The sequence below is a fragment of the Urocitellus parryii genome, chromosome 7 (assembly GCF_045843805.1).
Source record: "Urocitellus parryii isolate mUroPar1 chromosome 7, mUroPar1.hap1, whole genome shotgun sequence".
Lineage (NCBI taxonomy): Eukaryota > Metazoa > Chordata > Mammalia > Rodentia > Sciuridae > Urocitellus > Urocitellus parryii.
Genome location: NC_135537.1, coordinates 52,122,845 through 52,194,933, shown reverse-complemented (window position 1 = coordinate 52,194,933; position 72,089 = coordinate 52,122,845). Strand labels below are relative to the sequence as shown.

The following is a 72,089-nucleotide window of genomic DNA, read 5'->3' as shown; positions in this document are numbered from 1 at the left end:
GGAAGAGAATTTCCATTGTTTATGTTTTTCAAATCTCAGAAAGAAAATTTGTTTTTGTTTTTAAACTAAGGATCTTTGAAAAACGAATGAAAATTCTGGGAGTAATGGCACAGATCTGTAATCCCAACTACTCATAAGACTGAGGCAGGAGGATCACAAGTTTGAGGCCAGCTTCAGCAATTTGGCAAGACCCTGTTTGAAAATAAAATAAAAAGAGCTGGGGATGTAGCTCAGTGGCAGAGTGTCCCTGGGTTAAATCCCCAGTAACACAAAAGAATGAAAAAGAAAAGACAATTTCTATGTCATATATATGACATTTAGTAGAGTAATCTTCTAAAGCTCATACATGGCCCCCCAGTAGCACTTTACCACTGAGCTTTCTATTTATTTATTTATTTATTTCAACAAGGCCTGTCTAAATTGCTTAGGGCCTCACTAAATTGCTAAAGCTGTCCTCAAACTTGCAATCCTCTTGCCCTAACTTCCCAAGTTGAGGACAGCCTCACAACTTAGTGAGGTTGTAAGCAACTTAGCGAGACCCTGTCTTAAAATAAAAAATTTAAAAAGGTTGGAGAGGTAACTGCCATCAAGTTTTAGTAGGTGAGACAATGAAAAAGTAATAATAAAATAGGTGAATCCTATGCAAGAAAAAAAATATGGAAGCTATTTTAGAGAAAAAAATAGGAGATAGGGAAATAGGTACTCAACAGACTTTTTAAGAAAGTGACTTTTAGACTGAGATCTAATGCTAAGAAGAAGGCAGCACAGAAAGGGATGGAGGGATAACATTCTACACAGAGGGACTGGCATGTGCTAAGGCCCAGTCAAGAAACAATCCCAAGTATATGAGAATTGGCATAAAGCCAAGGTAGATACAGGACACTAGGAAAAATGGAGGTGGCATTGGAGAATAAAGACTAGAGCATGCCAGGCATGTGGGCCAGTAAAGGGATTGCCTTCTAAGCACAGTATGAAAACAGTGGAGACAAGCAGGCTGGCCACTGTCTATCACATTACTTCATACAGTGCTAAATTGTGTTGCATGTCAATAAACACATTTCCCAGATCTCACGTCATATTTATGAAAATATTTATTTTTCAGAATACATAACAGGATATCATCATCCTGAATATTTTTCCAGAATATGAACAATTTATTCTAGCAGAGCAGTCAATTGTATATTGATAGAAGCTTAGGCCTACATAGCACCCATTTCATCAAAGCTCAAATGGATATCCACAGAGCAAAAAGGGCTATTGAAATTAGGACCCAGAGGGCAAAATTTTTTTCTCTTTAATTCTGGGCAACTGGTTCCAAATAGCAACAACATTCCCTCCAGTTGGTTATTGTCCTGGTCACAAAATTCCAAAAGAATATGACCTGACATAGAGCTGGGGGAGGTGACAGAGGCTTTGGCTAGAGATGAATGACGCTGTCTTCATACTTGAATTTCAGAAGGTCACTACTGTTTGCTTTGACTTTCTTTTCATTACTTATTCTTGCATAAACTAAATTTTTATGCCTCCAAGGTATTCTCCTAAATGACAGGGGTTATGTTTCTATATCCTTTTGGGTTTGAAGAATAGCTTCAAATTTGAAATAAGAATGAAGCAATCCTAAACCTACTCATGAATATTAATCTAATATTTTATAATTTTTAAAAGCACCTTCACAGATTTGTGACTGTGCAGTTCCTATAACTTGAGGCATTTTCTCTCTCTCCTGTGCTCTGAGGAGAGATTGAGAAATCAGCTGTCAGCAATTTCCCTGGGGTCTTGGAAGCCTTGGTGATGTAAGCGCTTTTCTTCATTGGGTTAAAGTTAGGAGGAAAGGAAAAATCTGCTGAGTTGGTGTTTTTTGTGGCAATAAGCCAATTTTCCTTTCCATATGTTGTTTGCCCTGGGGCACTCTTATAAAGGTACTCAGGATTCATTTCCACTGAAGGAGAAGCCTTACAGCACAGGAGGAAAAAAAAAATGAATGACACAGGATGGTATGATTAGCCATTTACTATGATCTGTAAAATACTATAAAATTGAGAATGGATGCTGGGGATTACAAATGTGCACAAATTCAGGCCAGCATTCCCAGAAAGTAAGCAGATTGTCTTGATTTGTTGTACAAAACAGGTTGCTGGAAGATCAAGGCCAGGAAAGTTTGGTTTGAAGTGTAGGCACTCACTGAGATCACAGTCCAGCGGGATTTCAAACAAAGAGACTTGCAGTCTGATGAAGTGTTCTGAGGAGGGAAGCAGACATTACCTCAATGGTAGCACTGGGAAGGATTGGGGGCTGTGGGGAGAAAGGCTTTCCTGGAGGAAACCCTTTCAGATCCTAGATCTAAATATAATGAAGACGGATTTCAGGCACAGAATGGGATGGGGAATGGGGTGGGGTGCACTGGTAAGAGGATCATGGAAGAGGAAGCATTCATGCAAAATAAGGGTTCAATGGCAATGGGAGGTGCCTTCCAGGAACTGAAAGTAACTCAATATGCTGAGACACCACACACAGGTGGGGAGAGAAGGGGGATTAAGAGAGGAGGCCCTAAATGTGCATCCAATTGTGAGAAGGCAAGATTTACCTGAGGACAATGGGGTCCCAGTGAGGGCTTTAAGAAAAGAATGATCAATTGAGAAAGATCAGTTTAGCATCTGTGTGAAGAGTGAATCAGAGGGATCAAGAGGTACAGTAAAGCAGGGGCCCAGTAGGAGGCAGTTGCAATATGCAGGTGATAGGTAATGAGGACCTGAACTAAGGTGGCGATAGTGGAATGGGTGGAAGTAACTGGAACTAACAAGTGTAGTAAGATTTGATAAGTGTTTGAAAGAAGGAGTTCAGTCTTCCTGTAGGTTTCTGGCTTAATGAGCTGGTAAATGGTGTGACTATTCTCTAGGATGCCATCCAGGTAAGTTAGATCAGTGTCCTTCACACAAGGCCATGATGTCTCCCCTCTATTGCAGGTCTTGCTGCATTGAGTCAAATTTAGGTAACCAAAAGGGAGCCATGAATTTGGTACCATAGTCATGATTTCCCAAGATAGTACTGCTGTATGCCAACCCATGTATCTTCTGGTTTATCATCTTTTTAGAGATGAATGTATTGCTTTGGACTATAAATAATAGCCTCCTACTAAGGGAGACTGCCCTTAAAAGGAAAATATTCTTGTTTGTTTTGGTGCTGGGGATTGAACCCAGGGCCTCACAAGTGTTAAGCAATGCTGTAGCACTGAGCTACATCCCTTATTCTTTTCTTAAACCCCTTATTTTTTTACAGGGGTAGTAGCCACAAATTAGTTTTTAGAAGGGTTAAATGGGGTAGAAAAATATTAGTAACAAATAATCTATTATTCTTATCTTTTGATATTATAATATTACCATAGTAGAAATTCTAAATTATATGTATTCTGACAATTTAAAAAGTTATTGGAAAAAAAATAAAATCATTAAAATAAAGATATTGGAATTTGGAAATTATTTCATACCAACCTACCATTTTAACTTTCAAATTGTGAATATATATGAGTCTAAATACTACAAAGAGGTGAAATAAACCATGAATATGACTACAGTGTTATTTTTTTTTGCAGAGCTTTTTATTCACATGAGTGTGATTTAGTGTAGATGAGGTTGTTCTTAGGATATGATTGGACCTCCCACCAAACTGGGCAAAGCCCAATTATATTCTAATGTGGATATGGTAGTCTTCCCTTTATTCCTGGAGGAAATGTTCCCAGACACCAATGGACACATGAAACCAAGGATTGTACCTAAACCTATATATACTATGTTTCCTCCTACATGCCTTACAGTGTTGCCACATAGTTCTGGAGTTAATCTGTCCCCCCCCCCCCCGCCATGTTTTGTGCCCCATGCCTCCTCTACACTACTACTATTGTGGTCTGGAGTCATTATTAAGTAAAATAAAGTTACTTGAACACAAGCACTGCGATACTATTGATTTGATAACCCAGAGCTGGGCTATTAAGGGACGAACGGGTGGATAGTATATACAATGTGGAGACATTGAACAAAGGAATGATTCACTCCAAGGTGGGACAAAGCAGGACAGCATAAGATTTCATCACACTATTCAGAATAGCATGCATTTTAAAACTCATGAATTGTTTATTTCTAGAATTGTTCATTTAATATTTTCAAATGATGGTTGACTATGAATAAGTGAAACCTCAAAAACCACAGATAAGGGGGGGACTATTATAGTTAATTTCAGGGCTATGAAAAGCTGAAACTATTCTGTAGCTCATCTTAAAGTCTTAAAATCATGTAAGTGTTTTTAATCTATAAGGTTCACTTATATATTCATAGACCATCTCCTTCCAAAAAGTGTCCAAGATAACTCAAAAAGATTTAGCCCATTAGAAAAGTTTTTCTTAGTAGTTTTTAACTCCAAACTTTCTTTTGAAAACTAACTTATACAGGCTTCCCTGTTATTTCATTTTCAAACAGACTGCATTCCAAAACTGGGGTTGATTCTTTGGAAGATAGAATTCATTTTTCTTTCAGAAACACTGAAGGGTGAGTTCCCAGCATGGACAAACCCCACCCCCCAATCAACCTCATCTGTACATTAATCACTTGAATTCTGAGTCCTAGAAGTATCACTGGGCAGAGTAGATGAAAGAAAAAAAACTATATACAGAAGATAATTCTAGAAAATGTGAAGTCTGTCTTATCTCCACCCTTTTCTGTATGCTTCTCTCTCTCCTGCTGGTGCTTCTCCAGTCCCAGTGCTATCTCAAGTCATCACTACTTTCCTCCATTTGGGCCTGTTCCAACCCCTAATAATGTAATTTCCCCTAATCATTGCTTCTTTCTTAGCTAATAAAACTCCAATGCCTGCAGAATAACCTTATCTTACCTTCCCATTAAAACACTGATTGAACGTCCATCTGTGAATGACTAATGGATTCCACATATTTAGAGACAAGGAATATATATTATTTCAAACATTTATGATTTAGGAGAAAAGAATGTAGTGCACATTAATAATAGAAAGGGAGAAGATTTGGGTTAGGATAAGGTATTCCGGGTCCAGGGCCTCCAGAGTTAGATTCTTTAAATTCTTTATTTTATTTGTGTGTTCACAGTGTCTGCCTTTATATTTAAATGAGAACAACAACTGATTTAAGCACATCACTTTATAAAATGCTTCCATATGTTGCCAAAAGCTCAGGTTCTTGTCCCCCATGCCAATCCAATAAGGAGGACATGGTTTTGAGAAAAAGGGAAAAAAAAATGTGTATTGCTATTCTAGCAACGGAGAAACAGAGGGATTCCTGTCCCAAAGGCTGCAATTCTGCCCATCAGCAGGAACAGGGGGGCTTTAAAAAAGGAGATTCAGAGAATATGAGATTAAGGAAGAGAAATCAGGAAGGAGATTAAGGAGGAGAAATCAGGGAGGAGAAGGTTAGGGAAAAGCAGATCAGGGAGGAGAAGATCAGGGAGAAGAAGGTTGGGAAAAAGAAAAAAATAAACATGTAAGTTTCAAAGCCACAAGGGATATGGTCAAAGCATCAACTGAACCCCTGTTACACATATATGTTTGATCCAGTAGGGATTATTCCTGTTTAACAGAAGAGGAAACCAGACTCAGAGAAGCTAAGAGCATGCCTTTCCTGGGATTTCTAGCTATTGGCATAAAAGCTTGGGATAGAAAGAACCTAGTTCCTAATATTCCACTTCTCTGTCAGGTCGGGGCCTTCGATCACCCCTCCAAGCTTCCAAAGTTGCCAACATCTCCATGTTTGTAGGTAAGGTTTAGGCAGCACTGGTGAAAGAAAAGGCATGTAAAATCAAGGATTTGGCTCAGGATTGCCATCCCAAGCGAAAGCTGTTTTTGTCAAAATTCAAATGTGCCTACTTCTCTTGGAGGAAAAAAAAATGGTTGCTATGCTAATGGTTGATGCAAACTTGAGATTCAGTCAGAAAGGAGTGGGGAAGGGAGTGGAGAATAAAAGGAAACAGCCAGGACCCGTGGCACCTACCTATAGTCCCAGTTACACAGGAGGTTGAGGCAGGTTGGCTTGAGGCTAACCTGGGCAACATGACCAGACTCTGTCTCAGAAAATAAAAAGACATAACTCTTGGGGACATAATACTATGGTTGTAATCAAAATGAAAATGAAGTCCAACATGCATCAGTATCACTGGAGGGAAAGAGTATTTACCACTATCTCTGAGCTTGGCAGAGACCTTCCTGTTCCTGAATGTCATGCATGGATGTTCAATTTGGTTTTCTTACCTTTTTTTGTATGGTGGTGGTGGGGGTATCAAACCTAGGGCTCCACACATATAGGCACATGCTGTACCTCTGAGCTATATTCTCCAATCCTGTACTTATGTTGCCTTTCATTTATCATTTATATATATATATATATATATATATATATATATATATTCAATGAATCTTTATTTTTTTATATGTGGTTCTTTTTTAGTTGTTGGTGGACACAATAACCTTTATTTTATTTTTATGTGGTGCTGAGGATTGAACCCAGTGCCTCACACATGCTAGGTAAGTGCTCTACCACTGAGCCACAACCCTAGCCCTTGCCTTTTTCTTTTGAGGTCAACTCAGCTCTTCAGCAGTGCAATAAGTTAACACAGGAAAATATTGGTGCTCATAAGTCCTTGGCATAGCTTTTGAGAATGAAGTACTGGGAGTCCACTGGGGTACTCCTTGGGGCGCTTAAACCCACAAATTCCTGAAAGTCTTGATCTGTTTCCCATTAGAAGTGCTCTGAAGAAGTGATGGGGAAAGAACAGAGCCAAACAGTTTACTCTTTTCATTTAAAAATAGTACTAGGCAAACATTTAGTAAAAGCCATACAACGAGGAAAAATCCTGACTGTGTTGAAATGGAGGTGCTACCCCATTGCCTGCGTTCAAAAAAGCAAGTCAGAGCAGGGTAAGTAGCGCACTGCTGTAATCCCAGTGAGTGGGGAGACTGAGGGAGGAGGATCACGAGTACAAGACCAGCCTGGGCAATTTAGGGAGACCCTGTCTAAAACAAAAATAATCAATCAAACAAACAAAAAGTCATAGGACCCTGCTAAGAGGATCAGGGAGGAGGGTGGAGCAGGGAGAAAGCTTAAAGGAGGGCTGGAGGGCTGTGGGGGATTTCTTTAAATTTCTGATAATCTGTCAAACCTAGACTAGAGAAAATCCCAACAATGAAAATGTAAATCCATTTACTTTAAAAGAAGGCTAAGTGGGCAGATAGGATCTTGTTTGTTTCTAGTTGAAAGTGATTGGATCCATTTGAAATTCAGACCTCCTTAAAGAAATGTTTTGAACAACCAATAAAAAAAAAAAGAAATGTTAAACTGAAATAAAAGAAGCATTTTTCACTTTATTTGAGTTTTATTTTGATGCTTAGGGTGATTCTGGTTTGTGTGGAAGAATCATGTTTGGGTTTACTAAGGTATAGTAATGTTTGTTTACTGTACAATATTTTATTTTATTTTTTTGTAGTTGTAGATGGATAGAATGCCTTTATTTTATTTATTTTTATGTAATGCTAAGGATCGAACCCAGTGCCTCACACATGCTAGGCAAGCGCTCTACCACTGAGCTATAGCCCCAGCCCTGTACAATATTTTATTAATAAAATATTTTAAAAGCTGGATCTCACATATTTCTTTACATTGGTTATTCTTAATTTTCTTCCTGACACTCTCCCCACCACATTACTGGGGATTTAACCCAGGGGTACTCTACAACTGAGCTCCCTCCAGCTTTTTTTTTTTTAATTTTAATATTTTTGGAGTTCTGAGAATTGAACTCAGAGCTAATAAGCACTCTACCACTGAACCACATCCCCAGCCCCCTTTTTATTTTTATCGAGACAGAGTCTCACTAAAGTGCTAAAGCAGGCCTTGAACTTGGTTGACCTGGAATTTGTGATCCTCCTGTCTTGGCTTTCTGAGCAGCTGGGATTACAGATGCCTAGCAGATACTCTTAATATTCTTTACTGTGGTGATATATTATTTATTATTATTTATTTATAATCTGTGGACTGGGGACGTAGCTCAGTGATTGAGTGCTTGTATGCACAAGGCCCTGGGTTTTAGTCCTAGCATGAAAAGAAAAAAAAAAAATCTGAGCCTCTCTCACCTTAAATTTCAGTGCAAAATATTTTCCAGTATTTTCCACCAAAACACTTTGCATTATGTCAGCACATGAGTCTCATAGTTTAATAAAGCAGCTTCTTTAGTATTTATAGAGTCATTTACAGAACAAGTATAACTTTGAATGTAAATAATATATAAATGATGAGTTTTAAATATTTTTTTTAGTTCTCAATAGATCTTTATTTTATTTATTTATTTGCGGTGCTAAGACTCAAACCCAGGGTCTCACACATGCTAGGCAAGCGCTCTTCCACTGAGCGGCAACCCCATCCCTAAATGATGTTTTAGATCAATTTTACCTTAAGATCTGCTACCTTCATAACTCTATACTGAGACCATTGTTTTTTGTTTAATGAATATTTGTTGAGTAAATGAATTCCCATGTTAAATGCTTAAGGACAAAGTAAAAAAAAAAATTAAAGCAGTTTGAATTGGATGATATGGAACAGATAGAAAGAGCAGATAAGATGAAGTTTCATTGGTAGCAGAGGAACTTAATGCAGTCCTCCTGCTTCCCACAAAAACCCCAAAGTATTCATAGCATTTTTAAATCCATCATTTCATAAGATCTTCATAATTACTATTCCCCAAATGTGTTAAGTATGTCTTTTCTCTCTACCTATACTGCTATTCCTTCATACAGACTTTTGTTTCCAAATTTGCTATTTAAGATTACAATAGATGGTTTTTACTCTATTTCATTCTCCAAATAAATGGTAAAATATTTTCTCAAGGTGAAAATCAGAATACATCACTCACTGGCTTAAAACCCTCTTGAATCCCACAGTCCTTAGAATAAAATACATATATCTTATTGGGGTCTATAAGGCCCTGTGGATCTGGACTGTGCCTACCCTCTGACATCATCTCCTGTCATTCTCCTTCCTCTTTTACTTCACTCCTGGAAAGAATCTTCTTTCAATATTATTATTATTATTATTATTATTACTGGAGATTGAACCCAGGATGCTAATCATGTACTCTATCACTGAGCTACATCCTAGTTCCTCTCCAATATTATAAAGTCTGTCTCATCTCAGTGTCTCTGATGTCCTACTTCAAAAACTCATTCCCCACCATGAGCTAAGCTATAAGCTAGTTTCTTCTCATGGCTAAAATAGTATCATCTTCATCCTCATCTAAAGTTTGTCTTGTTTTTTTATAATATTTGTCACAATTTGTACATTTATTTATTCATTTTTAGTTTATCCCCCTCCAAAAAATAGTTATAAAGAAAAGGAGTTTATTTTGGCTCAGGGTTCTGGAGGTGCAATCTTGAGGGGCCACATCTGAGAATGGCCTTCTTGATTGGAGAGTTCAGAGGCAGACAGCATCATGTGGCAAGAGACAATATACATGTGTAGTATCTACTTAGTTTTTAAAAATTCACTTCCCATCTTGACCTATGAGCATACTCTATCCATCTTTTTTACTGATGAACAGCTAGTATCTAGCACAGAGCCTTCTGAGCAATGAAAATACAATAAAATCTTATCTTGGAGAAATAATTTAAAAATGAACAATAACTCAGTGACATGCATAGGCTTTTCATGGTGGCCAACATTATTTACTAATGACCACACAACTTTTAAGTGGTGAGCCAAATAAAAGTGAAGTCTTTCCAGGGTTTAGTCCATTAATTGCATGGCTATCTGGCTGTCTCCCCTTCCTGCTACACACTTCTATTGAGAAAATTGCTTAATAGAAGCAAAGCTGAGAACGCAGCATATTGTTTTACAGTAAGTCATTTTTTTTAATAAGTAGAGAGAGTATTCTAAAAGGATGCTTTTTTTTTTTTCCCCTAGAGTTGGGGATCACAGGATAGACAACTGCTTTTCTACTGAGCTACATCTCTGGCTATAGAGTACCCTAAAATAACTTTTAAAAATATAATGTAGTAAATACATAAATCTGTAACAAGAGTTGTTTATTATTTTCAAATGTTATGTACTGTACATAATTGTATATGCTGTACCTTATAAACTGGGAGCATGGTTATGATATTACCATGATTGCCATTGCCATGATGTCACTGCGGGTTATACATTTTTCAATACCATTATAACCTTTTTTTTTCCTTCCTTTTTTGAGGTATAGGCGATTGAAACCAGGGCCTCATACATGTTAGGCAAGTACTCTACCACTGAGTTACATCTTCAGTTCTCTTTATTTTAGACAGTATCTCACTAAGTTGCCCAGGCTAGCTTTGAACTTGCCATCCCCCTGCCATTATTTTAGGCAGACAATTCCTGAAATATTAAAGCCTCTTTAAAGCTTTTATTTATTTATTTGGTACTGAGGATTGAATCCAGGGGTACTTTATCACTGAGCTACATTCCCAGACCTTTTTCTTTTTTTGAGACAGGGTCTTGTTAAGTTGCTCAAGGTCTAGTTATATTGCTGAGGCTGGCCCTCAAACTTGTGATCTTCCTGCCTCAGCTTCCCAAGTTGCTGGGATTACAGGTGTGAACCACCACACCCAGCCTCTTTAGCTTTTTTAAAGAAAGTCAGCATTCAATTAATTTTTTTTTTTTTTTTTGATGCTGGGGATTGAACTCAGGGCCTTATTCATGTGAGGCAAACACTCTACCAACTGAGCTATATCCCCAGCCCTCAAGTTAATATTCTTAACAGTAACAATAAAAAAAATTATAAATACATCCTCTTGTTCATATGGAAAAAAAATAACTATAAGTCAATAAATGAATGAAGGTTTCTGAATTTTTTATTTTATTCTATTCTATTTTATTGGTTTGAGAGATTGAACTCAGGGGCATTTTACCACTGAGATACATTCCTAGTCCCTTATTTATTTATTTATTTTTTTAAGACTTTAAGACAGGGCCTCACTAAGTTGCTGAAGCTGGCCTCAAACTTGCCATTCCAAAAAACAAAACAAAACAAAACTTGCCATCCTCCTGTCTCAGCCTCCCAAGTCACTGGTATTGCAGGTATGTGACACAATGTCTGGCTTCTTTCTAAATTGTAATAACTATCAAATAACTTACCCAAACCAAGACACAACATACAGGAAAGCAAGCAGCAGCTCCAGAGAAGAAACTCAAAGACTGGTAGGTCCTACCACATACAATAGAATCTCATAGAATACTAGGCTGCAAGTAGAAGTTATTGGAACTAGCTTGTGCAAATACAGAAATTCATTAGGAGAATTCTGGAGTGTTTGGTGGCACATAAGGAGAGTAATAAGAGTTCTGGGAGTTGAATAGTTGAATTCAGGAACCCAAGACTTGAATCACACCAGTCCACATAATTTTGATCTCTGTTCCTATCCACATCTTTTCTAAGATTTAATTTTCCTAACCCATAGACACAATTAACATTTCCATTTTATGGATAAGGAAATTGAGGCATAGTAACTTGTTTAGAATCATTAGGTTAAAAATTAGTAGAAACCAGTTGGGGAGGCTAAGGCAAGAGGATTGCAAGTTTGAGGCTAGCCTAGGCATCTTAGCCTAAGCATTTTAGCCTACTTACTGTAGCTGAGTGGTAGACCACTCCTGGGTTTGACCTCCAATATTAAAAAAAAAAAAGAGAGAAGAAAGAGGAACTTTCTAACTCTGTTTATTTCTTTACCACAAAAAGTAAATTTTAACATTACACTATCTCATTTTAACTTCATCTACAATTAAAAAAAATTAAATGGAACCATAAAAGAGTTCTGTGGTCTCTCTGACTTTCTGGTGTTATCCCACTAAAATCTCTGAAGGCACTGATGTTGATACAAAATCCCCAGGTATCAGCTAAAATCTGGAAAGTGATGTATTTTAGTCATGGTCATGTGCTTGCATTAAAGAACATATCACTCCAACTTTCATTGAACAAAATATGAAGAACCTGTTTCCTTGTTTTAAAAAAAAGAATAGAATGCACACTAATCAAAATACTCAAAGAATGAATTGTTAAAAATCATGGTGCTGAGGACCTTGTGCATGCTAGACAAATGCTCTAGCACTGAGCTACATCTCCAATCCTTATTATTTCCTTTTTGGAAACAAGAATATCTGAAAATGTTTAAACCAGATGGTTAAAATTGTAGTTGCCTTGTAATGTACAAGGTTTTTCAATAAAGTTCTTGCACAATTGCATTTAAACATACAACATGATAAATATGAAAATAGGTGATTAAATTGGGAGAAATAAACAGTTAAGTTCCTAAGCAAAGGAAGAAACCTAGATTCCAAGATATACAGATAAGAAATTTTTATCCTGTTAATTCATTTTATTAGAGTCTAAGTTATCAATTTTTTTTCTTTTGGCTTAGGATATAATTTAGAAAAAATAAAAATGTACTTGTAAAACTAAGGTAATCTATCTTATTGAATACTGTCAATGAAGGAAAGAATGAGGCTTGACTACCCATTCTTCCTAGTTTCAATATACTGATTTTAATAGTCACTTGCTTGGAATAATAGTAATATATTTTTGTGGATTTTCTGAGGAGGGCTTGTGCTTCTCCAGGAAAATATTTTTTTTGTTTATAATACTCTCATTTAGAAATGTGTTACATATAACAGCCCTAGTTGGTTAGCAACCTTTAAATGTATCACTTAGTCACTAGAGATAAATAATTATTCATAACTGTTACATTCATTTGATTTTTAACTGTTCAGTGATAATCCAGAGGATTTAAAGTACAAATCAGAGTTATTGTCCTTGTCCAGTCACTACATTTTATATTATTAATTTCATAATAATCAGTTGTAAATTTGCTCTTAACAGTGTTCTACTGCATCCACTGATGATGCAGTCTGCTGTTCATTTAGTCAATATCTTTGGCGAAATCAGTGTAAGGAATTATGCCGATGTGTTATGGATACAAAGGTAATCATGACATGATGTCCCTTTAGAAAGCTGACAGCATGGTATTGCAGAAAAATCCATGCACAACATGTTAAAATAACGTGGTAATGACACTGATGGACATGAGTTCTGGGTATTTTAGAAGCACAAAGGTGTTTGTAGGTAGGTAGGAAAGACTTTCTAGGAAGACTATAAAACAAAGACTGATGAGCCAACTGATAAAGAAGACAACAGAAACAGCAGGATGTTCCAGACAAGCACAGGAGAAATACCACCATTGCTAGGGAGCAAGTGAAAGTACAGGAGGAGGACAACAGACCAAAATAGAAGATTAGATGGGGGCCAAATCATAAAATTATTCAATTTCATGTCAAACAGCTAGAACTTTATTTTATATGCAATGAAAAAAATCATCAGGCTATTAATTAATTGATTAATTATTTTTTCATAGTGCTAGGAATCAAGCTCTTATATGTGTTAGATAAGTGTTCCACCACTGAACCATACCCAGCTCTGAACTTTTAAGATAGAGAAAGAAATGGAAAGATTATGGACAGGGTAAGACCAGACATTAGAAACCTAGTTAAGACATCAGCTGCAGAATTCAGGATAAGAGGCTGAACTGGGACAGTATAGCAGAGACGGAGAGCAGGAAAAGGATGTTAAGAAATAATTAAGAGAGAGATGGGTAAAGGGAGGAAATGTAGAATGAATTCTTTAAAAATCATATTATGCACATATATAAAAATACCACAGGGAACTTCACCTTTATGCATAAGTAAAAAGAACCAGTTAAATATAAACAAATAGATGAGCAAAAGGAAGTTTGGTAGAGGAAGGAGAATGGGAGAGGGAAGGGAGAAAGGACAGGAGAGAAAGGGGAGAGGATCATGAACTGAAATTGAATTCCATGCATGTATTGAGTTTGTCGGGATGAATCCAGCTACTATGTATAACTAAAAAGCTCTAATTAAAAAGATAAAAATCATAAAAATAAATAAAACACATCTAAATTTTGTTAAAAAAGAACTAATTAAGCATAGTTTGATGATTGGTTGAATTTGAGAAATACAGAAAATTGGAAGGCAACTGTGAAGCACAGCACTGACATCAAGTGATAGAGAATAATAATAATAATTATTATTATTATTCTCTATCACTGTAATAGAGAACACAAGGAGTAGGGAAGGAGTATAAGTAGAAGGGAAGTGATGTCTTCCATAATTTTAAGCCTGTTGGGTTTATGATGTACCCAGAGCATACACATGGCAGACGGCAGCTCTGGAGAAAGTTTTCAGGTTATAGCTGTAAACTTGGTCTCATTACAATATCAGTGATAGTTAAAAGTCATATCAGTGAGTCAAGTAACTCGGAAAGAATGCAAAGCCAGAGAATTTTTCTTTCAATTCACTGTGAAGTTGTGAACTTGTACTTTTAGTAGAGTGCTCATCTCTGCCATTAACTTTGGATTTTGAATACAGCACTGGTCATAAATGGATCCACCTGCCTGATTTATCATTAATTTGTGTATCTTTAAGGTTACTCTTTAAAGTTTAGACATAGAGGCTCATGTTAAGTGAAGAAGCACGCAAGAAAAGAAACAAGCAACTGGCCAGGCGAGGTGGCTACTGGAAAGGCTAAGGAAGGAAGAGCTTGAGTTCAAGGTCAGCCTTGGTAATTTAGCAAAATTTTATTTTGGCTCAAATTAAAAACTACAAAAAAGGCTAGGGATGTAGCTCAGTGGTAAAGTGCCCCTGGTTTCAATCTCCAGTACCCAAATAAAAAGAAAAGAAGAAAGGAAGGAAGGGAGGGAGGGAGGAAGGGGAAAGAAGTATGAAACAAGCAACTAAACAAAAGTATCTAAAATTGAATATTTTGACTGTCCTTCAGGATTATTTCTTATCTTCCAGGGTTTGAAAATACTCCCAACATACTAATTCTTCAGTTTGCTGTACTTCTTATTTCAGTTTTTATATTGGACTCTACCTGTCTAGCAAAGATGTCATTGTATATTTAAACATTCTAATTCTTTGTTTTTTTAATAGGTCATTTGAAAATATGCTGTCAAGGTAACAATTTAGCATTGCCACCAGAAGATCTCTTGTGGAACTTTTAAAATGACAGCTGAATTCTTTGATTAGTTTCTAACCAAACAACCTCTATTACTTTTTGTTCACTTCTAAGTCAAATCAAGAGTACTTTCTGAGCAGCTTCAAGGAAAGAACCATGAATAAAACTCTTGTAATGACATTTCAGAACCATGTGTGGCAACCATGCAGATTAGCACTCCAAGGGCTTCTAAAAATAGACCTTGTATAACTGGGCAAAATGAGTGGGTGAGTAGATTTTTCAGTAGGGCCATGACCTCTAAGATTTTCTGTTGTCCTTCCTATGGTCAATAAACTGAACAAAGTGCTAGTTCTTTTTCATAGGAAGAGTCTATTATGAGTCTGGGATCAAATTTTAAATTTTATTTTGCTTTTTGTCATATATATATATATATGCTTTTGTCATACAAACATATATATATATGGGGTGGGGTACCAGGGATTGAACCACTGAGCCACATCATAAGCCCTTTTTATTTTTTATTTTGAGACAAGGACTAGCTAAATTGTTTAGGGCCTAAGTTGCTGAGACTGGACTTGAACTTGCAATCCTCCAGCCTCAGCCTCCACAGTTGCTGGGATTACAGGTGTATGTCATCGCACCCAGCATACTATTGCTGTTTTTAATGGCAAATGTGGGTAACCTGTACCTCCTCTTCTATGTTCCATTTTCAGGGTAAATAGTTTAGTACCACCATTCTAACAATTCCAATTTGTGGCAGTATTTCATAAGCCAGGACTCTGATTCAGAATCCTTAACATCATATTGTTCCGCATTAATTAAGTTAATACTAATCAACTGGAGCTGACAAAACAAAATGAAACTCCAGTGCCATTGCTGGTCCTTTGTCCTGATTCAGGACAGGCATCCAATATGATTTTTGAGATAAAATGTGGACTGAGAGCTGGGCTTATGGTGCACACCTGTAGTCCCAGCTATTAGGGAGAATTATTTGAGTCTAGGAGCTTGAAATCAGGCTAGGTGACATAATGAGATCCTATCTCCAAAAAAAAAAAAAAAAAAAAGGAACTAATAATACAAAGATAAGCAGAATCATGTTCTGTCTCCAAGAAGCTCACAGTGGAGTAAAAAAGAGACATGCCAGCCATCAATGAGCAATACAAAGAGACAAGTGAAATAAAGGAGATTATTTCATACATGCAGATTAAATCTGCTTTTACAGAACATTCTCTTTTTGGGGAGAAGAGGTACTAGGAATTAAACCCAGGGGCACTTCACTACTGAGCTACATTCCCAGTCCTTTTTTGTTTTGCTTTAAGTATTTTGTTTTTTAGTTGTAGTTGGACACAATACCTTTATTTTATTTTTATGTGGTGCTGAGGATCGAACCCAGTGCCCAGCATGTGCTAGGCAAGCACTTTACCGCTGAGCCACAACCCCAGCCCTTCCCAGCCCATTTTTTTTTGTTTGTTTGTTTTAATTTTTTTTTTAAAGAGAGAGAGAGAGAGAGAGAGAGAGAGAGAGAGAGAGAGAGAGAGAGAGAGAATTTTTAATATTTATTTTTTTTTAGTTCTCGGCGGACACAACATCTTTGTTGGTATGTGGTGCTGAGGATCGAACCTGGGCCGCACGCATGCCAGGCGAGCGCGCTACCCCTTGAGCCACATCCCCAGCCCTGTTTGTTTGTTTTAAGACAAGGTCTCTGTGCTCGCTTTGGCAGCACATATACTAAAATTGGAACGATACAGAGAAGATTAGCATGGCCCCTGCGCAAGGATGACACACAAAATCGTGAAGCGTTCCATATTTTTTGTGACTGCATGACCAATGTGATTTTGTAACCTGTATACTCAGAAAAATGAGAAATTATATCCTCTCGATTCAAATGTATGATATGTCAAGATCATTGTATTGTCATGTGTAACTAAGTAAAACAAACAAACAAACAAAAAGACAGGGTCTCACTCAGTTGCTGAGGCTGTTCTTGAACTTGCAATCCTACTGCCTCAGCCTCCCAAGCCACCGGGATTACAGGCATACACCACTGTACTGGGCAAGAACATACTCTTAATCTATTTTATCTATGCAAGTACATGGGATACATACAAAGTTGTTACCCTCTACCCAAACTGACATCCAAAAGCTCAGGAGCAGATCAACTTGCTTCATTCATCACATAAGGGGATTGAAAATTATCATTCTGAAGTGTCACAAAAGGGACTTAAGGTTAACAATAAGCATAAATTTTTATTTCATCCAGGTAGACACAATCAAAATAAAGTCATTTGCTAAAAGTCCTCTATTTAACATGGAACAAATTCAAGAAAGCACTGGGATACATAAAGTTATTCTATAAGAAATTTTAAAAAAATTCTCCAGTGATCCTCAAAGCAAATCTTGCAAGTCCAATGTCCAGCAACAGACTCTATAACTAAAGGAGGGAGATGGAGAAAGTGGAAGAGATTCAACAGAGAGTCACAGAGATGATTAAAGGGTTGGAAAAATAGGAGCTAGAAATTATTTAGCCCAAGTTAGAGCAGACTACTAGGTTTCTTAATAACAGTATTCAAGCATAGGAAGGGTTGTTATATACAAGATGATGAACAGCTGCTTTCTATCTCAACTGGAGAGTGAACAGAAGAAATAGACTTTGATTAAAGAATGGAAGGTTCAAGTTAGACATGAAAAAGAACTTTGAAAATGAGGATTATTGAATGTGGGATCATCCCATGATCCTCTTTCTGCACCTGTTCTTTAAATAATGCTGTCTCACAGGTTCTTTTTGAAGTTCTCTATCCTCACTTTACATGTTCTCTTTAGTTTATTTCATTCACTCTCATTTCAGTTACCTTTAAAAGCCCATAATCCTCAAATCTAGCTCTAAATATTTTAAATCCAGACTATTCTCCAAATGCTTACTAGGCATCAGTCTTTTTTTTTAATTTTTATGTACTAGGAATCGAACCCAGGGGTGCTTTACCACTGAGCTATATCTCCAGCCTTTTTTATTTTTTATTTTGAGACAGGATCTCACCAAATTGCTGAGGCTGGCTTTAAACTTGTGACCCTCCTGAGATGCTGGGATCACAGGTGCACACCATTGCAACCAGGGATCAGGCTTTCATCAGTGCTCTTCCAGTGAGCCACATTCCCAGCGTTAACATGTTCTTTTGAATGTCTTAAAAGAACCTCAAAATCAGATTTCCAAAACTGAACTCACAATTTTACCCCCCAACTTTCTTGTTCTAATGTCAGTAGTCTCTGTGAATGGTGCCAGAAATCTGGGAGTTATTAACACAGTTCTTTTTTTATTATTGTAATTTGTTATATATGACAGCAGAATGCATTACAATTCATATTTTACATATAGAGCACAATTTTTCATATCTCTGGTTGTACACTCTGTCACACCATTCCTTAACACCGTTCTTTTTAAATGCATCACTGACTTCTATAAATTTCCCTCCTAAATAGCTCTTGAATTTGTTCAGTCTCTCACCTTTAGCATTATCAGCCAATTAAAGCTTTTTATCATGTCTTGTAATAGCCTCTATATGCTCAGTGTCTCTTCTCAATCATTCTTTGCAACAATGATGATGTCAAAATCCCAATGATGATGTCAAAATGATGGTGGTACTTCATTCTGTCTCTTCTCTCTACTTCATTCAAACCTTCAGAAGCTTCCCATTGTTCTTTTTTTTTTTCCTTTTCTTTCTTTTTCTTTTTTTAGTAAGGTTACAAATTTCCCATTGTTCTTATCAAATAAGGACTCTATAAAATTTTTTTACAAAAAAAACTTTAAACTGCCACAGGGTCCTGCACCATGGATCCCACCCACTTCTTTTCACACACACCCTATCTTACATTCTGCTCCCCCCGCAATAGTTCCAACTATTTGGGCTTGCTTTTCATCCTTCAATCCTGTGATGACCCATTCCTCTGCAGGTATTGCACAGGCTGGAAAGCCATCTTTCTTCTCAACTTCACCTGGTTTACTCCTCATCATCATTCAGCTTGAGAGTTTTGTTCCAAGGAAGTATTCTCTGAACATCCTCAGATATTTCTATAACAAGCTCCCAAAGTGCCACATTCTTTCCCTTTTCCCTCTACACCTTCCCCTCTGCTTTCTTTTACAGTTGTTGTTGTGATTGTCAACCTCCTCCATTATATTATAAGCTTTATGAAGATTATGTCCATTCTTATTTTAAAAAAATGTTTGACACATAATCATTATATAGATTCATGGATTACAGTATGATCTTTCAATATATGTGTACAATGTGTAATGACCAGATTGCAATTAGCATATCTATCATCTGGACTGTTTATTCTTGCTTACCATTTTATCTGCAGTACCTGACAAATATAAAGTATTTGAATATGAATATTCAAAAATGAATATGAAGAAATTAATCTGTTGGTTTATTTACCAGACACTGTGATAAGTGCTTTAACTACATTAGCTCATTAAATCTTCACAACAAGTTTATGAGGTTACTACTATTTTCTTACTAGTTCCATTTTACAAATGAGGAAATTTAAGCAATTTGCCAATGGCTTCACAATACAAATACTATCTCTACAGTAGAACTACGTGACAGTGTGACTGGAGCTCATCATTTGGGGATGTAAATGTGTTAACTAAAGTAACATGGAGCATATGAGCATTTTAGTCTGTGGAGCAAACCTGAAAATCCTGAAACATTTGAGTCAACCACAGAAGCCCACAGTTGTTAGGTCGGGTTACTTAAACAGAAGAAAAAAGTAGGTTGCACCTGAATTGTACTTGTTTAATGAACCTAATTATTCCACTGACCAACGAGGCATAATAACTTTGCAGTGTACAACTCTGACTGGCCCAGGAAAAGATAGCTCCATCAAGAAACATACCAAGCCAAAATAATGACTTCTCATTTCACCTACAGGAAAATAACACACCTGCCTCACTTGTTGATTGTGAAACAGATAAGACTAATGACTCACTGACATAAACTTACTATAGTAATGGCCTTATTGGAGTAATACTATAGTACTGATTCACTCCAACTAGTACAACTACTTTGAGCCAAAGGTACTTAGGAATTTTTCCTTTTCCACCCATGCTATCTGGCCTGCCCTTTTGTGAACAGAGGTGTAACTGCACATTTGTTCTTTACAGGTCTTGCTGAGCCAGAGTATTATTGTCTTAGTATTTCAGGGAAATTTTATGTTGATTGATCATAAATGTTTGGAAAAGCTTCAACTTTATTTCTTGTTATATTAAGGACCTTACACCCCACTGCCCCCCAGTACTAGGGATTGAATCCAGCGGCACTTTACCACTGAGCTGTAACACCATTCCTTTTTATTTTGAAACAGGGCCTCGCTGAGTTGCTGAGTGCCTCACTAAACTGAGTGAGGTTGGCCTAGAACTTGCTATCCTCCTTCCTAATTCCTGAGTTGCTGGGATTATAGCTGTGTGCCACCATACCTGGCATTTAAATTACTTTTTAATAGATCAAATTTGGCAAGGTAACATACCTTGTTTTCAAAGGGAATTTCTCTCTAGTGGTTGAATAGACATAGAGGACAAATTAAAGACTGGTTGATTGATGAGCATATAATGAGAATGAAGGAAACTGATGTTAAGAAGTATCTGCTTTAGTCATTCCTTTAAAAAATCTTTCCGTTTCCCCGTTGTTAACCAGGATAAAAATCCAAACTCCTTTATTGATCACTTTGTATTGATCACTCTTCCTTTCTCAAATCTCACTTCAAGCATTTTTCTTACAGTCCAAACACACTTAACTCCTTAAGAATTCCTTACTTTTTTGTTGTTGTTGTTGTTCTGGTGATTGAACCCAGAGGCGTTTTACCTCTGAGCTATATCCCCAGCCTTTTTTGATTTTTTTATTTTGAGATGGTCTCGCTAAATTGAAGATTTCTTTACTTTTTTGGATAAATTTCATTTTTATCTCAAAATCCTGCTTAAAGACTATCTTTCAATTTGATTTTTCAAATCAGCCACAGTCCTATTTCCATAGAAAATTTTCATATTTCTATCAACAGTTAACTTCTATAGTTACTAATTTGAATATTTTCCTCCCTTAATGGAATGTAAATTTCTTGAGAGTTAGGACAATTTATTAAATTAAATCCTAATATTTGGCACAGCAGAAACAAACAAACAAACAAAAAACTTTAAATTGCTTGCTTCAACCATTAAATGAGGTGGTAAATTGGCTCTCTATTCCTCAATAATTCCAAAACATTCGGTTTTATAAAATATTCCATTTTACATTTCATTAGGTTCTCTGAGGGGCCTGAATTTGTGAGTTAACAAAAAGAATTCTTAAACATTTTGGAGCAACTAAGAGCACTTTAAAGATAACATCCATTCACATCACGATTAAAAAAAATCAGCTTAAGTCTAAAAACATCAGAGAGGATATAACTTTTGGAATATGAGCACTTTGTTTAAATTGAACATATTTAATTTCATAAAAAATTTTCTAGGGCTCTAGGGATACTAGTAAAATGCTCAGTAGTAAAATGTATTTTTCATTTCCCCACCAATTGGTGAAAGATGGCATTTAGAAAACACTGAACAAGATTAATGTTCTTCCTAAAAATGTTTTGAAAAAATACTCATGTATGCATTTTTTCTTTTTCTTTTTTTGGTACCAAGGATAGAACCCAGGGGCACTTAACCACTGAGTCACATCATCAGCCCTTTTTATTATTTATTTTGAGACAGGATCTCACTAAGGTATGCAGGCTGCCTTTGAATTTGTGATCCTCCTGCCTCAGCCTCCCAAGTTGCTGGGGTTACAGGCACACACCACCATGCCAGCCTGACCATATATTCTTAATTACCTGAGATATTTCATTTTAAGTTCAAATTAGGATGATGAATGTCATTTCCAGAATGTTGTAAATATCAACACTGCAAAATTAAATCACATCATCTCAGAAATCCATGGAATGGAATCTAAACATGCTGATATGATATGACCATTAACTGAAAAATACAGGAAAAGTTTGAAAATTTACACTTTCCTTTTATTTCCATTCTGCTTCCCCACAGAATTTTGTAACATATTTTTACTCAAAAGTCTATTTTCAATTATTTTAAATTTAAATTTAAGAATTTCTGTGAAATGTCTAAAAATGTCCTGAATTGACTTACTGTTATAATTATTAGTGTACATTTGATCAAAGCAACATAAATATATTACAAGTATTTTGTTAAACATGACATTAGCATTTATTAGAAATGCATGTAATTGGCTGATTTTTTTTCCAAAAAAAACATGCCAAGGATGTGTTTGCCAGAGTCAGACAGTGCTTGTCATACATTTCATTGTTTTTCCTTTTCTTTTGTATATGTGTTGAGAACATTTGTTCACAAAAATTATATATCATGGGAATAAAAGTATTTTTGTTTTAGCTATATCACAAAATTCTTTAAACTCCTTCCAAGCTATGCATAAATATTCTTAGTGATCTACCAAAATTGTTTACAATGATTAACTGACATCTCAATTAGGTCCTTCAGTTTTGTTGAAAGCAAAAGCTGGAAACTGAAGTTTCATAAGTCTTGCTACTAAGTAATTAGGGAATTTACTTGTTTCTGATACTCTTCTTCCACTCTAGGACGATGCACCACACTAAGATTAGGAAGAGGTGAAATGTATGCTTATTTTGGTGAAGTGGGAGAGGGATGGTTGCGAAGTAGAAGTGAAAAAGAAAAACCAGTTTGAAAGAAGCAATCTTCAGTAGTTCAGTTTTTGGAAAAAAGTCCACTTGGAAGGGGAAAGCCTGAGAACCATTCTCATAAAAATAGTCCAAGAAGTCCTTGGAAATTCTTTGTGTACCTCTAGGGCTAAGCATACCCCAGTTTGAAGAACACTGTATTAAGCCAGGTACAATAGCATTTACCAATAATCCCCATGATTTAGGAGACTAAGGAAGAGAAAGTTTGATGCCAACCTGGGCAATTTAGTGAGATCCTATCCTTTAAAAACAAGCACACACACACTGGACTAGATTTGAAAATACTAGTTTTCTCTGAAGAGGTAACATTCTAATCCCAGGATGTGCCATCAATCTTTTTTTTTTTTTTAAGAAAAAAAGGTTGGTACTGGGGATATTGAACCCAGATCCCCCAGCTTCCCACTTAAAAAATTATTTTTGAGACAGGGTCTCACTAAATTGATGAAGCTCCACCTCAAATTCATGATGCTTCTGACTCAGCCTCTAAACTTGCTGGGATTATATGTGCATGCCACCACCCCTGGCTTGTACCCTCAATCTTAAACAGGAGATAAAATCATCCTAATCAAATCTTTGGCAATGCTGGTTTCTTTTATAAGATTTATCTCTAATTTTTTTTAATTTTTTAAATTTTTTTTTTTTTTTTTTTTTTGGTTTTTAGGTGGACACGTTACTTTGTTTTTATGAGGTGCTGAGGATCTAACCCAGTGCCTCATGCATGCTAGGCAAGCACTCTACCATTGAGCCACAACTCCAGCCCCTTATCTCTTAATTTATGATTGTCTTCAAAGCATTGTCTTCTGATCTCAATATTATTTGCACATTCTGAGGGATGGAAGTTATGCCATTTGGAACCTAAAGTTCCCATGAAGTTAATGTATAAAATTGTGTAGTTGCAGGTCCTGCTTAGTGGCATTTGTTTTGGTACCAGGGGCATAACTACTGAGCCACATCCCCAACCCTTTTTATATTTTATTTAGAGACAAGGTCTCATAGTTTCTTAGTGCCTAAGTTGCTGAGGCTAGCTTTGAACTCGTAATCCTCCTGCCTCAGCCTTCCCAGACACTGGGATTACAGGCATGTACCACCATGCCCAGCTGCTTTGTGTTATTTCTTCATACACAGTACCATTATCACTTGATCCTTATGAAGGTATTGGTTTGCATTTGTAAATTTATGAAAGGGGTGTGTTATTGTGAAATCTGTTGTTATTGAACAGAGCCAAGTTAACTGATCCACAAGGGGAATGAATTTGTGAACCAAATAGCAGCTGTAAATATTTGGAATGGGTCTCCTCCTTAACAAAAATATCAGTAATATAAATGTAGTTTTAATAATTGTTTTCACCAAAAATAAACATCAAACCCTTACTCCACTATTTCCATTTATTGTACTGCATCATCAAAATTCACATTATAGCCTGGGCATGGTGGCACACACCTGTGATCCCAGTAACTCAGGAGGCCAATGCAAGAAGATCACAAGTTCCAGATCAGTCTTGGCAATTTAGCAAGTCTCAAAATAAAAATTAAAATAGGCTGGGGATGTGGCTCAGTGGCAAAGTGCCCCTGGGTTTAATCTCCAGTACTACAAAAAAAAAAAAAAAGAAAAAAGTGTTTTGATATGCTGGCCAACAAAGAATAATTGAAACCTTGTAGGGTTTTAGGGATGATGGGATCAGCAATCAAGAGTGTGGGGAGTGAGAGGATCAGATTTGCATTTTTAAAAGATCGGCTTCTGTAGAGAAGGGATTGAAGGACAGGTCTAGCACATATGGTATATACTGTGATAAATACTTCTCTGAAGATCTGCGAGTAAAGTTGACCTTTTGTAAGATAAATTACATTTTTAAAGGGTTGGAATTTTCTTAGGAAAAGAAAGCACCATGGTTTTTAATCCTTTGGATCTTTTGTTTTTAGGGGTTGGAAAACTAGTTCATAATTCATGGAGAAAAGGAAGGAACAGTACATTTCTCCAACAATCTTGAGGAAAAAAACATGTCATTTATTAATTTAATTTTTCTTCCAAAATGAAAAGTTTTAATTTTTATTACACACACAATATGATTTTTATTTTTTCAATATAAAATTACTGAAAATGTATTAAGAAAGTTTTGAAAAGGGTGCAGTGGTGCATGCCTGTAATACCAGCAACTCGGGAAGCTGAGGCAGGAGGGTCATGGAGTTCAAAGCCAGCCTCAGCAATTTAGTGAGACCTTCACCAACTTAGCAAGACTGTTTCAAAATAAAAAAGGGCTGGAAGGTGGCCCAGTGGTTAAACCCCTCTGGGTTCAATTGCTGATATCCTGTCCCCCCCACACACACAAAGTGTAGTATCAAGTGAAATTATATTATTAATCATTGACTCCATTCTGGTGAATGTCTTTTTAAACATGCCTATATTTGCATATGGATTTCTGTACCTGCTCTATTTTGTCACTGTACATGGGGCAAACAATCTCCCAAGTGCCTCTTTTTAGGGTACTAATCCCATTTGTGAGGGCTCTGTCCTCATGATGCAATCAGCAATAAAAAGCCCCACCTTTTATTGTCATAACTTTGGGGTTTAGGTTTTAAGGGATTTTTTTGGTGGGGGGACAGGGCTGGCGTTGGGGGTGGTGGTACTGGGGATCAAATCCAGAGATATTTTAACGTCGAGCTGCACACCAGCCCCCCTTTTTTCTCTGTTGTGCTATTTTACAAAAATTTTCCTTAAATTGACCTTGTTTGTACTTTATTTTTTTTATTAGTTCTAATCAGTTATACATGACAGTAGAAAGCTCTTCAATTCTTTGTACACAAATGGAGAATTCTTCACTTCTCTGATTGTACATGAAGTAGAATCACACCATTCGTGCAATCACACATGTACCTAGGGTAATGATGTCCATCTCATTCCACCATCTTTCCTATACCTCTTGATCAGACTGAAGATATACTTCACCCTCTCCCCCCTCCCCTTTGCCCCACCCAAAGTTCCACTACTCATCCCATGTCCTGCCCGCCTTATGGATTAGCATCCACTTATCAGAGAAAACATTTGGTCCTAGTTTTGGGGGATTGGTTTATTTCTTTTTTTCTTTTTTTGAGACAAGGCCTCCCTAAGCTGCCGAGGCTGGCCTCAAACTTGATATCCTTCTGCCTCAGCCTTCTGAATCACTGGGATTACAGGTGTGAGCTACCACTCCCAGCTGAGATTTAGAAAAGTTTTAACATATTTGAAATGTGAGAGGACCCTGGGGCTGGGGCTGGGGCTGGGGCTCAGTGGTGGAGCACTTGCCTGGCATGTGAGAGGCACGGGGTTCAATTCTCAGCACCACATATAAGTATATAAAATAAAGGTCATCAACAACTAAAAAATATTAAAAAAAAAAGAAATAAATTTGAGAATACCCAAATGTCTGAACTATAGCATTTGTATTTCTTTTTCTGTAATTTTCCGATATATTCCTTTGTGTATATTGTGTTTTTAAAATTTTATTTATAATGGCCCTTGGTATATCAGTGATATAAAGCCTTTGTCATATTTCTTTTCCTAGTTCACTTAAAAAATCTCTACTTATAAAAATGTTCATTCTTTTTGTCAGGAATTCTTCTTTTAGATTTGTCTTAAGCAATTATCATATCAAGTTTTACTTTCAAGGAGGATGGTCACTAAAGAGTTATGTGGAAAAACCAAACAAAAAATGTAAACAATGAAATGTTCAACAATGAAGGATTAATCAATTATGGTATATCACTAAAATATATCATTAAAATATTTAATGATATTAAACATAGTAATAAATGTAACAGATATGCTAGGATCCAACCTATAAAGACCAAAATACAATTTTAGCTAGGTACTGAAAAGGAAGACTATATTACATGTTAGTCCTTAAGTATGGAAATAAGCATATTTGCACAAGAAATTTAAAAATTTTGTGTAGTTAAAAATTATGCAGATATAACATTGTAAATACATACTTTAGTGGCAAAGGGTGCCTTAGATGGAAGGGTATTTTACTCTCTTGTGGGTAACCTTATAAACTTAACTTTTGCCTCAAAAACCCAAAACAAAATAGTCAACCTTTTTGTACCAGGGTTTCTCCATGTGTTAAATGATAATAATAATTGCTACCTTGATTTAATTCACAAGGACATTGTGTAAACTGATGGTAATTCACTGTAACTACATAGATAATGGTACTAGTAATATTACTTAACTATAGTAATATTTTATTACATTTAATATAAATGCAATGGAAACATTAACTCAATACTTGAAGAATAACGTTATTTAACCAAGAAAAATAAAAATCAAACAGAAGAAAAGTTTGTCTATCAAAATAGATTGCAAGGGAAGATGCAATAAATTACCCAATAAACATTTACTATTTATTTGCCTATTTTGTGCCAGCCTGGGCCTATAGGTTGGGGAGTATAAGGTGGTCCCCTAACCTCACATACATCCTTCTGGTGGATGATCATGTCAATTTCCACTGATAGCATCATAGGTGATTGTCTCTAGACCCTGAAGAGGCAAAAATGCTGATAGACGCAACATACCTCTACCAAGGACAGTCTGATCATGAAAGATGAACTACTGAGCCAGTTATAGGAGCTAATCACCATCAGAGTTATGGGAGGACAACATCAAGCATAACCTCCAGCAGTTTTACATTGCCTGAAGTGAAATTAGGGGACAAATTGGTTGGGGATGCCCCATTCTTGAGGGGTTCCCCTGGTAAGCATTAGGGGGAATTCCCTTAAATATGGTAGAACCCTAACGGTACATATATGGGTTATTGGGGAGAACAGATCCCTGCTTGCTAGTAAGAGACTGGAAGGGGTGGGGGAATTCCTAAAAACTCCATTTACAGAGCAGGAGATCCCCTTCTGTTACTCAAAGTTCCCTTGTTACTGGGTATTCTGAGATATTTGTGATTATTATCCCTTTAAACTTTTTTCCTGATTCCTTCAAGGTTTCCAATCTTCCTTCAGGGTTCAGAGGAAAACAACTGAATATGTATATGTACGCATGTGTGAGTGTATATTTATACACATACATAGAGTGATAAATATATACACAAGTATGTATGCGTGCTCATGTGCACACACATACACACACACACACACACACATGAGACTGACTGGTACTTGTTTGGCTGTTAGTGCAGAGGTCCTAGAATTTAAGCATTTTATTTTTATCGCTTGAATCTAGTATTATTCATTTCTAATCAGTTCATGATAAAACAATTCCAGGCAGACAACAATGTAGATTTTGTACAACATAAGGTAAGATATATGTCTGAACAAAATAGCACCATTAAGAATTTGAACACTTTTGGTTGATTCTAACACTATTAGAAAGCAAATATAATTACAGTAGCATAAACTAATAGAGTACCTATTGTGCAATAGGGATATAAGATGAGAGAAAGCAAAGATTTGAATTTAACAGTTTTGGAATGAAAACAAATTTTTTAGTTGAAAAGTCCATTTCTACTTCCCATTACCTTCATCTCAGTTAAGCAATTAACTTCAGTAACTCCTTTTTTAAATAGGGAAAGCGACTACAAGGGTTAAAATATAATAATATATTTTTAATATGCCTAGAATTTTAAAAATGCACTAAGGACAAAGAATGGTATTATTGTTAATTCTTTTATACATGGCACAAATTACATAAATCACAATAGGGAGAATTCTCTCATTTTCTAAGGTACAAATTAGGTTCAGGTCATAGACCTACAAACTGCACCAACCTGAAGACCTGTATTGCAAATTCAAGCTTGTGGATTACTGGTGCCCAGGCTGGACAACAAGGATAGGTGACAATAAGCTTATCATTGGAAAAATAACTCAAAGTCCCAGTCCTTTGGTGGGAGGGTAGTAGTGTCATTCTTTATATTGAAATTACATTTAATCTGTAAGGTAGAACTAATGTTATTGTTTGATATACAACACTATACAGATGCTAAAATTACAGTGAATTAAGTGAAAGTGGCTTTGAATCAATCTATACAATCAATATATGAGTCTGGATGTGCAAGCATGTGCTTAGTTCATGGTATTTTATAATATGTTCCAGAAAATTTGTTTTTAAAAGGTACCTTGAAAATAGCCTATTTCACATTATATATTTGAAGACTTAAATATTGTTCTTCTCTTAAAAACAGAAAAAAAATTAAGAGTAATCACAAGACTACATTAACGTGCTTTTTTTTTTTTTTTTTTTTTTTTTGGTATCAGGGATTGAATCCCCAGGGGTGCTTAACCACTGAGCCACACCCCCAACCCTTTGGTTACATTTTATTTTGAGACTTGGTCTTGCAGAGTGGCTGAGGCTGGCTTTGAACTCCCTAATCCTCTTACCTCAGCCTCTGGAGCTGCGTGCGCCTCAACCACGCCTAGCTCGACAATCATTTTGAACTTATTTTATATTAGTGTTCTGATCTCTAATAAACATATTTCTTGAAAGAGGAAAAAAAATCTTTCCAGTTTGAGAAACTTTTTTTTTACCTGAAATATGTTTGCCCAAAAATAAGATTTATCTTACATTGCAAATTAGTAAATGAATTTAAACAATTCAGAATTTGCTAAATTTAGCGTATTAAAATATTTAAGTCAGAAGTTTAAGGGCTTGGAATTGTAAGACCTTTTTCTTAAAAATCTCACTAAGATTATAATTATAGGAGGTTCATTTCCAGCTCAATCTGCTCTAATCATTCTATGTAAAAATTCCATATGAAATATAAACTGCTTAAAAAAAGTCTTAAAAATTGATGCTTGTCATTAAACACGATCTTCGGAGTCACAATCTTCGGAGCCGCACACAACGCCGGTATAAGCAGACTCCTCCCCGCTCCCGGGGAAAACCCTGCCTAATATTTATAACGTTATGACATACTGTAATACTCACAAGGTGGTTTGTAGAAGTATAAACATGACTGGAGTTATCTGATTGGCTGCTGGTGATGTAACACCCATGTCAATACTTCCCAGTGAACGCACGTGTTCGACCTTTTATTTAAATTTCCATTTCATCACAGCAATAAGACACTCGGGGCGGTGCGTTTTCTGTGAAATGATTATTGCCTTGGGCCCGAGGTGCTGCCTCGCGCACACAGTGTATCAGAGGAGGTGTCCGTGGTTGTAACCTCTGCGCGTGAAAAAGGCACCGCCTGGTCCAGTCTTTGTGAAGAAACAAAATAAGTTCACTTCCTTGACCACCGCCACCCGCCCCCAGCAAATGACAAGGCAGGAGCGCAGCTTCCACCGCACAGTTATTTCCAAAGTCCCAGGTGAACTCGTGGCGAGGGAAGGAAAATGCGCGTCCCGGGCGCGAGTAGGTGCGTGTGGGCAGCGGGGAGGCGGCCAGACCCTGACAGTCGCCAGCTGTTTGTCCTCCGCTTAGCCCAGCCCTGGACGCACACGCCCGCCCCCTCCCCGGGACCCCCAGCCTGACGCCCGGCCTTTTGTCCCCCGCCCCTTAGCCGACTTCCTTCCCTGCGGCCGCACCCCCGCCCCCAGGCCGGAGGCGCGGCCCGGCCCCTTTCCCGGTCCCCTGGCGCCCCCACCCCACCCCAGCCCAACCCCAAGCCCAGCCCCCCTCCCCCCCGCCCGGCCCCCACCCTTTCCCCCTCCAGCGGTTACTGCTACCCCGGTGCATTGTGGGCGCACGGTCCGTTGTTCATTTGCCATTCGACCTCCGCCAGGGCCTGGTCGGACGGAAACGCTCCGCCGGCTTTATTGTCGGTTCGTTATGTGTCGGAACCCAGCAGTTTAACGTGCCTTTCGCCCTCAGCGCCTCGGAAGCCGGCGGCGGCGTCGGGACTCCTCGGCGCGCCGGAGGAAGGATATCTGTTGGAGGGTCGGTGTGTGCGCGCGGCTTTAAAAGAGGGGGCAGCGGAGGGTCTCCCGCACTCCGCCTCTCAACTTCGAAGGCCCCACGCGCCCCGACTCGCCGCTCACCGCTCCGCCGCCCGCCCCCTTCTCCGCGCGGGACGCTGCCCGGAGCGCTGCGGGGCGGGGGTGGAGGACGAGGAGAGCGGCCGGAGGCGGCGGCCCGGCGGCAGCGGACGCGTGCGGCAGCCCCGGGAGCGAGCGCGAGCCGGGCGGGAGGGTGAGGCTGAGCCCCGCGAGACCGGAACGCCGGGGGCGGGGGCGGGGGCGAAACGGAGGAGGAGACGCGGGGAGCGCGCGGGACGCGGCCCGAAGCCGGGCGCGAGCCGGGGCACCGGGCGGCGGCGGCGGCGCGCGCCATGTCGTTCAGTGAAATGAACCGCAGGACGCTGGCGTTCCGAGGAGGCGGGTTGGTCACCGCCAGTGGCGGCGGTTCCACGAACAATAACGCTGGCGGGGAGGCCTCGGCTTGGCCTCAGCAGCCCCAGCCAAGACAGCCCCCGCCGCCAGCGCCGCCCGCGCTTCAGCAGCCCAATGGGCGGGGGGCCGACGAGGAAACGGAATTGGAGGGCCTGGAGCCCCAACACTTGGAGGCCTCCGCTGGGGCGGCCGCCGCCGCCGCCGAGGAAACCAAGGAGTTGCTGCTCCCCCAAGACGCGGTCGGCCCCACCTCGCTGGGCGGCGGTGGCTCGGGTGGCCCTTTGCTAGCGGAAAGGAACCGTCGGACTCTGGCCTTCCGAGGAGGTGGCGGCGGGGGTCTCGGCAACAATAGCAGTAGCCGCGGCCGCCCGGAGACCTCGGCGTGGCCCCTGAGGCATTTCAATGGGCGAGGGCCGGCGGCTGTGGATCTGGAGCTTGACGCGCTGGAGGGGAAGGAGTTGATGCAGGACGGCGCGTCCCTGAGCGACAGCACCGAGGACGAGGAGGAGGGGGCGAGCCTGGGCGACGGCAGTGGGGCGGAAGGCGGCAGCTGCAGCAGCAGCAGGCGGTCGGGCGGCGATGGTGGGGATGAAGCGGAGGGCAGCGGTGTGGGAGCTGGCGAAGGAGAGACTGTCCAGCACTTCCCGCTCGCGCGGCCCAAGTCCCTAATGCAGAAGCTACAGTGCTCTTTCCAGACCTCCTGGCTCAAGGATTTTCCCTGGCTGCGATATTCAAAGGATACTGGCCTTATGTTTTGCGGCTGGTGCCAAAAGACCCCTGATGATGGGGGAAGCGTGGATCTTCCGCAAGTGGGGCACGATGAGCTTTCTCGAGGGACCCGTAACTACAAGAAAACCCTGCTTCTGAGGCACCACGTCTCCACCGAGCACAAACTCCACGAAGCCAACGCCCAGGTACAGTATATCCTGCTCCTGCTTTTTGAGGTCTTTTGGGGAAAGGCTTATCAACTTAAATAAGAAACCATTTTCCTGGGCGAAGGCATCGTTCCGATTGACAGAGGTGCTTAAGCGTCGGGGTTTAGAAAGCCTGGGAACAAAGTTTTGAAAAGTTGTCTGTGTGTGGGGGGAGGGGGGAAGGGGGATGAAATGAGAATTTTCTAATCTTAGCAATGAATTTGTTGTATTTTTTGAATGACTCAGACTGCTTATCAGATTGAATCAGAAGGAAAGTTTAACAAAATGTGATTGAAGGTTTTAACCTACAAGCTTAACTTTGGGCTAAAAAATTATTAGCTGTGATTTTAGAAGCCGCCTTAGGTTCCTAGATATTTGGTGTGTTTAGAGGAAGTCAAATCTGGCAACGCTTTGCGAAGAGTGGATTAAAAAGTTCCCTTAAGTTTTAGACGCTACCTCTAAGAGGAGAACATCCACCCGAAAAAATTCTTATATCAGGTCAAGATAATGTGAAATCTGAGAGTTGTATGTAAATATAGAGGAAGTTATTTGAATAACCCTCCTTTCTCCTGTGAATCATTTTACTAAATTCATCTCTATTGAACTTGTTGAACCTTCTTTACCAAGCTTGCTTTTGTCAAATTATTGTTTTTATTCACTTCATTCATATTTCTGCTCCACGATATTTCTATATTAATTTTTTAAAACTTTGTCTTGTAAACACAGTTTACATGAAGCATTTTAAACTTAGCATTGGAAGTGTTTTACGTGAAGATATTGAGCATTCGATTGGGACTGTTAGGGAATTTATTTACCAAACTTGAAGCATTTTAAACTTAGCATTGGAAGTGTTTTACGTGAAGATATTGAGCATTCGATTGGGACTGTTAGGGAATTTATTTACCAAACTGTGAAAAATCACAAGTCCTTGGTTACAAAGTTGTGTGGGTTTTTAGTCCTTATTTTAACATTTTTTGTCAAAAGTTAGTAAGTTAGTAACCTAATCATTTTGGTAGGCCTTTTCTAGACTGTTTATCAGTCTTCCTTTTTATGACTTTAATTTTAGACAGCCTTGTAGCTGGGGGATGAAATCCATTCTTTTTGTACTGATAGCCAGTCATTGATTTTAGAAAGTCAGTGCTCAGATAGTAGTTCTACTCAGGTATTAATCCCTTGCTATGGTGTTTATGGGAGCAATCCTGCCATTCAGTACACTTATACTGGAGTTACACCAGTAACCCCACAGACATAGCCCAAAAATTTCTTGGAAGTTAGGGATGAAATTTTTTTAATTTTTTTATTTTTATTTTTATTTTTGGTGGAGTAGGGCACAAATTTTAGTTGCCTCAGCCCTAGAAGGAAGATGGGTTTTTAGAGAAATAAAACCCAGAAAGTTTTAAGTAAAGTTCTGGGTGACAACTGACACTAGAGCCTATTAGGAATGTTGTACTGGGAAAATAATGAATTTGGAGTAAATCTGAGTTCAGATCCCAGCTTTGTGCTGTTTCTAGCTTTGTGAACTTGGGCATTTGAGTGAGCTAGAACATTTTCTTATCTTTTGTACCAAAAACACATTAACTTTAGTCCACCAAGTATTTTGTTTCCATTTCACAAAAAGAGTGATCTAAGGCATTCAAGGGTTAATGTATTTCTAAAGTTATTTATAAGATAATAAAGGCCCATAACTTGTGAAAATGAAAGCTTAATTTTCTCAATTATGGTAGCTTGGTATTTAGAAAAAATTTAAAAGACAATTGGAATGAATTTTCTTAATCTACAGTGAACCAGTTATTCTTATCAGCAGTCTCTCCCTGTAGGCAAATCTGAATGGGAATACAAATTATAATTAGCTGCTTAGTGAACCTGAAGTCAGAGGATGGAGGAATTAGTTGGGTACCCTTATGGTAGACTTTGTATGGGTGTATCTCTTAGTATGGGTGGATCACAGAATTCATTTATAGTTAAAACATTTTCCAAACTTGACTTCTGAACTATTCCTTTCCTGTTCCCCTGTGGAAATTGCCCTTTGATATAATCTATGGGCTATCTACTTTTAGAAAGTTTTTTTTTTCTATTAAATTTAAAGTCATTTGTCTTAAAGATATACATTGGTTCCTTTGATTGGATTTTGGATGTTTCCACTTTGATCTTCCTCATTTCTCTAAATTCTAACCTAGTTTAGGGGATATCTTGCTATCCCAAGTACTGTGGTATTGTTGCCCTCCAGGCTTTGATTACCTATAGGAGGCAGTATAACACAGTCTGTGAGAGGATTTTTTTTTTTTTTTTGCCCAAGGTCAAGACCTTGGGTCTGATCCTCTTATTTTCTTAACAGGAAAATTAATTAACTTGTTTCTTTATGTATACAAAGTATATTTGGCAACATATAATTTCTTAGTAAATAAGAATGATTATTTATTGTCATGATTACTTATATTTAATACAGGCAAACATCTAATACAAGATTTGTTTAAGAATTTTAAATTTGGGCAATGCTAGAGATTGAATCTAGACCTTACACATGCTAAGCAAGTGACCTACCATTAAGGTACACCTCTAACCCTAAGAACTTTTTTGTGGCCTGTTACATCATAAATTAGTGTCACCAGTTTTTTTCAGCTTTGAAGTCTTTTTCATGGATTCACTCTTGATTCTAGAGAACAAACCATTTTCCATTTTTATACCCCCAGACTTAGCCATTTTGAGCCTGCCCCTCATCATGTAATTTTTCTTGGCTTCCCAAAGAATATCTTGCATTTGCTTTATATTGTTTTAACATTAAATTGAGAATTTTGGAATTCGGGCAAGAATTTAGAGGCTTAAAGTAGTTCACTCCCTTTATTTTTTCCATCATTGTTGTTTTGGTGGGTGCTGAGGATCGAACTCAAGGCCTTGTGCATACTAGACAAGCACTCTACCACTGAGATATACCCCCAACCCCTTTTCTTTTAAAAAGGTCTGGTTTTTTGAGAGGTGTTTGAGTATCTTAGTAATTATCACGAAGGGTTATTTTTATTTCTCATGCTTTCTATAAACAAGAAAAGTCGCTTGTTAATTTTTTTGGTGGTGACCAAAAATATTTGAACATAACCTTTAAAAAGTTTGGTATTTTGTATATGATATTGCATGTGCATACGTGACTTGGGAGGTTGAGGCAAAAAAAAAAAAATCAGTCCAAGGCCAGGCTCAGCAATTTAGTGAGGCCCCATCTCAAAATAAAAATTTTCTTAAAGGGCTAGAGATACATGGCTCAGTGGTGGATTGCTTCCCTACATTTGAGAGGCACTTAATGAGAGGCCCTGAGTTCAATTCCAGTACAGGGGGGAAGGGCTGGGAGAAAAATTTTAACTTTTTTTTTTTTTTTAATGGGGATCTCCTGGTAATTATTCAGATTGGCCTCAAACTCCTGATCCGAAACCATTCTCCATTCTTCCAAATAGCTGGAACTGTAGGCATGATGTCTATTTATTTGTATTCTTTAAATTAGACTACTCTTTAAATTAGACTACTGCTGGAGAGCCTTTTTAAACATGCTTCCTGAATTTGTATTCTGAACCTTCTATGTTAGAGGTGTTCTGTATTTGGATATGAGGAAAATGTATTGTTGGGTTTTGTGGGGTGGTAGTGGTAAGGACTTACAGATTCTTTTTCTTGCAGTGGGGATTTTAACCACTACCATGCTAGGCATGTCCTAAGCTCTATATCTCCAGCCTTTGTTGTATTTGAGATAGGATCTTGCTAAATTGCCCAGATCAGTCTCAACCTTGTGATCCTCCTGCCTCAGTCTCTCAAGTAGGTTGGATTATAGGCCTTTGCTTCTATGCCCAGCTGGGATCTACAGTTTTGAGTAACTGGACTATCTTTTCATAGTCAGAGTCAATGATTAGCTCATTCATGATTTGACCATTTGGCCTAGAGGACTCTAAAATTGCTTTAATTACAGTTTTGACTTCTGTGTCTTGGTTCAAACCATTTTTATTTTTTGATACTGGGGATTTAACCCAGGATCACATTACCACTGAGCTACATCCCCAGCCCTTTTTACTTTTTATTTTGAGGCCCAGTCTTGTTAAGTTACATAGGTTAGCCTCAAGTTTATGATCCTCCTGCCTTAGCCTCCTGGGGCATCCACTTTCTCACCAGCTCAAACCACTTTCTGCCCAGTTGTGAAATTTTCATTTCCTAAATCATTTCTTCTGTCAACCCTTTCCGGTTTAGTAAGCCTACAACATGCACCCAAATAATTACTGTAACATCCAGAAATAGTGAATTCAGATCAGTGATCTGATTGAGATTTTGATGCCAGGTGGAATAAATAAAGAAGATAAGTCATATCTACCAGCCTTCTTTATTTGGGGCTAAAATTAGGCCTTCAAGGTTGTTCTAACCGTTTAGGAAGAAAGTCTGAAAGACCTTTGAAAAGGAGAAATAATATATTTAAGGATGAGCCTGGGGTTTAATAAATTACCATTGTATAATGATTGTAATTCATTTATTCATTGTGTAAGTAAAAATCCTTGTTTTTCAAATGTTTGGTAATATACCTTATTGTATATCTAGGATTGGCATCTTCTTAAATTTATCTATATTAGGTAAAAGCAAAGCACTGAAGATAAAAAAACTTATAAGATTTTCTCTGCCCTCAAGGAACTTGTAATCTAGTAACAACAGACTGACGTGATGATAAAAATAAGATACTGACATGTTCAGGGTACAGTGAAGACACTAAAGGGAATCAGGCCATCAGTTTTACATGCAGTGGGTTGGAAAAAAGCTCACAGAATTGGTTCTTGAACCGAACTATGTTAAATAAATAGGCATTGACAAGGAGGAAAGGGCATTCTGGCATTGCAGTTTGAAGCAGCATGAGGAAAATGAATAATGGTGTCTTCATGTATCTGAGAAAAGGGATAGTTTGGTTAGTGAGCAGGATGAAAAATTAAGTGTGAATAGGTCATGAGGATCTCTTTATGTTTTAAAGATTGCATTTTCTGTTAACAAATGGGCAACAATAGCAGTTTTAAGTAGGAGAAAAGTATGATCGAATGTGTATGTGTTTTTGGTTAGTGGCACCTGTGTTTTGTGCTGTGGGTTGTTTAGAATTTGAGGAGGGAGCTAGTAATGAAGCATATCTTTGATAATCAGAGTTGGCTGGATGTTAAAATTACATGAAGTTCATCTCCTCACCACCACCACAGAATTAGAATTTCTGGGGAGCTGCTTAAGCTACAAAAGAGAATGTCATTACTGAAGGACATCATAGAGTTGATAGAATACTGCAAAGGAATAGAGCTTCCTGTTTTCTCTACCAACTATTATAATTAGTATCACTAGCAGGTATTATTTATTATCCCATTTGCCATAGCCTCGTTTATTGTCATATTCTATAAATCAAATTTGATTTTTTTTCCCTAAAATCTGAATTTAGAAGTGGAAACTAATGTTTTCTTCTAACATGCTGTTCTGTTGGGTTGCAACAAAATGCAGATTTTGGACGTTTTAATACTTTTTACATTACACTTTGATTATATTGGAAATGTCCTCTCTGCTAATTATTTATTGAAAAAGGTCTGTAATTCTGAGTACAGAAGTAAATATTACTTGTTGATTTTTAGCTAAACAACTTTTTCCTCTCACTAATGGATTGATTTTAAGCTGTTTGAAGTTTGTATTACTTGCAGCAAAAGTTAGCTTCTCTCCTTCTGTTCCTTACAAGGGCTGAGACCAGGTAGTGGTCTTGTTTTCTCTACAAGTTGGCATCTAATTTCTCAAACTAGAATACTAAAAGACAGGACAGGTTTTCCTCCCTGCCTTTTTATCCTGTGTATTTATTTCATCGTTTAAATTCTGCTGATTTGGGCTGAGGTTGTCCTCAGTGGTAGAGTGCTCGCCTTGCATGTGGAAGGCACTGGTTTTGATCCTCAGCACCATATAAAAATAAAATTAAAAGTATTGTATCTATTTACAACTAAAAAAATCAAAAAATTCTGTTGATTTAACCTTTCAGTTTTTTATTAGGTTCTGCCTATCCCTCTCCATTAATATCTGTCTTCCCTAGTTAAAGTTCTTGTTGCTTGTACATACATTGTACTATTAACAGTAGCTTCAGTATTGGTCACAGGATCCGCAGACTAGGTTTGATTTAATCCTCCACATTGCTGCCACCCTCCATTAATATCTGTCTTCCCTACTTAAGGTTCTTGTTGCTTGTACGTACATTGTACTATTAACAGTAGATTCAGTATTGGTCATAGGATCTGCAGACTTGGTTTGATGTTAATTCTCCACATTGCTGCTACAGTCACATCTTCTGCCTACCAGTTCAGTCTTGTCATATTGTTTCTAAAAACTCTGGCCCTGGGTTCAATCCCCAGCTTTAATTTATATATGTGTGTCTATCTCTGTTTCTGTGTCTAAATATATCCCATGCTTTTATTTACATACACTTTACACTCTAAAAACTCTGTAAGGTTCCCATAGCAGTGATTCTTTTTTTAAATATTTTTTAGTTGTAGGTGGACACAATATCTTAATTTTACATTTATGTGGTGCTGAGGATCGAACCCAGTGCCTCATGCATGGTAGGCAAGCACTCTACCACTGAGCCACAACCCCCCCCCCCATAGCAGTGGTTCTTGATCATTTTTGGGGCTTTTGGGTTTTTTTTGTCCGTGGGGGGTGATGGTAGTGTGGTGGTACTGGGGATTGAACTCAGATACTCTACCACTGAGCTACATCCCAGTCCTTTTAAGAATTTTAAATTTTGAGACACAGTCTCATTAAATTACCCAGGCTGGCCTCAAACTTGATCCTCGTGCCTCAGCCTCCCAAATTGCTGGAATACAGGTGTGTACCACTGTGCTGGGAAGTTTCTTCATCTTTCAGGGATCTGATTCTTTTATAAATCTGAGGAAAATGATGAACATTTACCCCTGGAAAAAATGTGCATATTTGCATAAGGGGATGAGCGGGGCACCTTGAAGTTTTTGGATGGATCTAGAATTCTGGGCATTCTGTTGACCATTTTAGGATTTTTTTTTTCCTCATGTTGTCTTATTTGCTTTGAATCTACTTCACCCTCTTATTCACTCTTCTTTGAGTGTGCTAAGATCTCCTTTCTTCTCAAAAAACATTGCAATACCTATAAAAACTGGAATAGAAGACCTTGGCTCTGCTCTTATAACATCTATTTATTTTCTTCAGTACCTAAAGGTTCTCTCTACTAACACTAACTTAAAGTCTGAAACTAAATTATTTTGTTTCTAAGCATAGGCTTTGACTAAAAGTAGGTAATCTGATAATGATTATTAAATGAATGAGTAAAGTAGGATTTTTTTAAGCTTTTAAGAGCTTTTTCCTCTGAGTAAAGTGTTAATTTTATTTGTTAGCATTCTGTGGAAATAAAGATAAGTTAAAATTTAAGTGGACATTTCTCTAAACTTTGGAAGAACTGATCCTAAGCTCTTATCCAGTTTAAAATTAATGATTTTACTGAGCCTTTTCACAGATTAAATTTAAGACTTCATATTTAGGTCTGGATGTCCATTTCTTTAAAGTCTTATTATTTAGATAGTTCCTACGCTTGAAGATACCAGTTGTGCAGATATTTAAACTTCATCTTTATATTTAAAAACTATCTGCAATACCTAATGCCACCAAAATATCATATGGAAATAGAACATTGAAGAAACCAAAGAGAGCAATACCTGGAGTTTTTAAGAATCTACTGTAAGATTGTGTTAACTAGTACTAAGAATATTTTAACTTTTATTTGGTTCAGCAAATAATATTGGCAGTTTATTTTACTATGTGCATATTTAGCTGTATTGCTCAAATTCTTTAAATAATAATCTTCTTGGAGAGTACACATACTCTTGGAAACAGTTCATTTTGAAGGGCATATTTAAAAGTTGTTTGAAACACAGCATAGTCCTTTAATAATTAGTGAAAAGAAATTGCTGGTATTGCTTGTAAAAGTAGGGAATGTTAATATTCTTGTACAGCAGTAATGAGAAAAATAGCAGTTGCATAGTGTTTGATATGTCAAAATAGAATGGGCAAATATTTGGTACATAAACTTTTGACTGAGTTATTTTTAAAAAATTAGAACATTATGGTGTGATGAAGGCAGAGACTCTTATACAAATTGATGGGACCCATCCAGAAAATACAGGACATGTTGACTATAACCTAGGAGATGGTTACAATTAGACATAACCACTTCCCAAAGGGCTTCCAACTGCTTGTTATTTAAACATTAAGTGGTACTTGATTTGTAAATGTTAATTTGCTGCTTCCACAAACACTTTATGGATGTGCTGCCAAATTTTTATTCAGTGTTTAAAATTTTTGTTTCTTTCAAATATTGATGCTTTTACTGAAATATCTATTAGAACTTTGAACCAAATGAGCTTGCTGACTAGGTACAGCATGTATAATAAAGTTTAGTGTCAGGCTTACACTAAAAGAAGATTCCTATTCATGTTCAGAATTTTCTGTAAAGAGCATAGACAAATTAATAAAATTTCATTCAAATAGTCTCAAAGGGGAGATTAAGTAAACAGTATGAGGCTTTATTGAAAATTATGCTGTAATTGTAATTATTATAGGCATTTTAGTATTGTCTTAGTTCTTTATATCATGAGCACTAAATATTTTCATTACTATTTGCTTAATGTTTTGCTATTTTACACCATACTAGTTTATATACATGATCTAAGTTAAGTAAAGCAACCCCTTGGAGCCTGTGTGTATGTATGAGGCTGTTGGTTTGATCCTCAACACCACCAAAAATAAACAAACAAAAAAAACCCTTTAACTTCACTTCTCTTCCCTCATCTGCCCCCCAAAAGTGAAAAATTTGGAAGTTTGCTCATGAATGGGTTTGTTTTGATTTATTGTTTATTTTTACAGAGGATTGAGTGGGTAGGAGAGAGAAATAGCTAATTGAGAGCATGGAACATTTTGGTATGATGTTGGGGGACATGGGGAGAGGGGAGATTTGCTGTGATAGAATGGCATTATGCACCTGAGACATGAAGAGGGGTTAGGGAGACTGCTAAAAGTCAAGTGAAAATGAAAAGAAATTCTCTACTCTGATTGCTTCATTTTGTAGCAGTCTTATAGTGTTCCATTATCCCTATGGAACACTGACGTGTTCTGGAATTCTAATATTTTGTTTCTTTTGGTTGGCCACCCAAGCCTGGAAATAGCACAGAAATTCTCAAATGGGCTATGTTTTAGTTTCAGAGAATTGCTATTATTTTGTGTATAGCTTCCTTTGACCAGGTTTCAGACATAAAGCTATACGTTTGCCACACCTGCAGTTGGGTTAAATGAAGTTTGTTTTTTGTTTTTGTTTTTGGTATGAGGAATTGAACCCATGGGTGCTTTATCATTTAGCTGCATTTCTAGTCCTTTTTATTATTTATTTTTGAGGCAGGGTCTCCTGAAATTGGTAAGGCTAACCATATATTCTTCCTCAGCTTCCTTGATAAATGGAGTTTTGTGATTAAGAATCAACCATTTAGAATAATGTTTCTAAGAATTCTTTTGCAGTCCTATCTTCCTTACCACTGTGCTTCCTCTCTTCAGGTCCTTTTTGGACCTGTATTTTTCCATGTTTTTCTCTATTCTCATAAAATAGATTTTGTGTGAGTATGTGTGTGTAGCTTCATTTATTGTGCACTTAATTTTAGCACTTAAAAATTTTTAGCACTCAAGGTCAGCCTTTTCAGTCATCCTTATTCTCCATCCCGGGATTGAACCAGGGGTGCCTAACCACTGAGCCACATATCCAGCCTGTCCTTTTTATTTTTTGAGACTGGGTCCATAGGTTACTTAGAGCCTCCCTAAGTTGCTGAGGCTGGCTTGGAACTTGGTATCCTCTTGCCTCAGCCTCCTGAGCTGTTGGGATTATAGGCATGCACCATTATGCCCAGCTTCTGTCATCCTTTCTACTAGAAATGTCTTAGCAGTTTTTCTCTTGGGGAAAAAAATGATTAGTTATTTAGCAAAGTTTAATAACTGCAAAGCACTATGTAGGATTATAGGGATATTATAGCTCTGCTTAAAGAAAGTTTACCAGCCTAGTCATTGAATGAAGAAAGTCATAAGGTTGTTAAAACTAATATTTGTAGTTCTGCTTTGTTATTTAAGAAGACAACTCAGGGATAGTGACTTTTCCAAGATCACATGATTAATAACTATAGTACAAATAGCATTCTGAAATTAGATCATATTTTATAATGAACCACACAATTTTAATTATTGTATAGAAATTCACCTAGAGCAATGCAAAATTGAACAGTAGTGAATACCTATATGATTGATAAGCAAAATTATAAGATTTTTAAATTCAGAAATGTTAACTTATCTTGCAGTTTATAGTTTTATGACCTTAGGTGATATTTCCATTGTATTATAACTTGGATGTTTTATGTTCTGTCATAGAGGAGATTGCTGCTTTCCTATTAAGAGATTAAGCAAACTATTTTGATTTCCATAAATGAAAGTTTCTTAAGAAAATAATTGCTGTTTTGATTTTAATGTTAAATAATTCTCAAATCATGTCTTTATTTTATATTTGAAAAGAAAAATCAATGAAATCTTGCTGATCCTCTCAGATATGTTCCATTTATCTTTTAATAGCAATGGGTTGCACCATACTATTCACTCCATTCCTTTTAATATTTCGGATGATGATCATTTTAATCTCAAGGCATGATGATTACTCACAAGATTTTTTGATTAGTACTATTTAAAAACTTACATTGGTAATGAAAATGTTTTCCTTGTGTTAAGGACTTTAAAATGTAATATTAATGTTTTTTATTCAATTACAGGAATCAGAAATTCCATCAGAGGAGGGGTACTGTGACTTTAATAGTAGGCCAAATGAGAACTCTTATTGTTATCAACTTCTTCGACAACTAGATGAACAGAGAAAGAAAGACATTCTTTGTGATGTCAGCATTGTGGTGAGCGGGAAAATCTTTAAAGCTCATAAGAACATCCTGGTTGCAGGCAGCCGTTTCTTTAAGACTTTATATTGCGTTTCAAACAAAGAAAGCCCTAACCAAAACAATACTACCCATTTAGATATTGCTGCAGTTCAAGGTTTTTCAGTCATCTTGGACTTCTTGTATTCTGGTAACCTGGTGCTCACAAGCCAAAATGCCATTGAAGTGATGACAGTGGCCAGCTACCTTCAAATGAGTGAAGTTGTTCAAACTTGCCGAAATTTCATTAAAGATGCCTTAAATATAAGCATTAAATCAGAAGCTCCGGAGTCTGTAGTTGTGGACTACAATAACAGAAAACCAGTTAATAGAGATGGTCTGTCTTCACGGGATCAAAAAATTGCCAGCTTTTGGGCAACACGGAATCTTACCAATTTGGCAAGTAATATAAAAATTGAAAATGATGGTTGTAATGTCGACGAGGGCCAAATAGAAAACTACCAAATGAATGACAGTAATTGGGTCCAGGATGGTTCTCCTGAATTGGCTGAAAATGAATCTCAAGGTCAAACAAAAGTATTTATTTGGAATAACATGGTCTCCCAGGGAATTCAAGACACTGGCAAAACAAGGAGGAAAAACCAAACTACAAAGAGATTTATTTATAATATACCACCTAATAATGAAACAAATTTAGAAGATTGCTCAGCGATGCAGCCACCTGTTGCCTATGCAGAAGAAAATAAGACCCTAATCATTAAGGAGGAACCAGGTAAATATTGTATATACAAAGATAAATCAGTTTTCATTCTAATGGGCTATAATCTTGAAGTATATTTTTAATTGAAGTTTTATTATAAAATAATAGTACTCATTGAATGTCTGTAATAGAGTAAGGGAGAAATCATTAAATGTAAAAATTTTTGGTTTATTTTTATCTTTTCTCAAACATGTATATGTGAGTTTCTCAAAAGTTGGTATTAATAACCAAGCATCATATACACAGATGCTCCTTGATTTAAGATGAAGTTATAGCTTCATGAACTAAGAAAAAAAACTACCAGGTCATATAAACATGCTATATACTTAGCACCCTGAACATCATAGTTTAGCTTAGCCTATTTTAAATATGCTGAGAACACTTAGGCTACAGTTGGGCAAACTTATCTAACACAAAGCCTATTTTATAATAAGTGCTAAGTACTAAGAGTGAAAAAGAATGGTTGTGTGGGTGCACTTGTACACCATAAGTTGGGAATTTTTAAGCTGAACTATCTTAAATTGGGGACTGTCTGTATTATTAAGGAATGTGAACTCTGTGTGCGCTTCTTTGACTTTTCTCATCTTTAACCTCTGTAGTAATTATTTTTTTAGTACTAGAAAAGATAGTCTTTTTCATTATATACAATCATGGTGTCATTTTGGAACCTTTTGTTTTTTTGGCAGTACCAGGGCCTTGTACATACTCTACAAGTGTTCTACCACGGTACACAGTACATATTCCAGTTCTTTTTATTTTATTTTTAGACAGATATAGCTAAGTGGTTGCCTACACAGGTTTCCAACTTGTGATCAATTGCCTCAGCCTCCTGAGTAGCTGGGAGTAAGGCACGTGCCACCATGCCTGGCTCATTCTGGAACATTTGTAAGACCTAGTTAACACTTTGTCTTTTTTGCATTTAATTTTTTTTTTTTTTTTTTGTACTAGGGATTGGACCCAGAAGCACTTTACAACTGAGCCACATCCCTAACCCTTTTTATTTTTTGTTTTGAGACAGAGTCTCACTAAATACTGAGGCTGGCCTCAAACTTGGATCCTCCTGCCTCACCCTCCCAAGTTGCTGGGATTACAGGTGTGTGCCCCTGTGCCCAGCTGTATTTAAAAATGTTTATTTTATACAATTTAAATAATTATGAAATTATTCTAACTTCTGTTTGTTTTTTGGTACCAGGGGCATTTAACCACTGTACCACAACCCCAGCTCTTCTTTATATTTTATTTAGAGAGACAGGGTCTTGCTGAGTTGCTTCGGGCCTTGATAAATTACTGAAGCTGTCTTAGAACTCAAAATCCTCATGCCTCAGTCTCCTGAGCTGCTGAGATTATAGGCATGCACTACTGTGCCCAACTAAATTATTCTAATTTGTTTAGAGCTACTGTTCTGTTTCCATTACAGATTTTATAGAAACTGAAATATTTTAAGCTTATCCAATTACACCATCTAATTTTCTTTCTCCTTTGCATTAGTTAGAAGAGAGGCCACTGAAAACCTTTTCTTCAGTATATTCCTAAAAGAATGTATTCGAGAATCTTAGCATATCACCTTGATGATGGGAATTTCTTATAGAATGAGATGGAAGACCACTGTTAAGAGTATGAATAGAAAGAGTAGAAATTTTTATCTTTAGTTTAATCTGGCTGTGCCTAATTTTATTTGAAGAAGGAGCTCAGTGAGTTTGAGGTTTCTTCCTACACATACCTCTTAGGCTTGTGCACTACTATCAAGTACTTGTATCTCAGAACATTGTGACTATTCATTGACTGATTTTTAGATGATGATGATCATCTGATGATGGAATACTTTCTTATTTGGTACTAGGGTTTGAACCCAAAAGTGCACTGAGCCACATCCCCAGCCTGTTTTATTTTTTTAGTTTGAGACAGGGTCTCACTAAGTTGCTAGGGCTTTGTTAATTTTTGAGACTGACCTTGAATTTGCAATCCTCCTGCTTCAGCCTCCCAAGTCCTTGGAGAGTACAGGCATGAGCCCCTGCACCTGGCTGAGGATGAAATACTTTCTATTAAAAAGAATTATTATTATTTTATCTCCCAGGGGTCAAAATGCCATAGTAAACCTGTGAAATGGGTTTTTCTTAATTATTGGATGTGGATTATTTTTTAGTAGAAATTTTAGTTATGTGAAAATTAGTATATATGTTAGTGAATAGTATTTACTGTTGTTTTTTCTAGTACTTTATATCAAGTTTTTAGAAATAAGATCTCTGAGGGTACTTTGTTTGGACTTAATTATTAATATAGAAGATCTAGATGGAGTTGCCACATTAGGACCACATTGACTTACTGCTACATGGATTGTTCCAGTATGGTGGGACCTTATAATATTTTAAAATACATACATGTATACATATATATATATATATTTGAGCCCTTGCAAATATGTGCAATGCATTTCCTTTAAAGAATAAGCTGTTCTTTTGAGTAATATCAATAGTTGATTGGCAAAACTATATGATTGGACTTAAAGAAATGCATACTTTCAAAAATAGGAATACTATTAGCAATTGTTACCTGGCTTCTTCTCACCATCCTTGTATAGGATTAAGATTAGTTCTATATTAAATTTAGGATTATGTCTTGTTTTGTTTTGTTTTACTAGAAATTGAAGCCAGGGATGGTTAACTATAGAGCCACATCTCCATCCCTTTTTTATATTTTAATTTAAAGACAGGGACTTGCTCAACTGCTTAGGGTCTTTCTAAACAGCTTAGGGCCTCACTAAATTGCTGAGGCTGGCTCTGAACTGCCTCAGCCTCCTGAGATGCTTAGATTACATACACTACTATGCCCAGCAGGTCTGTTTTAAACTAGCTGCTGTTAGTCAACCATGTCTTCAGTTTTAATTCTTACCATCTTATAAAAGATAATTGTATTCTTATGTCATTGATAGAACTTTGTATCTGCACTTAAACTCACAAATTTGTTTGTATTAGCAATGTGCTACCTTCCAACCATTTGAACTTACTAGTGCTTCTAAATTGACCATTATTCCTCTTTTAAGTTCAAGAGGTGATTCTACTGTGAGTCAAGGTTGAGATCTGCTGAGACAGTGAAAAGGAGCCCAAAATGAGTCAGATGTATTGGGCTTGAAAGTCAGCTTTGCCATTTACACATTATGTTCCCATGATCAACTTAAGTTAGTTGTTCTCACTGTTGTCCTCTTTTAAAAATGGTGCTTATTTTATAGGATTATTATGATAATTAAATGGCAACTATAAAAGCACAAGAACTATTATGGTCACCTCAATCTCTTAAAATTGGGAAAGAGGTTGTATGTTTCCCTATGTTGTGTGCTTTCTACCAAATGCTAGGTAGGTGGTCTTATAGCTTTAGTCGTTGTGTTTGAATACTTATGATTACCTTCCTAATCAGCCTATTGGAGTATAGGATGATTGTGATTAGGAAGTCCTCTAAAATGTAGCCAAAGTTTGCTTCTCCCTAACTTCTTAATTCTGCCATTTTTCAGTAGTGTAATTTGAACCCAACCTCTAATCCCTCTAATCTACCTGATAACCCCCCAAATGTTAGACATTTAAAAAATTCCCCCAGAAGTCCTAGGCCAAGTTCTATTCCTCCCACCTTGTGAATACAGGAAATTGACTTAGGTTTCCAGGAAAGTTCTGACCAATGTAGAGCCCAGTGGATCTGTATTTACCATAGTTAAGGCTTTTCCCAAGGTCATTTCTATTAGTAAAAATAGAGGCAGGTGTCATATTTAGGACCATCTCACATTAAAACCTTGTTATTAACCAGTGAAGTGATAGATCCCTGCCTTTTTAAATAATTGGTCCCTTTTAACTTTAAAACATTGTTATGAACCCCCCCACACACCATTGGTTATGGTTTAAATAAATGCTTTTAAATGAATTTAAAGTTCTACTGAAAACATCTGAAAAATCATAGTGAATTATTCAGTGTATAAACAAAGCATGACACAAGTGGGTTTTTGTGGTACCTTGGGGGAGGAACTGTGACTTTCTTAGGGCCTTAAGTCTTTTAGTTAGTTTGAAAGCCATAGCTCTAATAACAGTGTCATCTTCTTGATATATAATCTTGAAGCTGCTATTTACATGCCTCATCAAGATTAAGATAAGGTGTACCAGAAGCTACCAGGAGGGATCTTATTCAGGTTTTTTTTTTTTTTTTTTTTAAAGAAGAAGAAGCTAGTATATGTTTTGTAATTCACTACTGAGATTCACTTATATGTGAACTCAGGAAGATTAGAAACTTCTCTTTTATTAGGTTGTCGAATAATTGTCAGCAAAAACTAAAATCTGGGTAATCAAATGGGGGGAAAGATGGACTGGAGTTATAGCTCAGTGGTAGAGCACTTGCCCAGCATATGTGAGGCAATCCTCAGCACCAAAAAGAAATAAATAAATAAAATAAAGGCATTGTGTCTGTCTACAATTAAAAAAAATTTAAAAGGGGGGGAGAGATATTGTTAGTGAATCTAATAATGTAAAAATTTCAAATATTTGTCTTTTTGATTTGCAACAGAAAACATTATATTTTAGCCAAATAAAGTAGATAAAAATCTACAATTAGAAATTAATTTGTGGAAATGAATGCTTTAATTGTTTTACCTAGTATATTCATGCAAGTAGTTGTATATAATCAGAGTAAATTAGGTGTTAATCCCATTTTTGATCTTGATTCCTAGTATGTAATTTGGTTTTCTGGGTCTAGATTTTTGTATTTATACCAGTCATACAATGAGTTTCCACCTATTGTAAATAATTATACTCTGTAGGGTGCTGACTCACCTCATTTTGAATAAAGATTTTTGAAACGACAGAAGCAAATTAGCAAAGTATAAGTAAATATTAGCAAAAAAGTTAAATGAATGCTAGTCCTGGTAAAGGTATGATAGCCCTTAAGTTTTTAATGGATTCTAAGACACTAAACATTCTTTCTCAAAAGAAAGAGGTATAACAGTTTTTCAGGATGACAAACTTTCTTAGAACTGACTTCTGAAAGGAATTTCTCTATTGGGGTTTTAGAAAGTTGACACCAAGTAGGACAGTTTCGTCAAGTGTTTTCTAGTAAGTGCACAAATAGGTTTATTTTTAAAAAAATATTTCTTACTTGTAGTTGGACACAATACTTTCATTTCACCTACTCATTTTTATGTGGTGCTGAGGTTCAAACCTAGGACCTCACATGTGTGAGGCAAGCACTCAACCCCAGCCCCACCAGTAGATTTATTTATATACAGTAATTGACTTTTATTTTTGACAGAAGTTGATATAGTTCCACATAGATGGTTGATTCCTCCCTCAATGCCATATAGGAATTCAAATATAAGGCAGTTTTACTTGATCAAAAGGTAACAGAGTTATTTTAAGTCTGAAAGTTCCTCTCTCGCACTCACCTAGACTTCTAATGAGAAATATTTGAATTTTTTACATAATTAGATTCACTAATGACATAGTTTCAAGCATTTATAGCTAAGTTGTTGGGGTGGGTGCTGAATTTGTGGTCCTCCCGTGTCAGCATCCCTGAGTCTCTGGGATTACAGATGCTTTTGACCACTCCCAGCATAAACCATCTGATTTGACACCTCCCACTATCCTGACTGCCAAATAAATTTGGTGTACAAACTACTTTAAATATGGTTCAAAATGTATGTGGAATTTGGCTTTGGTCAATGAAGCGGTTTAGGGTGAGTTCTGCCACTAACTAGTCTTGAGTGTATCTCAAACAACATATGTATTGGGAAAGAAGTAGTAAAACTAATACTTCATAGTTCTGAAATCAAAGGCTTCTAAGCTTTTTCTTATTTATTTTGGCAATAAAACCTAGTTACTTAGGTATTTTTAAACGTATTTTCTTAAATGTTAATATTCTTGTTTTATTGCATAAATATAAATGTTTTGGTTACAGGATGCTACCCAATAGACCCCACTGGGCTCTTGTAGTTATCACTTTTACAAAATGTGGAAAAGGTTTGTATTCTCTACTTTTACTCGGGAGGTTTTCATATATATAGTAGGACCTGAATCCATTTTTTTCCTCAGGATAATCCAGATATTCAGCTAAACCTTTCAGGTATCCTTTTTGTATGGTCTAAGTTGTAAAGGATGAGCTATAAGTCAAATGTTAAATTACTTTTCATTGGAAACTTATTGAAAGTTTGAAGACCTATTGCTCCTTTTTAAAAAGAAATGTCCAGTAGTTATTGGGCTATAAGATATTCTAAATAAGAATCTTCAATATTTAATTTTAAAAAGGGTCATGGTGGTAGTAATAGTAGAAATAATTTGCCATCTTTTTTCTCCTCTACTTTTATTCTGTTTCCTATTGCTTTTCTTTCCTGAATGCCTCTTTTGGCCTAAGAGATGGCTTTATTGGTAATCATTGCTCATAAATTTGAAATCCCAATACTGAATCTGGGAGCTGAAGAAGACTTATATGAATCAGTTTTAAGAGCTTTTTTTTTTTTTTTTTTAAGAGAGAGAGAGCGCGCGCGAGAGAAATTTTTAATATTTATTTTTTAGTTTTCGGCGGACACAGCATCTTTGTTTGTATGTGGTGCTGAGGATCGAACCCAGGCCACACGCATGCCAGGCGAGTGCTCTACCGAGCTTGAGCCACATCCCCAGCCCAGTTATAAGAGCATTTTTGTGACTTAAATTGTCTAACCTTTATAAATGTCAATTCCTGAGGGTTTTTATAAATTGTGGCTTTAATACAGTAAGGTAATTAGATAAAAAATTTTATTCTCAGCTTTACTCTTCAAAAAAAACTAATATTTGTTATAACCAAATATTAGTTTCCTGGGAAATTCCAAAATATCTTTTTAGGTCATAAGAAATTTGAAAACAAACTTTTTTTTTTTTTTTTTTTAAATTCTAAGAAACTAGGGCCAGATAATGTCAAGATTGAGGAGTCTCTTACCTGGAACTAATTCACAACAGTGTGGTTATGGGGTAGATATATGTCTGGTGCAGCTGATCATGGTGGGCTACATGTTTGTGATTCTAAGGAGGCTGAGGCAGGAGGATTGCAATTTGAGGCAAGCCTGAGCAACTTGACCCTGTCTCAAAATAAAAATAACACAAAGAGGCAGGGAGAGGTGTTGGAGATGTAGCAGTGGTGGAGTGTTCACATAGCATGTGTGAGGCCCTGGGTTTGATCCACAGCATCACAAAATAAATAAAGTCATTAAAAAAAAATAAAAGGGCTGGGTAATGTGGCTTTGGGGGTAGAGTGCTCAAAGGTTTATTCAATTCCAAGTTCTATAGGGAAAGGGGGCATGGAAAAAGAAGAACTCTGGTATAGTGTGAAAATGTTAAAATAAGATTTAGAATTATGGCAAAGAGTACAGTCGGAGGCCCCTAGCTGCTTAAGAGTTGGAGAAAGCCTCACAGAGAAAACTTTAATGGATCTTGTATTGCATAGGAGTTTGCCAGGCAAAAGAACAGAAGGAGGACTATAGCAACCTTAGAAACTATCTTGTATGCAGTGTTAATAAATTATAAATTTTGTTTTACAGATTGAGACAGGAATTTTGTTTGTGTTGCTAGGATTAAACCCAGGGCCTATTGCATACTAGGAAAGCATTCTTCATTAGACATGTATCCCCAGCGATGATGAAAGGATCTGTTTATATTTGCATTTAAGACTGAAATTTTGAAGATAATTGTTCATGAATTTGGGTAGTAAGTGGGAAGACCTGTTAGGGATGATTTGTAGCAGAAACGAGTCTTTTTGAGTAATACAAAGGAGAAACTCAGTGCTATAGGAAGTGTCAAGGGCGAGGTAAACATACATATCCATTTGCAGCTGAATTTCTTGAAAGGAGAAAAAATGAAAAGAAATCTATATTTTTATGAATAAAGACAGTTCTGAATCTTGTCTGCAGAGAACTTGGTTTCTGATGTATATTTATATGAAAATGAAAGTTTACTAGATCACAATGAGACTCTTTAAAAAAAGAGTTTTTATACAATGGAGTACAGCTTTATCTAAAACTTCCATTTCTGATTTCTTCTTATATCTTGTTCTTTTCAATAGTATTTGTGTTCTAAGAAAATCTGGATTAGTTTGCATGTGTGTCATGCTTGCAATATTGAATGCTGAGAACCAGAAGCAAATGGTCAGGCAGACCCTCTTTCCATCCCAGTCTTATTTAATTTAGCACTATAGGCAGGTGCTGCACCATTTGCTTCCCAGATTCAGAAGGGTTGCTAGCCCACTCTGGTCCAGTGGTCCAATGGTCCACAGTAGGCAAGGATGCCTACTGTGACCACAGCCACCAAGATTAACCTCACTTAATAATGGTACTTTGCTTTATTGCATTTCATATAATTATTTACTTAGTATTTTCATTTGCTAATATCACTTTTTGTTGCAACTTTGTGATGTAGGTAAATATTGCTACTGTTTTCTGTGTGAAGGAAAGTTATATAAACATGTTTTGGTAGGCTGAAATTTATACGTCTTCTATTTCCCTCTTGTTCTATTTTCATTGCTTGTTAGTCACATTTTTAAACCCATAATATTTAATAATTATAATACTTGCATAATTGGAAATATAAAATATTTGAATTCTGAAGATGATTGTAAAAAGATGATTGTAAAGAACAATGATAACCAATATCTTGACACCCTTAAGATTTTGGGATGGTTTTGTTACTTAACTAGAGGGAAGGCACTCAAAGTGAATGCTGTTAACATAACCACTAACAAAGCTATTTGAATATACTTTTCAGTCTCACTCCCAGGTTTTTTTTTGGGGGGGGGGAGGGATTCCCTGCTGTGTTCTAGGCCCCAAGACTTGATACTTCTAATAAACCAGAAGCAGTGTAATGAAGTTAATTAATGGTAGAGCTCTGCTACCAACTTGTTACTTGACCTTATTTGGTTTTGGTGTCCTCATTAGTAAAGTAGAAGATAGAATTTTTATTTTCTAATACCAGGAATTGAATACAGGGATGCTTAACTACTGAGCCACATCCCCAGTTTTAATTTGAAACAGGGTCTTACTAAATTGCTTAAAACCTTGCTAAGTTGCTGAGGCTGGCTTTAAACTTATCTTGACTCAACCCCCCTATTCACTAGGATTACAGGTGTGCACCACGTGTGCCAGTAGAAGATAAAATATCCTTAATATTAAATATACATAATGAAATTTAAATGAGATACTATATGTAAAGACTGCATTTCTTACATACTGCTGAATGTAAAAAAATATATGTTTTTATTTAGTTTTGAGGGGGCTGCTGTTATCTATCCACTGGGGAAAGACTTTTCTTCTACTCTGACAAAAACAGAAGAAATTACACTCAGTTTATTTAACTCTGGTCATTTGGATATTACATTCCATACATAGACCTGCTCCCAATCTGAAAATAACTGGCAACATGTGATGAAAGTAATGTTTTTTTGTTTAATATTTTGTTTTTTGTAGTTGGACACAATACCTTTTTTTTTTAATGTGGTGTTGAGGGCCTTGCAGGTGCTAGATAGTGCTCTACCGCTGAGCCACAACTCCAGCCCTGAAATTAATGTTTTAATAAATCTTCAGAAAATCTGTTTCCAAAGAAACATTGGCCTTTAAAAAAAAAAAAAAAACTAAGTTAAATAAAGTGAAGAATTTCTATAGCAGGGTTTTTAACATTCTAAAACCTCACATATTTGAGTTTATTTTGTAATTCTGTAATTTTGAAGAAAAAAGTGATGACTGAGAGTTACTGTCATGCTTCCTAATGAAACTTCTTATTCCTGTGTCAAAGGAATCATTGGTTTCCTGACTTTGAACCCACTTGTGTCGGCATTACTAGTAATAATTTGCTTGATGCTTTGGCTGGTTTTAAGTTACAACAGGCATCTGATATATTGATTCCTAAAGTCAAGCACCCCTGTTGACAAAAGCTTATCAACTTGTAAGAGCTCACCTATTTTGAGATTTGTTTTTGATGTCAAGTAGTTGAAACTATTTCAAAAGATATAATTGAATATCTGTAGTATTTGTATTGTTTTGTTTTTGAAAGAGAATTTTGTACATAGGAAGACTACATTTGCTGAGGAGTTTTATACTTACTTTCCTTGTAAGATTAAAGAACACAAATACTACTACTTTAGGGTAGGAGATTAAAAAAATGCCTCTGTTAAGAAGTAGTTGAAGAAAAGCCTCAGCAAATCACTATAGTGTTACATGAATAGAAGCACCCTGTATTTAAACTCCCTGACAGAATTGTAAGAAATGGCCTCTGAACATACTTTAGAATAATGAGTTTCTCCCCCAAAGATTGAGAAATGTAATAGTTAGGATAATGATTTAAATTTTGTTTTTTAATTAGTGAAATACATTTAACTTTGTAGAAAAACTAAGCCACTAAATTTCCATTAAATATTTTGAGCTTATGGATATGTTTCAATGTAATTATAGACCAAGAAGTTGAGAAATTATTCAAGGTACTGTTAAACAAACTTATTTTAGCAGTGCAATTTGCAAAAGACAGGATGTTGAAGTCAATATTTGGTATTTTTGAAGATCTTTTATTTGCCATGCATTGTGATAAATACTGGGGAAATAAACCTAAGCGGTATCCCTGCTTTTTTTTTTTTTAAGAGAGGAGAGAGAGAGAGAGAGAATTTTTAAATATTTATTTATTTTAATTCTCGGCGGACACAACATCTTTGTTTGTATGTGGTGCTGAGGTTCGAACCCGGGCCGCACGCACTCCAGACAAGCGCGCTACCGCTTGAGCCACATCCCCAGCCCTATCCCTGTTCTTAAGGAGTATGGAAAGCAGTCTGTATTATTATTTCTGCATTCCACATGAACTACTTATTCATTCTTCTGACTTCCAGCCCATTTATTCTAGGTAATAATCTCACATTATACCTTACAGAGAAAATAGATGCTAATAGTCTTGAAAAAATATCCTCAAGTTATACAGCTTCACACCTGTGTCTATATATATATATATATATATATATATATATATATATTCTTGATATTTTCTACTTTCAAGTACCCACCCAGGCTTGTGCTTCTGGATCCCAGACTTCTTAGTAATCTTACACAATTAATAATTTCTTCTAATAACTTCAGTGTCTTTAACTTCTCCCTTTCTTAGTGATTCCTGTCAGCATTTAAATGTTTGCTTCCACCTTAAAAAATTTTTTTTTCTATTTTTCCTCCCCTTCTGGTACTGGGAGTTGAACCCCAGGGCACTTTACCACCAAGCTAAATCACCAGTCCTTCTTATTTTTTTTTTATTTTGAGGTTACATCTCACTAAGTGTTGGAGGCTTTCTGGAGCTTGCCATCTTTTTGCCTCAGCCTCCCAAGTCATTGCTATTATAAATGTGCTTCACTACATCCAGCTGTAAAAACCAATTCTGTTTCTCCCTCTTTTCTTTTATAGCTAAATTTTCCAAAAGATTGTCTATTTTATCTATTAATTAGTCATATTCTATTCATAACCCTGGCCATTTCTTACTCCTTCCTTTTGCCCCACTGATCTACCAGAATCACTCTTAAGATTACTAGTGACTTTAAAATGAAAGTAATGTGCATTTTTAGACCTCATCTTGAATTTAGGCACAAATTGTGACAAAGTAGATTACGTTTTCCCTGAAAGCTTTTTCTTTTTCTAACTCATTAAATGCTAAGATTTTTCAATATATTTGGTCAGAGTTTCTTTCATGGTTTTATCTATTTGTTTCTCAGTTTTACTTCCCATCTGTATTCTGACAACTCAAAAGATTTTTTTTTCTCTTTTTAGTACTGGGGCTTGAACCCAGGGGTGCTTAACCAGAGCCATCTCTCTAGCCTAGCCCTTTTTATTTTTTATTTTGAGACAGGGTCTTGCCAAGTTGCTTAGGGACTCACTAAGTTGCTGAGGCTGCCTTTGAACCTGCGGTGGTCCTTCTGCCTCATCTTCCCTAGCCACTGGGATTACAGGTGCCTGGCAGACTTTTGATTTCCAGCTTAAGCACCAGATCTTCAGTTTTATTTTATTTAGCAGTACTTGGGTTGACCCAGGCTGTACTCTGAGTTAACTCCCAGCCTTTTTGTTTTGTTTTGAGTCGGGGTCTAAGATGCCCAGGCTGTCCTTAAAGTTAGGATTCCCCTGCCTCGGCCTTCTGAGGCATAGGAACTATTGACATGTACTGTTCTCAACCTTTAGTAACTATTAGAATCAGACTGTGTATTTAAGATTGCTGGGCCTCACCTCTAAAGTATGTGATTTTAGTAGGTCTAGAATGGGGCCTAAATTATAAATTGTACTTCCAGCAGATTTCTGATGATGCTGATTTAGAGACTTTGAGAACCACTGAGTTAGAGAAATGAGTTCTTTCACAGTTGGGATTCAATCCCAGGCTTACCCCTTTAATTCACCACCCTTATCCCAAACATAATTCCACTTTGTAGGTATGTCAGATTTTAATATGTTCATGGTAAACATTGATTATCTTCCCCTCCCCCTCCTAGGTTTCCTTGGCTACCATTGGTATATACTCGAAATTTCCCTGGAACTGACCTCTCACCCCAATATTCAGTCTGCTGCCAAGCCCAGTATTACCTACACAAGTGTCAAATTCATCCACTTTTTTCCTTTACCATTCTCATCTCTCACCTGGGTTGCTAAAATAGCTTTCTTACTGATCTCCTTTTAATGTATTTGCCCTCCTTTAATTTGTAGCAAGTCATATCACATGCACTGTGTGTGTTGTGTGTTGCCAGAGGATCCAAACTATGATCTCCTATGTGCTAGGCAAGCACTGTACCCCACTGAGTTATACTCCCCACCCCTGCAATGCTTGGGTTGACCCAAGCTGTACTCTACCACTGAATTAACTCCCAACCCTTTTGTTTTGAGACAGGGTCTAAGATGCCCATGCTGTCTTTAAACTTATGTTCTCCTGCCTCAGCCTTCTGAGGCATAGGAACTATGGACATATGCTGTTAACTCATTTTTTTAAGGCAAATGAGTTAACTTCCTATTTAAAAATTTTTTAAAATGCTTACCGAAGACTGTAAGGATCTATACAATCAGTTACACACGCTTGACCATCATTTTATGCTTTTTTTTTTTTTTTACAATCATGCAATCCTACTAACCTCTCAGTATTTCAGAATGAAATTTGGTGATTTTGGACTTAATAATTATACACTAGAACCATTGCTGTGTAGTGTTTCATTGTAAGAATATACAGTAATTTATTTGCCCACTGTAAATATTTTTGAATAAGTATCTACTTAGGTAAGAGGTTTTTCAAATATTTGTTTCATTGTTTAAACTTGTGTACAGACCATCAAGGATGGTTGATAACAAAGATAAATGAATCTTTATTGGGAAGTATAGGGGAGATCATTCACAGGGACATTTTAAAAATAGAGGAGAGTTTGGGACAGTTGGTATGATGCTAGAGCAGAATCAGAAAACTATATTAATCCACACTAAAAAGTCTGAAGTTCATCCTAAAATCTCTGGTGAGCCATCAAAAATGTTTAAAGACTTGTTTTAGAACAAGAAATATTAGGAAATTAGAAGAAGTGTGAACATTTATAATTTGGAAGAAAGGAAGCCAGAAACTCATTTCACTAGTTGACTATTCCAGCAAAGTACTGAAGGTAGTGGAATTGAACAGATTTGCAGGAAATTTCGTAGATTTGCAACCAGAAGTATTCATTTCATTAACATCCCTTTTTTTCCTTTACAATCCTATAACAAATCCTTTCCATGTATTAAGATTAGTTCTTAAGAATACTTCTTTTCTGAAGTCATTATCTACCATTCTAGCTTTAATTTACCTCTTCCACTTTTGAACCATTAGAGAAACACCAGTCTGTCTTCATATTTTTTACTTCTTGGTATAAGCAATAACAGGTATCTTTTTGGATGTCAGGCACTATTATAATAATATTTGGCTTGCATTATTATCCAGTTAAATTCCTATATCAAATTTATGATACAGTGGATTTAAATGAGGAAACTGAGGCAAGTGGTCAGGTAGGCAGTAACAGGATTGGCACCTAATTGACCTCGACTCTGAAGCTATTCCTAACCAGTATTCTGTACTTACTGTTTGCGTGTTCTTGTGGTTGAGAACCATGTCTAAATCTTAAAAATTATCAGTTCATAAATTATTCAGGTATATTATTCTATCTCCTCATTCATATTGAGTAATATTTAATTAAATTTAGTACATCTAACATGATTTTTCACATAGTTTTCCAAGTACTTTAAGTAAAAAATATCAGGAACATGTTAGCATTTGTTGAACAAGTAATTTGGAGAGCATTTAGAAAGACAGCAATAAGAAATGAACAGTTCTCGCTGTCCTGGAACTTATCTTTGTTTTCTTCCGATTTGTCTTCTGTGCCTTATTGTGTTCAGTACATAGTACATAACCAATACTTGCAGATGATCCTTTTATTTAGTCTGCATAAAAATCAATACTAAGAAAGTGGTATTTTGGATAGAGGCTGTGGTGTGACTTGTCAGTAATATCCTACATGTTATTTTCAGATTTGGATGGTGCTCTACTCTCAGGGCCTGATGGTGATAGGAATATGAATGCAAATTTATTGGCTGAAGCCTGCTCTGGTCAAGATGGAGGTGATGCTGGTAGGTACAGTTAAATTTTTAGCAAGAGTGCATTTAGGAGGGTTTGGGAAGTATTTGTATTTGTGTTTACTGGGGTCTACTACAGTTTCTTTCCCCTAAGTGTAAAATTACTTTCAGTCTGTGGTAATATTGCTTATGAGGACTTTGGAAATTTGGTAATACAAATTGATGTTTCTGGTTTTGTTTGGGGGGCTCATTTAGAGTTTTTAAAACGCAAATATCAAAGAAAATATGGTTTCCTGCTAGTGAATAAATGGAATAATAATTACCAGACTGGTACTCTAATGTATTTTAATTCTTTTTGATGCAAATATAATAGTATGATTGTTGATGGTTATAGAAAATGTTGATTAATTCTAAGTAGCAATATTTGTATTGGGAATACTTGGGATACTTAATGCATACAAAGATTCCATGATTATGTGACTAGTAAAATAGAGTTAAAATAAATGGGTTTCTCTGTTAACTAATAAAGTTAGTAGAAGAATGATCGAATTAGAGAAATACTTGTTTATTGATTCCAGTAGAAATGATTTAAGATCATCAGTGGATGTTAAGCCACTATTAATGGGCTTGTCCCACTATGATTGGGTGAAAGATTGTTAGGAAACAACATATTCACATCATCTCAAACTCATCCCACATATTTCTTCTAATTTCAAAGGAGAAGAGCTATCTTTAGAGAGATCCAGGGAACAAAATAATAAAAGCAATTATTAAAACTTAGTATTGTTAACAATGGAACAAACAAATTGAGCTGATGCATTGCACTAGCTGTCACACAAACCAGTGTAGTAGTCTTGAAATGTATTTATCCTGAATATAATTGTGAAGGAAATAGTCAGAAAAATCTAAGTAAATCCAGCCACATAGCAGGTGGTCCAAACTCTTATCATGTCATGAAATACAAGCTGAGGAACCATTAGATTAAAGGAGACCAGCTAAATATGCAGTATGTGTCTTGGATAGATTAGGATCAAATAGGATTTAAAGGGGATGGCATTTGGGGAACAGTTGGAAATGTGGGCTATGTGGTATGTGTTAACAATATTCAGTTTTAAATTTCTTGGATGTGCTATGGTTTTGTAGGGGAATAGTCTAAAGTATAATCCTGTATTTAGGCTTAAAGTATGTTTTCATGAGCTTTTTGACCACTGAGACTAAAAATCCTGAAAACAATAATTTTGGAGGAAGAAACATTTATTTGGGTCTCTCAGATTCAGAGATCTCAGTTGATAGATAGCCAACTTTACCCTTTGAGGTCTAAGGTGAGGCAGAACATTGTGGTGGAGGTGTATGGTGGAGGAAAGCAGCTGGGAGCCTGGCACCAGGAAGCAGAGAGAAACTTCTTTCATCAAGGACAAAATATATACCCCAAAGGAATACCCCAATGCCTTACCTCCTCCATCCACACCCTGTCTGCCTACATTTACCCCCATTTAGTCTGTATCAGGGGATTAATGCACTGGTTAGGTTAAAACTCTCATATAACCCAGTCATTTCACCTCTAAACTTTCTTGCATTGTCTCACATGTGACCTTTTGGTGGGAGGACACCTTATCTAAACCATAACAAAGTACAAGTTTTAAAAGTGTATAAAAATGTCTGTATACACACAAAAAACATGGCAAAGTTAAAATTATTAAAGGTGTAAAGGGTTATGGATATTTAATTATTCAACTTTAATTATTCAACTTCTGTATCTTTGGAATCCCTTAAGTATTTTAAAAGTTTTGAAATTAGTAATATGGGAGTTAGTGATATTACTTTTTTTAAGATTTTCTTTACTTGTATAGACAATAGTTAATATTTATCAAGAGTATTTTATTGCACTTGCTTTCTTGATTCAGAATTCTAAAAAGCTAAGATTTCTGATAGTAGTTTTCCAGGTATTTTGGAGGAGTCAAAAATGCTAAATATATTAACTTTTCAACAAATAATTGGAGAGCATATATCTTGCACATTAGATATATAAAGGAGAGAAAAACTTCCTGGAGCCCCAATTTTATTTAGAAACATGGAACTTAAAATTGATAGATTGTGCTCTCACTGCCGCCTCACTTCAAAATTCTGAAAACTTTTTCCCTAATAGTAGTACATTAAAGTTAAATTATATATAATTATAGTTTCAGAGGCCTTTTTTTTTAAAAAAAAATTTCCCCTCATAACCTCACTGCCTTTGTAGCTTAAAAGGGAGCATATGCTTGTGTCATCTGTGGCCTCAATGCAGCTCAGAAATGGGGCCTTTCTTTTTCCATATTTTTTAATTGGTTGGTTATAATTATTTAAGGGTGGGATTTATTGTTGCACATTCATATATGCTGTAATTTGACCAGTATCGTTTCCCAATATTTTCTCTTTCCCTCCCTCTTGTTCTTTTCCTCCGATCTCTTAGAGATCTTTCTTTCTTTTTTATATTTTTAGTTGTAGACACAATACCTTTATTTATATTTAGTTGTAGACAAAATACCTTTATTTTATTTTTTTAATGTGGTGCTAAGGTTTGAACCCAGTATCTTAAAAATGTGAGGCAAGTAAGTGTTCCCCTTGGAGGGCTTTCTTTTTAATTTTTTTTAGTAGTTGGTAGACCTTTATTTTATTTATTTATACACAGTGCTGGAAATCTAACCCAGTGCCTCACACATGCAAGGCAAGTGCACTACCACTGAACCACAGCCCCAGACCCCCTGGAGGGCTTTCTTGACATCAAAAAATGGGTGAAATAGGGGCCAGGGTTGTGACTCAGCAGTAGAGCACTTGCTTCGCACATGTGAGGCACTAGGTTTTCTCCTCAGCACCACATAAAAATAAAGAAACAAAATAAAGGTATTGTGTTCATCTACAACTAAAAAATATATTTTAAAAAAGTGGGTGAACCATATCCCAAGGAAAGAAACATTTGGTAGTAACGAAGTATATTTAACAATATTTTAGAGACCTTTTTACTTCTTTTGGTATTGATTGTTTCACCAAAGAGACATTTTAAGAAAGGTGACGTGTCTGGTTATAATATGGTAGCATTTCTTTCTTTCTTTCTTCTTTTTTTTTAAACCAAAACCATGTGGCATTCATTATAGAAAATTTTATTGCATATTGAATATCCCTTAAACTGAATGATTGGGATCAATGTTTAAGATGTTGGAGTTTTTGAGTATTTGCTTAGACTTTACTGGTTAACAACTTTAATCTGAAAATCCAAAGTGCTCCCAAATCTGAAACTTTTGAGCATTATGTTGGTGCTCAAGATTTTGGGTTTGGGAACATTTCTGATGGGACAGGTTTTCAGATTAGGGATACTCAACCTGTGTTGCTGCATGAATGAGCTATGCATATATATATCTTAGAAGATGAAAGTGTAAGTGCCTTAAGTAGGAGCCTGTTTGCCATGGAGGAACACTGAGGCTGGTATGGTTGAAATGGAGTGATAAAGGGCATGGTGCAGGGATAAGACTTTGAAGAATAGTGGAGGTCTTTTTTTTTAACATGAATTGAGGTGTGTAGCCCTTGAAGGCTTTTGAGTAGACTGGTGACAGGTTTTAAAAGAATCTGTGATTACCAGGCAGAGTAAACTCTCTGGAATGGTAATAGTGGAAGCCAGGAGACAAGTTGGCAGTCATTGAAAATAACCCCAGACAAATAAAATTTATTAAAAAAAGAAAATAACTCCAGAGGCTAGAATTGATGGTTGATTGGACCTGAGTGGCAATAACTGGAGGATTCTGGATATATTTCTGTTGTTCAAAGATTCTTGGATTCAAGGAGTTACATACAAATTCCTGATGGAATTAAATCTAGAAGAAGGTAATTCCTGCCTGTGTTAATCCATTTTCTGTTCCTATAACAAAGCACCAGAGATTGGGGTATTTTATAAAGAAAAGATTTAGTTAGCTCACAGTTCTGGGGACTTGGGTATTTTTATTCAGCTAGTTTATATTAAGATGTTCTATCACTGTTCATAGGCTATAGATTGTATTTCGTTTTCTGACTGATGAAAGAGATCTTTACTGCCATCATTACTTCAAGCTCACTTTTCTATTGTATTAGGTACTTCACATGATTTCAAGTATGGTTTGATGCCTGGTCCATCAAGTGATTTCAAGTATGGATTAATACCAGGTACTTCAAATGATTTCAAGTATGGATTGCTACCAGGTGCTTCAAATGATTTCAAGTATGGATTATTGCCAGAATCGTGGCCAAAACAAGAAACTTGGGAAAATGGCAAGTATTGGTCAATCAAACAAATTCAGAATTCCTAAAGAATTTTTTTTTTTAAAGAGAGAGTGAGAGAGGAGAGAGAGAGAGAGAGAGAGAGAGAGAGAGAGAGAGAGAGAGAGAGAATTTTTAATATTTATTCTTTAGTTCTCGGCAGACACAACATCTTTGTTGGTATGTGGTGCTGAGGATCGAACCTGGGCCGCACGCACGCCAGGCGAGCGCGCTACCGCTGAGCCACATCCCCAGCCCCCTAAAGAATTTTTAAACATTAAAATCTCCCATATTCTAGGCTTTAGCAATAGCCCTATATCATTTACTGTTTTAGAGATACAGATAGAAGAAATTTTGATAGCAAGTCTTCTGTTTAATAATATATAATGAGTGCTCTTTAAATTTTTTTTCTTAATTCTTAAAGGTGAATCATCTCTAATCATGAACAAATTAAAATGCCCTCATTGTAGCTATGTAGCCAAATACAGACGAACACTAAAAAGGCACTTGCTCATTCATACGGGAGTGAGATCATTTAGCTGTGATATTTGTGGAAAGCTGTTTACACGGAGAGAACATGTAAAAAGACATTCCCTGGTAAGTAACTTTAATACAACTGATCTTTGAGATAAAATATAGTTACGTCAGTGATGTATTTTAACAGTTACTTACAAATTTAAGGATGATTCTTAAATCATTTCTTTCTTTAAAGCAATTTATGTGAACTGATGCTCATCTTCATACAGAAAAACATTGGTATATTCACTCATTGTTAAATGCATGATTTGAGTGGTTCAAATGCTTTCTGTTTCTATACTATCCTTATATTGGATTTTTCCCCCCCTTTAATTAGGTGCATAAAAAGGATAAAAAATACAAATGTATGGTGTGTAAGAAGATCTTCATGTTAGCAGCCAGTGTTGGAATAAGACATGGATCTCGACGCTATGGTGTTTGTGTAGACTGTGCAGATAAATCACAACCAGGAGGGCAAGAAGGTGTAGATCAGGGGCAGGATACAGAATTCCCTCGGGATGAAGAGTATGAGGAGAATGAAGTAGGAGAAGCTGATGAAGAGCTGGTTGATGATGGAGAAGATCAGAATGATCCATCTAGATGGGATGAATCAGGAGATGTCTGTATGTCTCTGGATAATTAACTGACCTGCTACTATACTCCTCAAGGATGCTGCATTTGGACATAATATGAATCGACAATTTGGATTGTTGAACTTGAAGGCTTGCAAAATATGGTACATGCTGGATGGTAGTTATGTTGCTGTGAAAACTGTAGGGTCAAAGCCTTATAGCAAAAAAAAAAAAAAATTATATTTGCACAGGACTATACAGCAAACAACCATGTGGTTGGATTACATGGAGTCCCCACATATTCAGTTAACAAAGTAAAATATTTTTTATTTATAGGATATACAGTAACTATTTGGGTACTATGAAAATATAGTACCTATCCTTAATAGAGCTTACATTCATGTGCCACTTTAACATGAGTGAAGAAAATCCATTTATGGAAGTACAGTGACAGTTGACCCAATCACTTTGTCCATCAAACCACTCAGGCTAGTTTGTACTAGTAGAGTTTTGTTTCTATTTTTATTTTTATTAATTTTATTTTTTTTAATACAGATTTTCAGTGAGGGGCTTTTTCAACCCCAATGGTTCTATTTTCTTGTATTTTTCCATTTTAATTTGCTTCATAACTTAAACCAAGTCTCTTCTAGTCTTAGGTATTTCTCAATTTTGTGCTGATGGGCATGTTTATAAGAACTGGAGAGGTAATTTATTGGAATGAACTAACTGACTTCCCCCAACCCTTCTTTCCTTTTTTTGACATGAATTTTACTACTTCACAAATGAAGAATGATGTTGCAGAGTTACCATGGTGAAGTTGACAAATACCACTAAAATGATTATGATTTATAAGTAACTTTCTCCTGCTGCTCTAATCTGATAAATGGTTACTATATGACGTTTTCTGACATGGTATTTGGTTTTGGGTATCTGTTACTTTGGCACTATTCTTGTTTGCCTCTTATTATTTTTGCCAGTGTACTATACCTCAGCCTTATTTGAAAGACAGAAATCTGATCAAAAAAAGTCATAGAAACAATAAGTAAAATGATTTGTTTTATAATTTATCCTCCATGTCCAGTTTGGTTAGCTTGTTATGCAATATAAGTGAAATATCAGGTTTTTACTCCTGTGCCCTCTTTATCATTAAAATTAACGCAAAATGTTCATTCTCTTTTGTTTCATACTTACCGGATATTGAGTGTTTCGAAATTATGGTTAATTTATTTTTCCATTCTTCAAAGTCACCTTGAATATAGTCTTACTAGTCACCATGATTCAACAATCTACAAATGTCTTTATTAAGTTCTTTAGGGTACAAAGGAGGTGATATATTAAGTTGTAATTATTAGATATTTAGCCTGGTGATGAATGAATTGCTATATGTGGAAGTCTCAGAAACATTTCACCTATTATTAATGTGGACATTTATCAGGAGCATAATATATAAGATTGAGGGACATCATTTTCAGCTTTCTTTTAAATAAAAATTGAGTATATTTTCCTATTTTATATCAGGTAACTAAATTATGTTAGCTGTGTGAAAATTTTTGCAAAGATGCTTTGACAGATAAATTCTTTTGGTGCTCCATCTAATCAAAGTTGAAAAATTGATTTTTTTTTTAAGAGACAAACTTTCTCATTGTCTCTGATTTCAGTAGAATAATGGTTTAATGTTAGTGATGTTTCTGCTTGGGTAAATCAGAAATAAAAGGTTAGTTACATGGTAACTAACTTTTTGTCATCTAAACTTTATTATAGTTTCTACATAATTATAAGCCTGACAGATGAACAGTTTTGGTTTGATTTTTTTTGTTTGTTTAAAACTGAAGAGTACATCTTATTCTCAGTGTTCTAGACAAATAAGTAAAATGTAATTCTAGTGAGGTCCAAAGTAGAAATTAGTTGGGCAAAGATACTATGAATGAAAAAGTATTTTAAGCGTAAAATGTTCTGCTTTGTGAATAATGTAAGTATAGTATAAAGATTTCTTTCATCCCATTTATCCCCTTCCTTTAAAATAAACCATAGTTTACAATTGGTAGATCTGTCTATATATAAATATATATTAAAGAGCAAAGATATATATCTAAAAATCACCTAAGTCTGCTTTATTAGACTATAGTTCACTTATTGCATAGAAACTGGACTTGGCTTTACATTCTTAATGTACTTTTACTTTTCCTCAAGATATGAACTTATTCTCTTGAAACTGAATTTTCTTTTATTACTTAAATCATTTATGTATATCTGGTAAATTATGACCAAATTTTTTGTTAGATTGCATACAGTAAATTGAAATACATATGTGGTACACTACGGGATTGTTGTGCATTTGTTTTGGTTTTAGTTGGAAACAAGGTTTGATGTAGATGGTTTGTTAATGTTAATTTAAAATATTCTAATTGTCCATTTCCTTCAATGTTGTGTTGTGACAGATTTGGCTATATTTTTAGTCATCTGAAATATGATACTTTAAAAGTTTGTTTTTAGGTAATCCAAAGGAAAAATGTTTATACTCTTGAATATATTAGCCTCAGCCTATATAAAAATTTCTTTGAAGTAAACATTTTACCAGAAACAGAATTGACAGATTTTTCTACTTGCCGTCTGCCTAACTTATTATGTTTCATGATCTCGAGGGACTGCCTTTTTCCCTTCTAGATCTTTTTTAAAAAATAGTTTTAGTACTAAGGTATACTACTGGACGTTTCTATTTTTTTAAGTATATTCTTTTTCTGACTTACAGTACAACAATTTCAGGAAGTTAATAGATACTAAGAACTTATGATTGGTCTTGAGGTAACAATGAAATGAGTACTCATAATTTTGTCTAGAACTCTGGCAGAATTATATGTTAAACATTTGGTGAAGTTTTCTCGTAATTTATATTTTAAATAAAAAATATTTTAGAGCTTTTAATTTTAATGAAGGGGAAGAGTTTAAACTTTCATATTTACTTTAGTAACAGGCCCTCTCAAGTCAGGATCTTATATTTCTTAGGATTCTGAGACAGTTACTTCCATATGGTCTCCTCTTTGTCATGGTTCTTGGCCCTTGTTTTTTTTTTTTTTTTTTTAATTCACTAGATAATTTTCTGAATTTTAGTAAGCAATTGAGAGTTTAAAAAAGAAACATAGTAGGAAGAGGAAACTGGACAGTAAAGGAGTATCTTTGAAATTTGTGATAGAGGGAGCTCTAGCTGGTCAAAGTTGAGTCATCCTAATGGAGAATAGTGAGCTGAATGAGTTAATTCATTTAAAGTTTTTAGAACACTGGAACTTACTAGTACATAATACATTTCAGTTTAACAATAGATGTGAACCAAGAGGAAAAATAGAAATAAAAGATGGTAGAAAGGAGGAAAATAAAGGATTAGGATTTGGAAATTCATTAGTATGATTTAGTATAAAAGGCCTGAAGATGACTGGAGTAGTATAATACGGGGGATGGTGTGATGAAAAATAGATTTTAAAAACAAATCTTAAAATTTAAAGCTTTAATAAGCTTTTGTTTGTAGGGTTTTGTGAACATAGCATGAAAGGTTTAAATTCATTTTTCTGAATAAGATTCCAAAAGCTACCAGTTTCTTTTGAGTGCCCACACTTGCCATTGTTCTGTATACATTATTTTGTGTAATCCCTATAAAGTAGGTGCTATTGTCTCCATTTTATAGATAAGGAAAGGCTCAGAAATTCAGAAATTTAATGCAGCTATAATAAGAGCTGGGATTTGATCAGGTCTGATTCTGAAGCCCAAGCTCTTTCTGGAAGGCTCTATTGCTGCCTCATTAAACAACTTTTTTGTAGAATTCTAGCTCTTTAATGGAGTCTATGGAGATTTATATTTTCCCTACAAAATAGCTATGTTAGGAATTTTGTGAGTATCCCTCCTCCCGCCAATAAGCATCCTTACTACTCTTTCCTCCTGATAAAGCAATTGTTTAGTCACTTTGACTTAAATAAGACACACAACCTCAGTGTAGCATATATTATTAGTGGGCTGTGGCATTTTCATTTTTAAAAGAATGATTTTTAATCTGACGAACTAGATTTGAGCCCCAGTTTTTGTGCCGTTCAGTCACCCGGATCCTTAAACTTAACTATGGTACATAATATACACACTTAGAACTACAAACAGGCATTTTCTTAGTCACTTTAGGATAAAGTTTTTTGTTTTCCTGCTGTATCCCTGCGTTCAAGTGAAGTTGAACAATCCTAAGTAGTATGAAATGTGTTAGGGATAAGCACACGTAAAGATGTTTTCTAGCCCTAAATTTTATGACATTGTGTACTTAAAGTTAGAGTACACTAGCCAGTGAGAACAAGATTCTGGGTTGAGGAGAGAGATGGTTGAGGCCATTATCAAATGGGAGAATCAGCATTTTAAACACTGTAAACATAGAACACTTTCTTCTGCCTGCTGTTTGTAAAAGCTCTCTGGGAAGATCTTTTACGAAGACCAATTTTTTAAAAATGTAATTTACCTACCTAATATAAGTGTCCTAAGACATGTATGTAACTTCCAAGACTGTTTTGTTTGTGTATTTAGAAAATACACAAGAATCTTTATCAAACCTAAAAATATAAACTTGTGAGCACTAAACTGCATCTGGCTTTGTGAATTTTATTGACTCTGGCATTTAATTCCAATTTCTTTGTATAAATTTAGACTAATTGGGTCAAGGGGAACACTTTCGGAAACTTTGACTTATGTGTAATTTGGAAATCTCTTGTTTTTAAGTTTTACAAATTTGAATTGTAGAATATTATGAGGGGTTTATTTATTTGTATGTTTTTATATGAAAGTACATAAATGACTCAAACTACCTCCTAGTCCTCAGAGAGTTGCTTTAATTAATTAATAGCAGTTATTTGTGTATTAAGTATATGTCTCATCTTTATTTAAGAACTAGCTACAGGTTTTAGTAAATATCTAAAAAATATAATTACCTTATAATTACATTTGTTCATAAACTTGGGGGAAATGGGTTAAAAAGCAAAAATGAGCTGCTTTATTCCATATTTACTGAATATTGGACCAATGGATTACAAGTAAATATATAATATAAATATCAAGCCTTTAAAACATTGTTAATGTAGAGAGAATATACTTAAATAATTTTCTTAGTTTTTTTAATAGCAGAGCAAAGTAAATCATAGAATGGTTAGATATTCTGATTTTATTAAAATGAACTTCAGTTTAGTTTGGAGAAGGGCAAAGTAAACAGGAAGTTGGGGTGGTACATAGCATATAATTGCAAGTTATCTTTAAACATCTAAAAAACTGTTGTGTAACAGAATTATTAAGATTTATTGTAGTGAGCCAGACATGCTAGCACAAGCTTGTAATCAGTTACTAAGGAGGCTGAGGCAGGAGGATTCCAAGTTCAAGGTCAACCTATCTTAAAATAGAAAATGGTAGGGATTTAGGTTAATGTTAAAGTATGGGGTGGGATGTGTGTCAACACACATTCTGTGTGGTTCCAAAAATTAATGATTAGGATAGCATGGCTCAAGATTAAGAAGTAGTTTTTATTATTTATTCTTAGTTGTAGTACTGGGGATTGAACCCAGGTTGCTGATTTCAGCTATATCCTCAGTCTTTTTTGTTTTGAGACAGGGCTTTACTAGCTTGATTAGGATGGCCTCAAATTTGGTGGTCCTGCCTCACTCAATCTCCCCAGTCAGAATTAGTCATATACCCCCATGCCCAGCATTAAGCAGTTTTTTTTTAAATATTTTTTTTTAGTTTTAGGTGCACACAATATCTTTATTTTTATGTCGTGCTAAGGTCGAACTCAGTGCCTCATGTGTACTAGGTGCACGCTCCACCACTTTAGCCACAACCCAGCCCCAAGCAGTTTTTTAAGATTATTGAAAAATGAAAAATTTGGGTTGTTTGGGAGGAGGAATAAGGCAATCTACTACTGCAGATGGTCAAAGTAAAGATTACCTGACAATCACTTTAGCTAAGGCAGTATTGACCAAACATTTCTGTTTCAGAGTCAGTTTTTTAAAAGTGTTGGGACCATCATAATTCTTAGCTTTTTGTTTAAATTAGTAAACAAAATAATTGGCTTGTGTATTGTGTGTATATATAAATATTTCATGAATATTTTCACACAAATTTGGAAAATTTTAGAATTGAGAATTTAGAAGTTGGGTTAGAGCTATAACTTAGAGCACTTGCTTAGCACATATGAGGCTCTGGGTTCAATCCTCCTCACCACATAAAAATAAGTAAATGTATAAAAAGAATGTAGAAGTCAAATTTAGCTTTATGGGGAAAAAATGCTACATTAGCTTTTTTTCTCTTTTTTCAATACAGACTAGATTGTCACAGACCAGATTTTGGAGCTGGCTTAGAAAACTGAATTACTGAATTTATGGTTAGATATGAAAATCAAAAATACTTTAGAACTTAGTCTTTGTTATAATTATCTTTCCAAAGTTTGAGCCAAAGGAGAAAATCTTAAAAATGAACTATAGAAAATTATATCCTGTTAATTAAATAACAAGTAGGCTCCATAACTGCATGGTGCCTTACCAGCTACTAATACTGCCTCCTAACTGTCAACCAATTTAGTTTTTCAAAACATGACCCATTCTTAAATTTGGGAATAGTAAATGGGCTAGAATCTTAGTGAAAGGTACAAAAATGGCTTTTTTGGGGAGGTGGGGGTGGTATTACCGGCGATTGAGTGCCTCTGCACTCAACCACTGAGCTACATCCCCAGCCTTTTTTGTATTTTATTTAGAGACAGGGTTTCGCTGAATTGCTTAGTGCCATGCTGTTGGTGAGGGTGGCTTTGAACTCTCAGTCTTCCTGACTCAGTCTCCCGAGCTGCTGGGATTACAGGTGTGGGCCACTGTGCCTGGCTACTGTCTGACTTATTGGTGAGAGTACAATAAATAAAATGGTTTCAAGATAATTGCAGAATTACTTAGGTTGAAAGGGACTTTAAAATACTATCTAATGAAGATTATCCACAGAGGTTACTATAATGACTTTGCAGTCAATTTTAGGACATGGGAATCCGCTTCCATTTCAGTATTTTTCTCTGTATCAAACTCAGTTAATAATTTGAAATCAAAGAAAACTGAAATTAAAACTTTGCCAAGTATACTCAAAGTACCTGGCACATAGTCTGTGCCCCAAAGTATTTACTAGTGAATGACTAAAGGTATAGCAACTTTTAAGGATTTGGTAGTTTTTATCAAGTGACATGTAGGAAACAAGTGTTGCAAGCCTATATGGGGATCACACTGCACTTTTGGGACTCTTTCCCCATACCTAGATCACACTATTCTACACTGTGATGACCAAACCCAACTTACAGCAAATATTGCCTTAGAGATCTCAAAAAAAAAAAATTGTGATTGATTGTTACCTATAACTCTCCATATCAGAATACTTAAAAGTATTAGTCATGCTGCAAAATAGCTGTTTTAAAATGATGACTGGCATAGCTACCACAGCACCTAAATGCTGAGCATGGATATATATGTGAAAAACTAGAAAAAAAATCCCTATTTGAATTCTGATGGTACATCAATAAAGATTTACAATGTTTTAGTTTCCATTATGATTTCTTTTATTTATGAAGGGGTATATTGGGTGTTGGTATTTCTGTTTTGCCATATAAAAGGAAACTGTATTTACATAAAAGATTGTGTGGTGCTTAGTACTTTGTCAACTTGTCCCCCATTCTTAAGTCATCCACTTGGATTATTTCTCTCATCCTCCAAACTGGGATATGGGCATACATAGAAACCTGGGTAATTCTCCAGAACAGGATTTGCCACACTAATTTTTCAAGGACACTTGCTCCTGTGTATCCACAGTTTTCATGTCTGTAGATTGAACCAACCTCAGATTAAAAAATTGTTGGGTGGGGGGATTGCATGTGTACTTAGAGACTCTTGTCATTCTTTTAAAAATGCAGTGTAACAACTATTTACTCAGTGTTTGCATTGTATTAGGTATTGTAAGTAAATCTGGGAATGATTTAAACTGTACAGGAAGATGTATGTAGCTTATATGCAAATATGCATCCTCCAGTTTGGACATCCATCAGGAGTCTTGGAACCAATTTGTGGAGACATCATCGCCTTTTTTTTTTGGTACCAGGAATTGAATCCAGGGATGCTAAATCACTGAGCCACATCCTCAGCCCTTTTTGTTTTTATTTTGAGACAGAGTCTCACTAAATTGCTGAGGTTGGCTTCCAACTTTCTATCCTCCTGCCCCAGTCTCCTGAGCCCCTAGGATTACAGTCATGTGCCATGATACCCAGCATCTATAAATTTTTAAATAAGAGTTTGCTCATTCCAAAGATGAGCAAATGTAAAAATCAGATCAATCCCCGAGAGTATTAGCTCAGTATAAGGTCCTCATTTATAGCAAAGAAGATTTTA

At 36.2% G+C, this 72,089-nt stretch overlaps 1 protein-coding gene and 1 non-coding gene across 3 annotated transcripts; both read left to right on the top strand.

Annotated features, from left to right (window-relative positions):
• Positions 1-16,751: 16,751 nt before the first annotated feature.
• On the top strand, positions 16,752-16,858 carry LOC113180179 (U6 spliceosomal RNA). Its single transcript, XR_003300439.2, has one exon. It is a non-coding gene; the product is annotated as a U6 spliceosomal RNA (small nuclear RNA).
• Positions 16,859-29,694: 12,836 nt separating this feature from the next.
• Zbtb10 (zinc finger and BTB domain containing 10) lies at positions 29,695-68,903 on the top strand. 2 transcript variants are annotated; one of them, XM_026383624.2, is made up of 6 exons: positions 29,695-30,131; positions 42,867-43,755; positions 58,274-58,372; positions 62,417-62,593; positions 63,006-63,178; positions 63,435-68,903. In XM_026383624.2, the coding sequence occupies exons 1-6, from the start codon at positions 30,036-30,038 to the stop codon at positions 63,738-63,740; spliced, it is 1,740 nt and encodes a 579-aa protein (XP_026239409.1). In that variant the 5' UTR covers positions 29,695-30,035; the 3' UTR covers positions 63,741-68,903. The 2 variants fall into 2 exon arrangements, with proteins under 2 accessions (XP_026239409.1, XP_026239399.1); XM_026383614.2 differs by lacking the exon at positions 29,695-30,131 and adding an exon at positions 31,004-32,022.
• The last annotated feature ends 3,186 nt before the right edge of the window (positions 68,904-72,089 follow it).

What these genes read in the sequence shown, in the direction of transcription:
- Zbtb10 (XM_026383614.2), top strand. Translation starts at nt 31,048, where the DNA reads ATGTCGTTCAGTGAAATGAACCGCAGGACGCTGGCGTTCCGAGGAGGC. An exon ending in ACAAGAAACTTGGGAAAATG is followed by an intron (nt 62,594 to 63,005) that starts GCAAGTATTGGT and finishes TAATTCTTAAAG; the next exon opens with GTGAATCATCTCTAATCATG. An exon ending in ATGTAAAAAGACATTCCCTG is followed by an intron (nt 63,179 to 63,434) that starts GTAAGTAACTTT and finishes CCCTTTAATTAG; the next exon opens with GTGCATAAAAAGGATAAAAA.